The sequence below is a fragment of the Meleagris gallopavo genome, chromosome 20 (genome assembly GCF_905368555.1).
Source record: "Meleagris gallopavo chromosome 20, MGAL_WU_HG_1.1, whole genome shotgun sequence".
NCBI classification, from domain to species: Eukaryota; Metazoa; Chordata; class Aves; order Galliformes; family Phasianidae; genus Meleagris; species Meleagris gallopavo.
The window spans coordinates 10,723,327-10,794,006 of NC_139423.1; the positions used below are offsets into that span (position 1 = coordinate 10,723,327).

Consider the following 70,680-nt stretch of genomic DNA (forward strand, 5'->3'; position numbering starts at 1 on the left):
GGTGGGAGTAGTAGGGACTGTCCATAGGGCGGTGTCTGCAGCAGCTGCTTTCCGATTGGCTCGAAGCAGGCCGAGAGCTGAACTGGTCATTTAAACATAAGCAAAAACCTTGTGATTCTACGACAGAACTGGAGGTGTTCTATGATAGCCGTGCCCGCGGCGGATGGAAGAGAGAAGAGGCCGCGGGTCCGAGAATTGCATGCAGAGCTCCCGGGGGGGCGTGGCTTACGTGCGGAGCTCCGCCCCCAGAGCGCAGTTTGCACGCGAGGCCCCGCCCCGCCGCACCCCTCCCAGAGGTGCCCAGTGAGGCCGCCGCCGCGCAGAGAAGGGGGAACGAGCGCGGAGCGAAGCGAGGCCAGGGCGGCGCGGCTCGGCCCAGGTCCCTTTCTCCCCCCGCAGGTGAGCGCGGCGGATGGGCTGCCCGGACCGGGCTTCAGCTTCCCGCGCGGGGCCCGGTTGCGGGAGGGGTCTCTCGGAGGGCTGGGCCGGTAGCCGAGCCTGTGCCCGCGGCCCCTCCCAGGCACCGCGGTGCCCCGCGGGCTTTGCTCCGGAACCTTTCCGGCGGGACCGGCAGGTGCTCGCGGCGTACGCGTCCCCTGCGCTGGGAGTCCCCTTTGCCCAGGACTCGGGTTCAGCTCGCCCGTGAAAGTTCAGGCACCGGTGGGCTGTTGGGCTTGTAGCTTTTCTTAATTTGTTTTTTTTTTCTTGCTTGTCGAGTTTGATTTATTATGTTTACTCTGGACTGAGCGTGCAGCTGGTGAGTGCTACCAAAGAGACTGGGAGCTTTATGTTCTGGGATTTCCTTGAGGTAGTCGCTGTGGCAGCTTACTCCAAACTAGCCCTTACCACGAGTGGATTGTGGGCTGAGCGGTTGCTGGTGCCCGGCCGTGCTGGGAAAGCTGTGCCTTACAGGAGCCACGATCACCTTGCTGTGCTCCTGGATGGTCCCTTGCCGCTGCTGCGACCTGAGCCTCAGCCTGCAGTGAGAAGGGATGTGGCTGCAGCCCTCTTTTCTGGTACTCTTAGTGCTGCAGCTCCTCTGAGGATAAGTAAAATAAGAATTGTCATGCACGCTTTGAGATGTTCAATTACTACCTTTCCAATATTATATAGATTGTATGACTTTGTATTTTCTTCCCTAAAGAACTTGCTGAGTGAGGGAGTGTGCTGCTTCTAACCAGCCTGGAGCAGGTGAGACCAGGTGGTGAGATGAGTTGTTTGGCTTTGTCTCAGGTTACCTGCAGTTGTGGCAGTGGAACAAAGTGGTTGCTGACATCTTGCCTCTTGGAGGAGAGGCTTAGCTTCGGCTTTGGGGAAAGTTTTGTGTGTTTATGCATAGTGGTGTTAGTGGAGCAGAACAGCTGAAGTGGACTCAAGGGTCTGTATTTCTGCTGGGACACAGAGCTTTATGCTTAGATGAGGATAATGATGAGAACTTGTCTAGGATAATGAAAATTGTCCATTGTGATGTCTTACTTGATAGGAAAGCTGCTTTTTGTATTCCTCTGAGGCTGCTTCAGTCAACTGGAATATCTTGCTGGACCAAGTCCCAGGTGAATCTATGCTCAAAGCAGGCTGCCTACTGCTTTTACCTTTGATTTGGGAAGCTGGGACTTCTGGCAAGCTGAATGCAAAGCTGTGGTACATCCCAAGGCTTCTCTGTGCATGCTGACACTGCTTGTAAAGGCAGCCTGGCTGATGGAGGGAGCAAAGGCAATCTGTATCGCTTGAGGTGCTCCATTTAGTTTGTGGTAAGGAAACTGGAAAAGAATTCTCAAACCTTTCTGTAGGACAGTGCTGAGAAACATCCTTTTTTACTTGGTTTTGTACAGATTGCATCTGCTGCAACTCCTTACTGACGAAAACTATTGGAGGAGTTAAATTTGTTCAGAGAAACTTGTCTTCTAGTTGTCTTCTGGTACAATATTGTAATTAGTATGATAAACTACGTAAGGGACTGCTGTGGGTATTTTTCCTCAAGAATGTTTTGGCTTGAGAGATGTTAAAGGATTTAAACATATGTAAGTAGTGTGGTTAGTACACGCCAATAAGAGTGCATGATGCTGTTAGGAACTTGATCTTCATTTAAAGTGTTTACTGAAGGGGGAGCTGGCAGTAACTGGAAGGTTTATGTCTGTGCAGAAATACTGTGGAAAAAACAACTGATCATCAGAAAGTTTCTTCTTTCTAGATGTTCCTGTGTTGCTTTACAAAGAACTTTGTGGCTTGCTCTATTGTCCCACTATGTTTGGCATGTAAGGTGCTATTCCAAAACTACAAGCCATCTGAATCATGCTTATTAGTAGAAGTAGACAAAAGAGTTTTGCATGATGTGCAATGATGTTGTCCAGTGCAAAGACTTTGTTCTTCTACAGCAATTTCATGTTGTCATGCTCCCATGACAAGGAAAACACAATAGGAGCCATAATGACACAGGAGATATGCACAGTTAGTAAATTGATTGCAAATGGGAGCTCTCTGGTAACTGAACACAAAGCTGTGAGAGTACATGAACTTCTCTGATTTGTATGTTTGTTTTTCAGTTATTTTAGAAGGATTTTTGGAGAATCCACCCAATTCTTACTAATGTTCTCTCTGTTTTGGGAGGATGGCTACCTGCACAGTTTGTTCAGTTGTTCATTTAACTCTAGGTTCACAAAAATAAATCCTTTTTGCAGGAGGATCTTTCAGTTTGCCTCTCTGTGCCTGACTAATGTATGCCAGTTGCATCTGGTTACTCCTCTGTTTCTATAAAGCTGCAAATGCTGGAGTGCTAGAAGTTATCAGCAATTATGTTGTGCAAGGGAGGTTTATGTATGGGTCCCAGATGCAAAACTAATAGCATCTTCTTGCAGAACCCTTATTCTCGGGAGAGGAGAGCATATCTTGTGCTTCTAAGCTTTCTACCAACTGCAACTGCTCCTTCACTTACTCTACCTATTCTGCTTGGCTTGTGTTTTATTCTTCAATATATGTCTTGACAGCATGTCATAGCCAAGCAAGATTGTAGAGGTTAACTTCACAGTGACACCCCAATTAAATAATAGGGATTGTTTCATTGATTTCAATCTAAAACTTTTAATTTCATAGAAATTGATGTCTGATAAATCTAATAGCTTTCTGGAGTCAATAAATTTAATAATGCTAATATTTAAATAATGCTGACTTTGTTAATTCCAGTACAACTTGTACTAAGGAATAGCTTTTCCCTGTGAAATTGATCCAGCCTTTGTTTTGTTACTGTTGTTAACATTTCTGGGGGCAAGGAGGAGGCCAAGATCAGACAAGGCTGTGGTGGTTACTGTTTGCTTGTAGTTCAAACAAAGCTTTTTGATAAGGACTCTTATTTTAGCAGGGCTTATAATGTATTATCAAATGTGTAGGTAGAAGTTCACTCTTTAAGGATCTGTAAGCAGGAAAGAGTGGTGGAGGAGGAAAGAACAAAAAGCAGGAAACCTAAGGCATGGCAAGATTCAAAAGTACTTGAGATGTTTGATTCCTTTTAGAGAAAGATGTTGGACCGGTTCAAATTGAGTGAAGGTCATTGAGGAGGTTAACAGACAGTAATTTGCAACTCTCTTACCTGAACAAAGTACTTATTACAAGTATGGCTTAACTTGGGACCATGTCCACCTTTAATGCTGTGTATGAAAAACTTCTGACCTGGGCTTCCTCATCTCATAAGATTGGATTAGCTTGTGTGATTGGGATTTAGAGTGTCAGTTCTCTTACTCTTGTGGATGGATCTTTCACTGTCATAATAGGATGAGAGCAAAAATTGCAAAAGACTTCTACAAAAAGTGATTCCTTCACAGCCTAGTTGACTGAGAAAATTCAGAGTGTTTCAGCAATCTGTGCACGGGCACCAAGGCACATGGCCACACGCTGAAGCAATGAAGACAAAGCTCTACAAAATGTAGTGGGAATGCTGACACACAGCAGCGAGTAACAGTTACTGTTTTTCCTAGAGCATTTTCATTGTTGAGTATGGGTCTGCCATGGGACCTGCCATGTATACTTGCCATAAATCTCAATGTCTGAAGTGAACTGAGCTCAGCAAAGAAGCCAGAATGAAGTCTGGTTTCAGTGTTAACTCTCAGCTTGTTATTGGCAACAGGATCATCTTGCAATTTGTATTAACACTAACTCTAGCATTTCTTTTTGCCTTTCTGTGTGAATAGTGAAGAGTATTTGTTTTGTGGCTGGATCTAATTAAATGAGGTGAAGAAGAGTACCTGACAGCTAACAGAGCTGAACGAGCTCAATATACAGCATGCTTTGAGCTTTGCTGTCAGGTGTCTGTGTGCTCAGTGTGAGCAAAACTGGGGCTGACTCAGCTTTGGGCTATTGTTGCCTATAAACAGACTGACCTCGATACTTCTTAAAAGATAATGTTGCATATAGTTTCTGGTTAAGAGGCTAATTTTGAAAGCCTGAAGAATTGTTTTCCTGGAAAATAAGAACATGCAGACCTGGCATGGCTTCAGAGGCTACTGGCGAATTCCTCTCCAGCTACTGGTAGCCACAATGGCTACCATATGACTGTAAATGCTGACTGACGGATAACTGCAGAACAAATGGAACTGCAGCTTTATGTAAGACAAGAAAGTTGTGTGGGAGAGAAACTGGTCTGCTAATATGTAAATGTGCATCTTGAAGATAAGATTATACCAACTGTGCAATCTTCTTGTTTTTACCAAAATCAGAAGAAGTATTTATTGTATAAAAGGAAGATTCTCCTCATTGACAAGAGCCTTGTCAACCTGTGCTACAGTGCATGTATTTCTCTTAGCTGTTCCTTTCCAGCCACTGCTCAAAACTACTTTTCCTCTCATTTCCTCTCATACTGTGACACTCAGGAGTTCTTTGGTCAGGCACGAATCCCTGATACAAGCAATGGAAGCTGATTTGTAATGAACCATTATCTTGCCAGGATGACATTTTCTCCAAGTGAGTTACTGTTTTGTTCTATGGACTACTATGCTCCTTAGCCAGTTGAGCAAGTTGTTGTGGGCTGGAGCATGTATGCTATATCTCTTGCATAAGCAGGTTAAAACAGCATGCTTCTAGATGCAGTTAATATTTCATGATAAAACATTCTACTACAAAGTGTTAAGATTTGAAAGTAGTGACTCAAATCAAGCCCACTCTTCTTTTTATGTTGCTGCTAATTGTAAGTTTATCTGCTGTCATGGCTAAGGAGGTCTCTTTCCTAAAGTCAGAAGTGTAATTAGCAGTTTCTCTGTGGGTTTGCCTAGTTTAACAGGTCTGGGACATTGATTGACAGTGGGAAAGGGTGTGTTTCTGGCACTTTCCTTGTCTGGCTAGGGGCAAGCTGTGTGTTACACATGGGTGTGATTTGCTCTCCTTACCTAGCACAGCTAGCTTTTGCTAGCTTACAGCAAACACAGTCTTGTGTGAAGATGTCCCTCTTTCTAGAACATCCACCTGGCAAAAGTTCTTTACAGATGACCCAAGGTCTGATACAGACCTTGACATTTCAGTTCAGGTACCTAAATCGTTGTAGGAAGATATACTTCTGAAGTAAACCACACATTTCCTCCTCTCTTTGAAAGGATTCCCTATTACAGGTGTTCCTATGCTACTGTTAATCACGCTATTCACCAAGACAGATGCCTACAGCTGCCTAGCTAAGAACCACCCTTCTCAGTGCAGAGAGGAGATGCCTGTGGAGATTAAGTGACCCTGCTTGTTTCTTAATGCTGATGTGATCTCCTGGTCCTCTGAAAGGGGACTGTGCATCAGTCTCCTCAGTGAGCTCTGGACAGTACTGTGCAAGTACCTGGAGATATTAGAGAGTGGATAGGGAAGGTAAAAAAGGAATAATACAACAAAACAACATGGCTTCTAGTTTGGGATCTTTCTCAAGGGGTATGGCTAGAGAGTGCTCTGTAATTTTTCTCCCTGTATGTTCTTCAGGGTTGGAAGGCCTTGTTAAAAGCCATTTGAAAAAGCAATTCAAGCCCTCAGTAGTGGATGGCTGATTTAAGTCATTAGCCATTAGGCTATTATTGGTGGAAACACACAGATAACCAGCCATCCTGTTTGCCGGATTCTATGTTGACGGGCCAAGAAAGCTGGATTCTCTGTTACCCATCCAACTGCTCTGCTTGAATCAAAGGCCCAAGGCCCTGTGTTGCTCTGGTAGTGTCATCAGTGATCCTGGTCCTTCTCAGCCTGTTGTGACACTAGCCTAGTACCCGTCCTCCCTGCCTTGTGTGCTTGTATCTTTTCTGACGTGGCTTACTGCCATAGGATGTCTGCACTCATTTCTCACTGCTTCTCGGAAGTTCTGGCTCTCACCATGGACGTGTTAGTTGTGTGCAGAGTAGCTGCAATATTACTGTAATTTCCTGCCCAATGAATTAAAGAAATACTGACTGGAGTGTCCAGCATCTGTTTTGTGAAAAGCTGAGCTGTTTGAGCACTGGAACTTACGAAACTGGAATAGATTGCCCAGAGAGCTGGTGAGTGCCCCATCGTGGAGGTATTCGAAGTCAGGCTGGGCAGGGCTCTGTGACTGAACTGTAGGTGTCCCTGTTTGTTGCAGGTGGGAAGCAGACCAGAAGGCCTTCACAGGTCCCTTCCAACTCAAACAAATCTATGATTCTATGAAAGATGTGGGAATGGTGATCCTACCTACCTAATAAGTTGTCAGGATGTGATTCAAACTTTTTGCTCTTGACTTGGTAGAGCTTAGCACAAATGCAGGGGAGAGATGTGACAAAGGATCTCCTGAGCTGCATAGAGCATGAGGCTGTAAGCTCGTACCAACTGCATGACTGCTAGATGGCAAGTCAGTCTGCCTAATTTACCCTGCTTGGATGCTTCTCCAGTTGTGAGAGGCAAGGCAATGAGATGAAACAAAAGGCTTGTGCTTTTAACTGCACATTGGGCTGCAGGTGCAAGATTTTCTTCCACTGCCCCCACCTTCAGCAGGGAAGTTAATCTTGATACTTTACAAAAGCAGGTTAATAATTAATGGCGCTACCCTGCAGGCAGCTCTGTGCCCTTTCTGCCATACCCATGGAGTGGGCTGAAAATGTGATTCTTTTTCTTCTTAGCTCAGTAGCCAGAGGGTTTACCTGGGATGAAAGCTGATTCTAGTCAATAATGCTGTGAGCCTGGGAGCTGATCTTTAGATAGGGTTTGTCTAAATGTTTAAGCAACTGCTGCAGTTTTGCTTGGCTCTTTGGATAAAGCTGGCTGAAGTGATCATAAAATGGCAGTGTAAAGTCTTCTGAAATTCCATTGGTTCATCTGTACTTCTTTGTCTCAGCTATGTGAGATTGGCATTGAGTAAGGAAGCCCTGCCACTGTAGATGAAGTTCTGCAGTGCTATCAGGTGTTAGTTACTCTATAGCTGTGTTTTCTCATCCTGCTCAGGCTGATTTGTTTTAAATGCTGAACCAAAATAACCTGCTTCTGCTTGCTTATTTTCTCAAGCTGCTTTTATTTACGTGTCTTTGTTTGTTTGTTAGGATTTTTGGTGCAAGCGGGGACAATGAGAAGGTTCTTAAGACCTGGACATGATCCAGTAAGAGAGAGACTCAAGCGCGAACTCTTCCAGTTCAACAAGGTATTGTGCTATCCTTGAACTTCAAGAAATATGTGTACAAAGTAAATCAATCCAGAGCCATTGCACAGTAGAAAAATTACTTGAGTGTGGGTGGAAAAGTTAAATTTAGGATAAATGGTTTGTTTTAGTTTTCTGTACTGTATTTTTGTTTTGTTTTTTTTTTCCCTCTGATGAATCTGACTAGTTTTCTTTATGCTTATGAGCATGTTCTCAATTCTGGCTTTTTTTTTTTTTTTTTTTTTTTAAGCAAAATGATGCTGTCTTGCAGTTGAGTGGCACTTGCTGGAAGAAGAGATCTTTGCTGCAGCTTTCCTTTACTCTGAGTGTTTAGCACTTTGTCCTGCTATGTGCTCTGACAGTTTACATTATAACTAGTCTTTGCAGTACCATTATAAAAGTAAATATTTTTCTTAAGGTAGACAGGTAAGACAGTTTGTGATGCAGCTGAAGCCACAGGTCTTTGACTGTGATTATACTTGGGATTATAAGTGTACTTCTTTTTTTTAAATGCAAATTTAAGTATTTGATAGAGATGTGGGACTACCTAGGGCAGTACAGTAACCATGAATAATTAACTCACTATTATCTTAGTCTGATTTTGTATTGGGATTTTTTTGCCTTCTCTTTAAGAGGAGGAACCACAATGGCTGTGCTGGGTATCCAGCACTTCATGCGTTCTGAGTTCTGGACAGGAACATGTAGTGCATTTAACCTTGTAAATGCTTAATATGAATTCATTGCTAGGCTAATGGCTGCTTTCAAAAACCTTTATTGGGTATTAGAAATATATGTGTAAGTTTTGAATTTCCAAAGTTTAAATGGAATTTTTCTGAAAAGTGTAATGGATGAATGATGTCAGCATAGGAAATAATCTCTTTGATTCATTAAAGTGGAAATTTGGAAGCTTGGAGACAAATGTTTTAATATAATCTGGTACTAGTATACATTACTCTCATGCACATTCTTCAGACCTATTTTCTCCTTGCTACTATGAGGAAATGCTTGTGCAGACGCAGTAGAAATTTCAGTGGATGTAACTTCAGTGTTGAGTTGTTTGCATTTAGTTGAATGCAACGTCTGCTTCAGAAGGCATCTCAGGGATAGGTCAGAATTGCTTAAAAGCACACAAAATTGTATGTAAGATGGGGGGGAAAAAAAACTTAGTTTTTTCAGAGATGTCTCCTCTTTAATAAACCTTTTTCTTATGGGAATGTTTGGCTAAGCTTTACCTCCAGAGTCAGACTAATTTGGGTGATGCAAAACAGGACATCTTTGAAAGAACAAACTTTTGCAGCAGAGGGAAAATTCCAGATATGTTTGAGCTTGGCATCAGAATTTGAGACTCCATTTGATTCAGTCCTGAAGGTAAAAAATGACATCTTGTTTCTAGGGGGGTGACTACTTTGGAAACTTCCTAGTGATTTATTCATCGCAACCTTGCGATTAAAGCCTTTACAAAATGCATTTTGCACTTCTAAGCCAAGCAAACTTGCTCTTTGTGACAAGAATTGGAAGGATGGACCTATGCTTCCATATTACCTCCAGAGGCTTTTACATTATACCTTTTCCTTACATAAAATTTTCCAAGTCTTGTGTCCCCTGTTTCAGTATTTCCAGAGATGAAGAATCCTTTAAACATCTGCCCTTTGATACAATAAGTGTCTGCTTGTAGCTGGTAGACTGAGAAAATTTGGGCAAGTCAGGCCTCAGTTCTGACCCATTGAAGGTTGTGACTTCAAGGAGACAAAAATATTATTTTCTTGTTTAATGCACTATAAAAACAGCGAGCTCGTAAGCAGGTTTTGTTTTAACACTTACTATTTGAGGCCTTTGAAACGCTTCTTGTTAAGAACCTGCTTGGGAAATATTTGATGGGACTGTGAAATTGCTAATTAGAGAAACCGCATAGCATATTTACACCTCTTCAGTCTGACTGCCTGTGGTGGTAGGGACTCCATAGTTAATTTGTCCCTTAAAAGTACGAGGGATTCCTGCTCTAATTTTATTGCTTATACAGAAGTTGAACGTGACCATATAATGCCATGCATGCTGTGGACTCTGGCCATACTGACCTAGTAATGGATTTATTTATTTGGTTATTTTTAATCAGTGTTTGATGGTTTTTAGGGTGGTCGTGGCTTTCTTTGTTTCACTCCCTCAAGTTTCGACGTCTGTGATCTTTTACAGCTTCCTTCTTATATCTGTTCCATACAGGAGGTAGTCCAAATGGTTTTAAAGGACTGACTGTGTACTGGACTAGCTCCTCAAATTCTCAATAAAGTTGTGTCTGTTTCAAGAAACATCTTCCTAAGTTCTTCTAGTCACTTAGCTTCACATATGTTTTTCTGTATGACTAATAACTTCCCATACATTTGTATACCTGTTGCAAGAATCTGTTTTTAGCTCAGTGGATAGAATAAAGAATATTGTATGAATACTTGGCAGTCTAATTCTTTAAGTTTGTCCTGCTTTTAGAAGTAGTATTTGGGTGCCTTTGGCTAAGTCCAAGCCCCACAGAACAGACATGTCTAGGCTGGCGCCATCAGACTGGATGGTGGGTAACACAGGTGAAACAAACAGCCTGTCTTACCGTTGAATGCTACCAAACTGTGAACATTGTATTTAATTTGTGGCTTTATTTTTTCCCCCTTATTTTCAGTCTTTTCAACTCTTTGCTAATGGAGGTGATGGATAGCTTACCTTAAATACTGAATTAATGTTTATGCAAAGTAGACTTAACACATACTGGCTTCATTGTTTCCTCGATGAAGAAATGTTTCTTAGGGCAACAAAGCTGGTGAGGGGTCTGGAGCACAGGCCTTGTGAGGAGCAGCTGAAGGACCTGGATTGTTCAGTCTGGAGAACAGGAGGCTCGGGGAGACATTATTGCTCTCTATAACTACCTGAAGGGAGGTTGTAGTGAGCTGGGGGTCGGCGTCTGCTCTCGTGTAACTAGTGATAGGACTAGAGGGAATGGCTTCAAGTTGCGCCAAGGGAGATTCAGGCTGGACGTTAGGAAATACTACTTCTCTGAAAGAGTGGTCTGGCACTGGAATGGGCTGCACAGGGAGGTGGTGGAGTCACTGACCCTAGAGGTGTTCAAGGAACGTTTGGATGTTGTGTTGAGGGACATTTAGTGAGAACTATTGGTGATGATCGGACTGGATGATCTTGTAGGTATTTTCCAACCTTCTGTGGAAAGTGGGTAATTCTGTGATTCAAATGACATGTTAATAAATGTATGGTGCATGTATTGCCTGTAGTCTGTCTCTGTTTTGTCACAAAACAATCTGATAGAAATGAAATGAAGAAGATGGCACTGAATTTCAGTGGCACAGCTTTAGAGTGGGCTAGGAACAACTGTTAAGCTTGTCTGCATTTTTCCTGCAGTAAATATGATGACTGACACTAAGCTTTTCTGTTAGTTAATGCTGCTGACACTAGGCTTACTGAGTCTGACAAATCTATAGCTTGAGAAAAATGAAAATGAAAGCTCCTCAGAGAAACAAAGGCCCTCTTGAAAAGAAGGGCATGCTTTGCCACTCTGGTTTCTCATTTCAGTTCTGCTGAAAGACTCCTTTGTAACCTCTCTGTGTTCAGTGTATCAACATCCTTCCCCCTCCCTCCTCCCCCCCCCCCCCCCCCCCGCTGAGTTTACCTGCTGAGCAGGTGAAAGGTTTCACTGATGAAAGCTGCATTGAGACGAGAGAATGAGGCTAGCCGAACAGTTGGCTTGATGCGATTTAGCAAAGAAAAAAAACAGGTCCTGGATTTTAAATAAGTGCAAGAAAAAGGTCTGGATTAATAAGTACAGTGAATGTGAATGCCTGGCCTTTGTGGTGTCATAGACAGCCTAGAAGCCGTTCTGTGTTATGGGCATCTTGAAGATTCAAGGCTACCAGAAACCATTAGTGTGGTTGCACAATTGCTTATGGAATAAAATTGTAGAATCATAGAATGGCCTGGGTTGAAAAGGCCCACAATGATCATCCAGTTTCAACCCCCTGCTACTTGCAGGGTCGCGAACCACTAGACCAGGCTGCCCAGAGCCACATCCAGCGTGGCCTTGAATGTCTCCAGGCATGGGGCATCCACAGCCTACTTGGGCAACCTGTCTAAGTGTCACCACCCCTCTGTGTGAAAAAATTCCTCTTAATATCTAACCTAAACCTCCCCTGTCTCAGTTTAAGACCATTCCCCTTGTCCTATCACTAACCACACTCGTAAACAGCTGTTTCCCCTCCTGTTTATATACTCCTTTCAAGTACTGGAAAGTCACAATGAGGTCTCCCTGGCGCCTTCTCTTCTCCGAGCTAAACAATCCCAGTTCCCTCAACCTTTCCTCATAGGAGTGGTGCTCCAGCCCTCTGATCATCTTAGTGGCCCTCCTCTGCACCCGCTCCAAGTCCTTCCTGTACTGGGGGGCTCTAGGCCTGGACGCAGTACTCCAGATGGAGTCTCACAAGAGCCAAATAGAGGGGGACAATCCCCTCCTTTGCCCTGCAGGCCACCCCTTTTTCAGTGCAGCCCAGAACACAGTTGGCCTTCTGGGCTCGAGTGCACACTGCTGGCTCATGTCTAGCTAGCTTCTCGTCCACCAGGACCCCCAAGTCCTTCTCTGCAGGGCTGCTCTCTAAGGAGATCTTCCCCCACGCCCACTTCTCTAGCCTGTCCAGATCCCTCTGAATGGCTTCCCTTCCCTCCAATGTATTGATTGCACCGCTCAGCTTGGTGTCATCTGCAAACTTGCTGAGGATGCTCTTGATGCCATCGTCTGTCATTGATGAAGATGCTGAAGAGCACCGGTCCCAAGACCGATGCCTGAGGGACACTGCTTGTGACTGGCCTCCACCCTGTCACAGAACCATTGATCACAACCCTTAGGCTGCATCCAGCCAGCCAATTCCTAATCCATCAAACACGCCGTCCTTCAAATCCACACCTCTCCAATTTAGAGAGAAGGATTGGTGAGGGACCATGCCAAAGGCTTTGCAGAAGTCCAGGTAGATGACATCCACCGCCTCTCCACCGAAGCTGTCACTCCATCATAGAAGGCCACCAGATTGGTCAGACACAATTTGCCCTTGGTGAAGCCATGCTGGCTGTCTTGAATCACCTCTTTGTCTCGTATGTGCCTTAACATAGCTTCTAAGAGGATCTGCTCCATGATCTTCCCTGGCACAGAGGTGAGGCTCACTGGCCTGTAGTCTGGGTCTTCCTTTCTCACTTTCTTAAAAATGGGAGTAACGTTTCCCTTTTTCCAGTCGCTGGGGACTTCACCAGACAGCCATGATTTTTCAAATATGATGCACTGTGGCTCAGCAAACACAGTCATCTCTTTCAGAACCCTAGGATGGATATCATCTGGCCCCGTGGACTTATACGTGTTCAGTTTCACAAGGAGGACTCAGACTTGTTCCACTGTTACAGTGGGACAGAAACCATTCCCCACACACTCACCTAGAGGCTCATGGTCCTGGCAGACACGGGAAGCCTGACCACCCGTGAAGATTGAAGCAAAGCACTCACTGAGTACCTCAGCTTTTTCTATGTTTGAGGAAGCCAGCTCCCCGTTACCTTTCATCCGAGGGAGGACACTCTCCTTGGCCTGTCTCCTCCTGCCCATGTACCTGTAGTACCCCTTCTGCTTATCTTTCAAATCCCTTGCCAAGTTCAGCTCCATCTGTGCCTTGGCTTTCCTAATCCTATCTCTACACACACGGACAACAGCCCTGTATTCCTCCCAGGCTCCACAACCCTGCTTCCACTTTCTCTACGTTTCCCTCTTTTCCCTCAGTTTAAGCTGCAAGTCCTTGCACAGCCATGATTGTCGCATGCCTCCCTTGCTCAACAACTTCTGCTGGGGGATGGAGAGCCATTGCCCTCTCATAAGGGTGTCCTTAAAGAGCTACCAGCTCTGTTCTGTGCCCATACCCTTAAGGACAGTTTCCCAGGGGATCTCACTCAGCAGTTCCTTGAGCAGCTGGAATTTTGTTCTCCTAAGGCACAGAGTACTGACTCTGCTTTTTGCCAGGCCTGTGTTCTTCAGGATCACAAACTCCATCAAGGTATGGTCAATACAGCCCAGGCTGCCTCCAATCTTAACCTCTCTAATGCTCTCCTCATTACTGAGCACCAGGTCCAGTAAGGCTTCGCCTCCGGTTGGTCCATCTACTACCTGGACCAGGAAGTTGTCTTTGACAGACTTCAGAATCTCCTGGATTTCTGCCACCCGCCGAGCTGCTATCCCAGCAAATATCCGGGTGGTTGAAATCCCCCATCAGGATGAGCACAACACCTCCTGCAGCTGAAGCAAGAAGGCCTCGTCAACAGGCTCCTCCTGATCAGGTGGCCTGTAGCAGACCTCAACCACTAGGTGCCCTTTACTGGACCGATTCTTGATTTTTACCCACAAGCTCTTGATCTGATCATGGCTGTTCCTCAGACACAGCTCTTCACAACCTATCCGCTTCCTAACATAGAGGGCAACTCCGCCACCCCTTCTACCCTGTCTGTGCCTTCTGAAAGTAGTAAAGTACTAATGTAACAAGCTATGGTTGTTAGTGATCCTCTCTTTCTGTGCTCCTGCATATGGCACTGTTTTCTGCTGTGGCCTTGTTACTAGCACTTTTCTCTTAGAAGCTGCAGCTTTTGCTTCCAAGTCAACAAGCTTGGAAAGAAGGTTTCTTCAAATCTTCTTTTAAAGGAAACTCTGGGCAAAAAATTATCATCCTATTAGTAGGACTGAATGATTGAACTGTGTAACAGAACTGTTTACACGTCTAATATCTAAAAGTTAAAGATTATACTAATTTGTATAATGTGTTTACAAATAGCACATCAAAACCAAGATATAATTAAGCCAATACTAAGTTTAGTGTGGACAGCATCCTAACACTCAGCATGGGGTTGTCTGTGTCTTGGTTTTCTCTTATAAGAAGGGTTAGTAGTAATTCTCATGTTCCTGGATGAAAGTAATCTCAGACTAAATGCAATTCCTAATTGACATTTCATTGAAAATAACACCTGGTTCTGTTGGTGGTGTGACAGCACAGTGACTATCAGGAGGTTGAAATGAAAACTAGCAGTGGAATTACACTGGTCTGTCCCTACCAAGTTCTTTGCTCTTTTGGGAGAGCGTGCAGTGGTGTCTGTTGTCCTGTCTTATTTGTGGTTAGGATGTTATCTTGAATTTTCTTCAGAGACTTGTACATGATGGCTTCATACTCCAACAACTTTGCCAACTAGAAAATTTTTCTATGTTACCTCAGTAGCTGTCGTAGAACAGAGAAATTCTTTGTAAATGTTCATTTAGAAAACTGTTCTGTTTCAATTCTAAATCCACAGTTACAGTTCTGAATTTCATGAAGCCTCCACTAGGAAGTCTCATATGCAAAGATGGGCAGAGGTTGGTTAGGCACAACTTCAAGTGGGACATTAAGGAAAAATTGACTTCTCGAAATTTGTTTGTTTTTAGTAGTACAGATTTAACACCTAAGTTACCTTTGTGGTATAAAAAGGAATAAGGCAAGAGATGAACCTGTAACAAAAGGAAATAAATTCGGCACTCTTGGTGCCAGTAGTGCTAGTGTTAATTTGCAAGCTACCGCTTTGCCAAGCATTATGAGTTGGCAAGGGAAAATATAGAAAATATTCCAATCTTTCAATTTTTTTTGTGCTCTAAAATAGCTTATCTTCTAATATGACTTCCGACTGGGTTGGCCTGATGACTGAAAGGAAAAAGGTCTGGTTTTACCATTTAAAAATTACAACAGAATGGCCAAAATTTAAGTAGTTTGGGAAACTGGGATCAGGCTATCCTCCTATACCTGTATTTTTAGCAGGAACAGTTAAAAGGGCATTAAACTGTTTTGTAGCGGAGGGAGCACCTCAGGCTAATACCATGACCACAAAAATGAAATCGGCTTTATTTTTTTTAACTCCCAAAGAGGATTAAATTGGAAAATTACTATGCAGGAAATAAAGTCCAGTTCCTTCTATGCTGAGTAAACCATAAAGCCAAGTGATGTGGTAGCTCTGTCTCAACAAAATAATGGTAATGAGGATGGGAGTGAGGCACAAGTGTCTGTAGATGGAGGATTCTCTGCTTATCTTTTTTCTATGCATGGTTGTTGGGCTGTTTTGTAACCAGTTCCTCTCTGTAGCTGCTCAGCTTGGCTTAGAAGAACATATTTTCTCAAAAGATTGAATTATAAGGATAACAGTGTTTTCTAGGAAGCAGCTCTGTTTATCTTCAGGCACACAAAGCCTTCTTTATGTAGCTGTACATTGTTGAACACTTATACATGCGTGATTCCTGTGGTCAGTGATAAGAGCTGTACATAAGTATTTGTAGAAGCCTGACTGAGAGGTCTTACAAATGACTGCAACCTCTAAGTATGGCAGAATGTTTTGCCACAGTGTATAAATGCATAATCTCTGCTATGTGATGTATATGGCACATTCCAAATCTCAGTCTTGGTGCGATGTAAATTATACTTTGGGGAAGTCATTACAATCAAGCAATACACTGCTTCCCGTGGTAGTCACTGGTGTATTTTTTTTTTTTTTAATTACCAAATGAATTTCTCTGAGGTAGTAGTGCAGGCTCCTGCTCGTGTTGAAGTCTGACGTTCTTTCTGGTACCCTCAGAAAATGAATATCAGTCACAGTAGTTTTCTGGAATTCCCCCAAATCTATTCAGCTTTCATAGTGAGTATTGATGTTTATTCTATACTTCATCGTAGCTTTGCACCATTTTTTGATGTCAGTCAATAAGAGAAGGTCATGAAGACTGACTTAGAATTTAATAGGTAAAGCTGACTTTGCAGTAGGAAGTAGTTGTATTAGACTTTGAAATTATGCTGAGCAGGTGGCTTACAGAGATAAAATTGATGTGGGGTGTTAGTGTATTCTGTTGACTGTGTAAGTCGTGCTTACGCAGAGTTACAAATAATACAAAGAGCTGTTTGGGTTTCTGTTTTCAGAGTATTGCTTTTTCATTTCTATATTTCAGACTGCTATGCCGTATTTAACTTTTTTTTAATTGTATATAACAATGCCCATGAGACATGCTTTTTGATCATGATTTTTCTTTCTCTTTGCTAGACTGTGGAACATGGATTTCCCCATCAACCCAGCGCGTTGGGCTATAGTCCATTTCTCCACCTTATGGCCATTGGAACACGGTCGGGAGCCATCAAACTGTATTCTTTTGAACAATTTCAGCAAGGTTTCTCTGGCAGCATGAGAATATACAACTGTGAAGGCTTTATAATAAGTTGCTCTAAGTATAAATTTGCAAACACAGATTACTGAACATTGGAACAGTCTGTCTAGGTTTAAATTGATTTTGGTTTGATGAGAATGCCAAGAGCTGAACTATTGCTCAAACAGAAGTTGAGTTTGATGCTGATGTTAGAAGAAGCTCCGCTTTTGTTGTGTGGAAGGTCAGACTACATCTAGCCCAAGTTTAGCAATCCTTCACATTGTAAATTCCCAGTTTAAATATTTGGGGCAGGCCTTCTTTTTTTTCTTTTCTTTCTTTAAAGCGACTGTATTTCAGAGGTTAAATCTGAAGGCAGAAGTGCGTTCAGCTTCCTGTATTTGTGACCGTATAGGCATTAGACCTAAACACTGAAAATGGTGACTTTTTTTAGCTAAAGAAGTGAGGTCCATTTTGATTTTTTTGCATATATGCAAGGCATAGAGGTGATTCCTGTGGTGCAGTGCCAGCAAGGTATGCCGCGCAGCAGCCAGATTGCTCATCCCAGAAAGGAAAAGTTGGTATGCTCTCCACCTGCTTAATCATTCCTGGTGCTGTTTGCATTCAGAGTCTGGACTCGCATGCAAGCAGTAGCCATCTGTCTCTTGGTTACAAACAAGCAGTACTGTAGTGTCTGGGAAACCATTAAACATCTCTGAGGAAAAAAAACCAGAAAATTCAGAAAACAGGGTTCAGGCACCTCTTCTGCAAATTCTTAAAGAATGAAGTAAACTTCCACGTTCTCCTGCAATCTGCTTTAAGCACACAAGCACATAAAATCAAAGTAGGCATGTTTTTTCACAGAATCACAGAATGGCCAGGGTTGGAAGGGACATCAAGGATCATGAATCTCCAACCCCTCTGCCACATGCAGGGCCACCAACCTCCACATTCAATACCAGACTAGGCTGCCCAGGGCCCCATGCAACCTGGCCTTGAACACCTCCAGTGACGGGGCATATTTTCTTTTTTTCCAGTCCAGACCATGACCAGTACAACATGGTTTCAAACTGATCTCTCTTCATCTTGCTAGCTAGCATGCTTCTTATCAGTTAACTGCAGATGTGGATATTCTTAAATACTTTAGAACCTCAACAAAGCCTTCAGATATGGTGCTCCTGGGGTGGAATTCGTGGGTTTACATGAAGAAAACAATACTGTAATGCAGATTCACTTTATACCTGACCAGGTGAGTGTATTTTCAGTGCTCCTGTGACTTTTGTAGACTTTTATTAAATATGCGTTTATTCCTGGTAACTGAACTCCTGTAATTGAGTTTATTCAGCTGCTGCTGGTCTGTAACGCTTATTCCAGTATTCTGTGCTCTCAGCAGTACTTGTTGCTGTGGAGAAGCTTGGTAAAACTTAGAGTAGCTTTATTATTTGTAATTTAGTAGTTTATCTCAAGTAGTGTGTGATAAGAATGGTAGTAAGTCCGGAGTAGTTCAGGTTATCTGCTGCAGAGATGAAAACTTTTCCTTTTGCAGCCCCTGTAATTTTAGTAGGCCTGAGTGGTATTTGGCAGAACAGAACTGCTGCTGATTTAACTCTTTTCAGCAGTTCAGCTCAATACTGCTGATCTAGCCGGCTATTAAGCTTGCTGCCTGTATGTGTTTCTGATTATTGAATCTTGCTTTTGGAGATTGCTTTACAACTATTGAGATAAACTAAAATTAGCAAAGGCAGAGTTTTCCAAATGGCTGCTGGTTGTCTAACCACTTTCCCTTCCCTTGACTGTCAGACTGTGTCTTGGCCATGTGTTTTATTGTCTGATGTCCCCAGTGTAGCTCAAGTAGCGTGTTCTGAGAGGGATTTAATTCTTGAAGTGGTTTTGGGTGTCTGTTTGCTTAACTAATGGTACATCCTGAAACTCTCATGGGGAGTGTTGTACCAGGTGTGGCTTCAACAGGCAAAATGCTTCAATTTGGACACAAAGCCAGCAGGGCGGGGCCCATGAAATGACTCTGACACAGCTCTCCAGAATGAGGTTGAACATGAAAAATGCAAGGAGTGCGGTGTAGTAAACTGTATCAGCCCCACCCAAAGCTGGGATGTGTTGCTGCAAACCATGCTGAGCAAGATGGTGAACTAACACTTGGAGTTGCCTTACTGAGCTTTACATCCTAGGCTGGTCTTTTTCCAAAAATCTAACTTATGTTCTCCCTTAGTTATAACCTGTGCCATTGTTGTCCTATAGATGAATGTTTTCAACCTTTAGACTAATTCTTGTCTTCCTCCAAGTGCCTTGCTGTTAACCTACTGAGCTGGTGCAGTGCAGGTTAATGTAGCTCTATGCATGTGTATATATACCCACATTATCTATATGCCCACCTACAAGCCCTGATCCTGCTTTAGCAGAGAGAATTATTTACAGCGGCAACTTAATAATTAGATTATTGTATTTGATGTTGTGATTCTGAAAAAAGGTATTGTGTGGTATTTTAGTGCCAGCTGGTGACATTACTAGATGATAACAGCTTGCATCTCTGGAGCCTGAAGCAGCACAGTGGAGCATCTGAGCTGTGGGAAGATCATCGCTTCACATTGAAAGGGCCACCTGGGTAATCTTCAAGAGTGGTTTTGAACTGTGTGTGGTTTAGCAAGGAAAAAAATTGTTATTATTTTAGCTAGGGTTTGTCTTGATCTTACAGACTCTATGATTCCTATGAGCTCATTAAAGAGGCACACTTAGAAACCAGCAAGAGTTGGTTAGGGCTCAGGAGACCACCTTTTAAGATTGTACCAATGTCAAGTGTGAGTTTTTGGGGCAGAAATTCTGTTTTTAAGTTTGATGTTGTGTATCTACTTCTTTGTGTATGGGAACTGTAAATCTTAAGGTGAAGCACATCTATACATCTGTTAAGTCAGACTTAAATACCAATATGATTTTATTTTTATTTAATCTTGCCAATTTTGAGGGAGCTGTTTTTGGAGCTCCTTTGGAGACAGCTTTATAAGAGAGACCACTGTAAAAGGGTGTTTGACTCTTTGTTCACATGCTTGTCAAAAGTTTTTTGACATAATTTACCTTAACACTAGAATTTGACTTCAAAAAAGTATGCCTGGCTCAAAATCTCTGTCCATAAAACAAATTACACTTGTAAGCATCCAGTTGAATTGTTGGTTCTCTCAAGTTTGGTAAGCATAACCATCTTGCATGTGGCTAACTAGATACTTTACATCTCCAGCTCTCCACCAAGTGCCACGCAGATAACAGCTGTCCTTCCCCACTCCTCACGGGAAGTCCTGTACCTTGGCACAGAAAGTGGCAACATCTTCGTGGTGGAACTGCCATCCTTCGGAGTCCTGGAGGACAGGACCATAACCTCTGAGGCTGTGCTGCAGTGGTGAGCGAGCAGATAGGCGCTCCTGTGCGGAAGTGGAATCCCATGAGCAGGCATCCTCTGTTCAGATGTCACCCCCAATTAAATACTGGGGCCTTGCTGTCATATTATTCATCTTCCAAATCTGAGGACTTCTGTGAAAGTAATTTTTGTCCTGATGTATGTTAAGCAGTGATTTCAGTCCTGGTCACCCTAGTGCTGTCACTGTGGGGGTGCTGAACATGAGCAGACTATACAGTGCGTACTGGGAGTTGATCTGCAAACCCTGTGCTCTGGTAGTTGTATGCATTACAATCTTTGGATCCAGTCCCAGAACTCACTGTAAGCTTTGAGTGAAGGGAAGTAAATGCTGGATACAGGCAGGCTGATTTGGCAGGCCTGGTTATAGGCCTTATGTAAGGTTTTTCTGCTTCTTGAAAGATTTACAGAAAGATTACACTTATTCTCCACTGACTGCATTTTATTGCTTAATTTCTTTCTTATACTTCAACTGTTACTACACTTGTACTGAGTTATACCAGAAATAAACCTCTGTTTTCTCTTCTGCAGGATACCTGAAGATTACTGTAACAGACGATCATGTGAATTGGTAGAAGCCCTTCAGGAGCATCCTAAAAACCCTGACCAGATCCTGATTGGGTACAGCAGGGGCTTGATTGTTCTCTGGGACCGGCAGAATAACAAAGTGACACACCATTTCCTGGGCAGCCAGGTATTAACCCAATCCAAAGGTAGTTCTTATGGGAGGAAGAACGCTCTCCTCTCAGGGCACTCTGAAGATAAGTGGATGCAGGAAGAGCCTGACAAAGCTTATTTCCCCCTTTCCTTTCCTGTTTTTCCCTCCCCCTCCTTTTCTTACTCTTAACTTGAGAGTACATCACTGTCTATTTCTTTTCAGCAACTGGAGAACCTCTCCTGGCAGAGGGATGGCAGTAAATTCATTAGTTGTCATTATGATGGAAGTTACACCCAGTGGCTAGTATCCAATGACAACAGGCAGTCTCTGCCTCTGGAAAACCTTGTGCCTTATGGTCAGTAAGTGAGATTTGGTTGTTGCATGTTCATTCAGGCTCACTTAGAGCCTATGTGGGATATTCACAATGGGTTGTTCCTAGTGTTTTATCCTGATGGCAAAAGGCAGAACTGCTGTTTCGATGGGTTATGAACCTGGACTAATTGATTTCAGTCCAGCTGTTTCTTGGATTTTTAAACTCCTTTGCATTGCTGAGTCAGTCTTGAACATGAAGAGCAAATGTGTTGAAGAATGTTCTTCCTTTATGAACAAGGTGTTGGTGATTCAGCTCATTGTTTTAGTTCAAGTGTCCTGTTCGACAGGAGTTGCTTGGATCTTCTGATTTGCAAAAACACATAAAATAGGGATGACCTCGTTTTTCAAGTGTGTAGAAGCTTTAGAAGCTCTCTATCATCTTTAACTTAATTTCCGGAATGTCTGTGTTTTTAATATTAATCAGCTTCTGTACTCTGTTAGCCATCGGCAACTTTCCCTGAGTCTAAGCGTTGTTTTCCTGAGGAGTAACTGGTCCGCATGTTCCAGCAGACTTGTCTGATGTGGCTTGGTCTGGGGAAGTTTTGTTTACTAGTTCAGGTGACTCTCCTTTTCTTGGTCACTGAGCTGACCTAAGTAAAGCGGAATAAAGAACATCTTAAGTGAGGATGCACTTCTTCAATTATGGTAACTAGCTCTGTTCTCGTAGGTCCTTTTCCGTGCAAGGCCATCTCCAAGATCTACTGGCAGACAACAAGGAATGGGTAAGGTTGTGTTATATTCCTTCATCCTTAGCTTTGGAAAGAAGTACTAAAAGGATACAGTGTGCAATACCATAAGAGCACTTCAGAGGAGCTTTTTAAGATGTAGGTTGTTTTTGTCAATGTTTGACTTTGTCTTTGAAGTTGTGCTTGCTTCTTACTTCAGCATATGCCGTATCTTTCTTTTAAGGCTTCCTTACATTATATTCCAAGGAGGGATGCCCCGGGCTAGTTATGGTGACCGGCACAGTATCTCTGTTATTCATGGCAGCCAGCAAATAGCCTTTGACTTCACATCGCGAGTGATAGACTTCTTTATCATCTTCAGTTCAGAGCCTACTGCAGGTATGTGGTTGCAGGTCATCACTGAAGAGCTAGAATACCTGTGTAGTCATCTAGAAATCTACCTGGTGTAAGTAGCTTATCAATTGTGAAGAAGTTGAATTGTCTGGGGGCTTTTTGAGATTTGAAGTGAGAGATTTTGTCCTTTAAAAATGAAGTGGAAAATACTGACAGAATGAATGGGCTGATTACATTCATTAAAATATTATCTACTTCATTAGTGAGAAAAGATCTCTTAAGTTCATGACTGTGTAAGCAGGACACTGGACATAACCAGGTAGTAAAATTAGGATCTGAATATTGCTGTTTGAAAACAGCATTTCAAAGAAGGCAATGATTAAAAATAGAATTTACTCCCACTGAGAAACTGTTTCTTTTAATTACTACATGGATTATGACTAGGGCTCTGGGTAATAAATCAGGAGAGGGAGCAGAACCCAGGGTCAGTATGTGGGGAAATTATTTACTTACTGCTGGTGAACCTGAATGTAAACAGCAAAATACCAAATAGCACTCATTCTGCAACATGTTGTAGTTTGTCAGATTTTTACTTCTGCTGAAGGACTTCTTTGCCGTTTCTTCCACTGTACCATGAAATTGTCAGGAGTTTTTCCCAAATACTGATGTAGTTCTTGTTTCTAGTTAACTTGAATAAACTGAAGGTAAAATTGCTATTTCAAGCTCCACAAATGTGCAGTATTGGAAGTTGCATCTAGACTTCTGCAGTTTGGTCTGATCCCTTTCAGTAGCTTGTAAGCAAATTCGCATTGCTGAATCTTCCCAGGTTTTCTGGTTTGCCTAGTTGAATGTTTTCCGGACCTATTTGTCTTGCATACTATGAGTGGTGATGGCGACAACTCTCAGCATGTGCTGTGCAGTAGCAGGCATTCAAATGTGTGTGTGTGTAGGTTGGCTCCCTTTGGCTTACTGCATAAAACAGACTACAAATCTGGTGAAAGAATGTTGCTCCCTACTGGACTTTAGCAGACCTTAAGTCATGAAATAGGTAGGGTGTTACTGAGGTGAACTGTATGTATATGTTTGTTATTTTAGTCTTTACCTACACAGGGATGCTTTTTATAAACATCTTCCAATTGTGCTGAACCATTAGTTTTGAAGCACTGTTCAGCTTTTATCAATAAAGAAACCAGTCACTTTCTATGAAGAAATAATATGCAGGAATTGAATTTTAAGTCCCTTTTGGATTAAGTAACTGAGATTAAGAGCCTTTATATTTTTACTTCCCGAGGATTGAAGTATCCAGTTAAACTATCTTCTAGTGACTGCAGACAGGAGCTTCTACAGGGAGCTGAAGTTGTTGCACTTAAAAAGAAAAAAGAAAAAAAAAAAAAAAAAAAGTGTTTTACAATAAAATGAGGTTTCTGTTCTTGACAAGCTTTCTTGCAGCTGATTGCCTGAGGTTAGTTGGATGTACATAGCTTGCCTTGTTTCCCCTTAAGCAGTTTTCCCTGCAGTGGCAAAATGAACGTATTAATTGTATACAAAACCCACTTAATAAGCGCGAAGCTCATGTGTTGCAGCATGGTGGTTGGTGGTGACTTTCCTCTATCCTAAATATGCTATGAAAACAATTTTGAAAAAGCACTAATACTGTTTTCTTTTACTTTTCATGGATGGGTGTATGTCAGTCATGGGGGAAAAAATAAACAAACTAGCATGCTTGCTACTTTAGCAGCTTAAAATAGAGGTTTGCCATAAGCAGTGAGCTCAGATATGTGCCTATGTGCCTTTGTAGGGAAAATAATGCTTTTAAAGTTGTATATAAGGTTAATATTGGCATTAGTAGCTGTAGTGCAGGGCTGATCATGCATGATGTTATAGGTAATATATCTGTCCTTTATTTAGAAGTTCACTGGGAACTGTGAATGAACGCATAATAATGCATCTAAAACTGAATGTAATTTTTTTCTTTCATGAAGAAACTGAACTGATTAGTGCTGTATTATGGCTGTTGCCAGTCAGATAAAACTTGGGATGTCTAATTGTGATGCCAAATACTAATTACTTGAAGTTAATTCTACTGTGTGAACAGCCTTGGTATGTGCTTGCTTATAGGCATGCATTCTTGCAAGTATATTGTGAGGGAAATGAAAGCACAAGATAGTAGGGATTGTAAGCAAAGAGCTGCAAGTTGGCTTTTAGCTCACGCTGATTACCACCCCAGACCCTTGCTGTGACAACACATTTAGAGCTATGCATTGACTTAAATTTCCTCTAGATATGTTGTTATTGGGTCCGTGTTTTTGTTTTTTCCCACCATTTACTATAGTGGCTACCATACAGGTGCTACCATAATACAGTCCTTGCAGGATAAGTTTTTTCCACTTGGTTTAATTATTAGTTACAAAGAAAAATCTTGATTGTGTCAGATGTCACCTATAAGATTATAGTAATAGATTTCTTTTTAAATCTTGTCATAAAAATATATATAAAAATATACATTGTATGATGTGCACACTCTTTAAAAAGTGTAGAAAATGTGGCACAACACTCTAGAATTAGGGAAGACTGAGGAGTAAGAGAGCTGAATTGGAAACTCTTGTCAGCTCAGGCAGAGGAACATTCTGCAGAACCCAAGGCATTACTGTGTTTAAGCAGCTTACCTTAGATGGGCAGTGGTTCTAACAGCACTAAGTGGGTCACTGCTGGGCTGTATGCGTTTCTATCCACCATATGCTGTTAATTAGCTGTAGGTAAGTCTAGAGTTCTGGCTGTGTATATCTGTTGTGGTGTGTTTGAACTTGTGATATGTAGCCATGGATGTTGCTAACATTTCATTTTATTCTGCAATATAATCCATACAGTCAGTCTGATGGTCCCAGCAGTGAGGTAAAGAAACATAATCTTTAGTGTATTGAGATATATTAATATTAGTATCTTAATAGGCCCAGTAAAAACAGAAACGTTTAGTGGTATTGCCAACAAAAACATGTTTCTGTAGAGCTCCATGGTTGCAGTTTTAGTATAAGACTTACCAGAAGCTTGTTTATATTAATCTTGGGTAGTAATTTTTGTCAACATCAATGAATCTTGTTTCTGCAGAATTTGATGACCCTTCTGCTATGGTGGTGCTGGCAGAAGAAGAGCTGATAGTTATAGATTTAAAATCTGCAGGCTGGCCAGCAGTCCATCCTCCATACTTGGCTTCTCTCCACTGCTCAGCCATCACTTGCTCACACCATGTCTCCAACATCCCACTGAAACTCTGGGAGAGGATTATTAGTGCTGGGAGCAAGCAGAATGTTCACTATTCAAATATGGTATGGCAGCTTTAAAGGTACACGTGTTCCCATATATTTAAGAAGAGCTTGACTGCTCATTATGTGGGTGATCTGCACTGTTGACTGCATGTGGACGGATGAGTCGTCAGCAGACATTGTCCTGCTTCTTAATAGAATTGAGAAGGGCTTTTTTTCCAGAGCACTACCAACAGTTACTCATGCTGGAGTATTAAAATATATTATTTTTTTTCAGGCTTTAACAAACAAAAAGGGAAATCTTAGTGTTCTCAGCTGTCAGTTATAACAAACTTCTCATTTAGAAGCATGGAGCTTTTGGCACAGCTTCTTGAGGAAATGTGTAGAGTGTCTTACACTAAACAGCACAGCTGGTGTCAGAACATCTAATCCAAACAAAAGCTATAGCAACAAGAACTGTTTCACTTCCATTTGCACTGAAGTTCATGCTTTCATCCTGGCTGATATTCTCTCCACACTGTCACTGCTGAGGAAGTCACTGTTTTCTCTTAATCTATTTGTAGCCATGGCCAATTGATGGTGGCACCAACATAGCTCCTGATCCTCCTCAGAGGGACTTGCTTCTAACAGGGTATGTACTTATAAAAATAAATAAATAAATAAATAAATAAAATCACAGAGCCATTTTCAATTGCTTTTAGTCCTTTGAACTGAGGTTTTCATGTAAGATTAATGTCTGCTTATTTGGTAGAGAGAAGGCTGCAACTTCACAAATCTCCAAGCTAGGTTTGCTAGCTTTATAATGCTAAAATCTTCTGCTGCTGAGCAAACGGGATGTGGCATCCACAGATTATCCTATAATGTTGTTTTATTTGTGATCCTGAGGAGTCAGTTATCCATTCCACCTCACAAACGCCAGTGTAGAAGTGCAGACAGTAATCCACATTGGTTCAAAGGGAGCAACGTAAATACAGAACTTAGTCATGCAGCTTATGAAGCTTTTTTTTTTTGTTCTTTGTACAGGCATGAAGATGGCACTGTGCGGTTTTGGGATGCATCCGGTGTCTGCTTACATCTCCTTTATAAGCTAAGCACAGTGAGAGTATTTCTCACAGATGCCGATCCCAATGATAATTTGAACACAATGAGTGAGGATGAATGGCCTCCTCTTCGCAAGGTAAGATAGCTGTTATTGTGGAAGCTTTCTGAAAACCTGAGCAGTTTTGATTTTTGGCATAATTAATGCATCTGCAAAGTCTACCTATTGTATATTCTCTCACCTAGGTTGGCACCTTTGACCCTTATAGCGATGATCCTAGACTTGGGATCCAGAAGATCTACCTGTGTAAATACAGTGGATACTTGGCTGTAGCTGGTACAGCAGGGCAGGTACTGAAATAAACTTTGTTTTTAGTGCAGATTGTCTCAGTGCAATTTGAAGATATGTTAAAGTTGGAAACGTCTATTTCTGTAGTGGTAAATTGGTTCAGTTGCTAGAAATGTTTTTTGTAGTTCTTTACTTTCTCAGATCTGTCTTTCAGATTTTATTAAACTCCTTATGAGCTCTGAGAAATGCTCTGTTTTTTCAGCTGCTTAGAGGGCCTGCACCTTGGAGGACTGCTTGAACAGTAGAAGCTGTAGCAGAACTTGTCCTCTTTCTTTCAGGTACTGGTGATGGAACTGAATGATGAAGGTGCAGAACATGTTGTTGATCATGTTGAAGCAGATCTCCTGCAGGACCAAGAGGGCTATCGATGGAAAGGTCATGAGAAACTGAAGACTCGAGATGGACCTGTTCGATTTGAAGCTGGTTTTCAGCCATTTGTCCTTGTCCAATGTCAACCACCAGCTGTCGTCACCTCATTGGCCCTTCACTCTGAATGGAAGCTTGTGGCCTTTGGTACTAGTCATGGGTTTGGACTTTTTGATCACCAGCAGAAACGACTGGTTTTTGTCAAGTAAGTATCTTACTTTCTGAGTAATCCCTTATTCATGATGATGTGAAATTGCTAACTGAGCATGTCATGAGAAGAGGCGTCTTGAGAGCAATCAGTATAACAAGCCCTGTCTCAATTCTCCTTGAAGATCTTCAAGAACATAGACATATTCTTGTACAGCTGTTTGTGTATGTCCTGTTAGACTCTTGAGAGTGTTTGTCACCCAGTAGAAACTGACAGTGTGTCTCCCTCCTTTCAGATGTACACTTCATCCGAGTGATCAACTGGCTTTAGAAGGCCCACTGTCTCGGGTGAAGTCCTTGAAAAAGTCCCTCCGTCAGTCATTCAGGCGGATTAGAAGAAGCCGAGTGTCCAGTAGGAAGCGACGAGGAGGTGGTGGAAATACCTCAGAGGTGAGAGGTTCGCTTTTTAGGGTTCCATCTGCTTGCAACATGGAACATGTAGGCTTCTGATTTAGACTGACTAGAGCAGGAGATAGTTTACATACTGTTATCTATTGGTATGTAAGGGCAAAAATGACTTGCAGTGCTACCACCTGTTAAATAAAAATAGAATTTTAGTGAAAATATACTCTTCTCAAGTTGAACTTATGATTCAGAATATATCTGATCACTGTTATGAAGGTGCTTTCCCTTTCTTTTGCTGCTCTTCTTACTATTTCACTCTCATCCCTATGTCTCCTCATCTTTGAAGACACACGAAGCAAATGGCAAATTTGATCAAGGCATGTTACAGGAAATGGAACTGGCTCCAGTCCAGCGGAAGATTGAAGCCCGATCTGCAGAAGACTCTTTCACTGGCTTTGTGCGCACCTTATATTTTGCTGATACCTTCTTGAGAGACAGTGAGTAGAAAAGGCATCTCCTTTCTTCTGGATAGTTTTTTCCTCCTTTTGCCAAGGAATGCATTAGGATCTACTGCCAGGAAATTTCAGTGCCTTCTGTATCCTACTTTGTGTTATACCAAAAAACTAATATAGAACAAGAGCATCTGTTGACATGCAGAATTGTTATCTAGCCATTCTGGCTGCTGGCTAATCCAAGGCAAGTAGTAGTTCATTTTTGGATGCAGTCTGTATGTATGATTTTCAAAGGTGATAGAATGACTTCTGGCTTGTGAGTATAAGCTTTTCCTTATCTCATTGCTTTGAAGGTCATCCTTGCCCCAGCAGAGAATTTAATTTTGCTGAGAGTGATTGGTACTGTGCATCAGAGCCCAGGCTGATACTGTGCCCAGGTTTTCCTTGCTCATCCCTGATACAGATGTGAAAAATGGATGCAGTAGTTGTTGTGAATGAAGGAAGCACCATTCTGTTCCTTTTGCTCACATGCTGTGTTCACACTTAAGAGCTTCTGACAGAGGCATATTGGAAAGAAAAGTGCTAAGAACCTGTAGTTTCCCTGGCAAGCCTGCCCCTAATATAAAACTATTGAGGATGCAAATGAAGGGAGGATGTAAATAACCTGTGTGTGTCCAAGGTGGCTAGCTCACGAGCTCTCTTGTTGCCCTAGGCTCCCGCCACTGCCCATCCTTGTGGGCGGGTACCAATGGAGGTACAGTCTATGCCTTCTGTTTACGTGTTCCACCGGCAGAGAGAAGGATGGATGAACCTGTCAGGGCAGAGCAGGGTAAGTATGCTTTGCGAAAGCTAGTGTCCTTGTGGATCTGAGCTACCACTTGTGTAAGTATGAGTTGCATGTCTTTAACCACAGAAACAGGAAAGCAAGGTAGCTCAATTACTGCTGTTTGAGAGTGGAGCTAAATGAAGCAGCATCTGAGTTAGATGACACTGCGGTAACTGAACTGCAGAGTAAGTGAACTGCAGTACTGTCTGATGTACTTTAGCTTTATTTCCCACTAACTTCAGAAATCTAAACTTACATCAGCTACCACTGAAGTTTAACATCAAGCCACAGTGCACACATCTTATTTTGACAGTTCTACCTGTTATCTTTATGGTTACTAATAATGGTTACTGTTTAACAAGAACCATTTATGTTCAAATATCCTATAACTCCTAGATCTTTTAGTTTCTATGGAAATGTTATATAGGTCTCCAGCTCTGAGAGGAAGTGAGTGAGGTTTTTAACAGTGTCTCTGACTACACTCCTGTTATCTTTTTGTTTTTCATCTTGCTTGGCTAGCCAAAGAAATTCAGCTGATGCACAGGGCTCCTGTTGTGAGTATACTTGTCTTGGATGGGCGCAATATACCTCTCCCGGAACCTCTGGAAGTAGCACATGACCTTTCTAAGAGCCCTGATATGCAAGGCAGCCATCAACTACTGGTGGTATCCGAGGAGCAATTTAAGGTGAGTATCATTCAGCAGGTATGTATGGACTTGTGCCTAAAATCTGCTAGAGTCCTGCGCAGTGTTCAGTGGCAGGAGAACTCTTGGGAGTGCTTATTCATCAGTACTGTTATAACACTCCTGCGGTGACATTTTTGTTTGGTACAGTCCATTAATTAAGTGTATGGTGACGAATTGGATGTTCTGCATAACGATGTGCATGGTACACATATACATTTTATTCCAATATTTTTAATATTCTTCAGATGAGGTAGCTTCTGCATTTGGGAAACAGCTTTAACTGTGATTAGTTAGTTGGTTGTAATGCTACACAGAAGCAACAGTTGGTAGCCGTTTCTATGAAGCAACCAAAAAGTTTCTTGTTTTGGTATGCTAGCCAGTCATTGTAGAGGAGAAGGCTTTAAGTAGCTTGCTGTAGGCTTTTAAATACAGAAGATTGCACAGTGTAAAGCCCTTTTTTTTCTGTAAAAATTTGTAGCCAAATGTGTAAGGATCTTGAAATAATTAGAGAAATGCAATTTGCAGCCTGAAGAGTAAACCCTCCTGTTTTCAGAACAAGCAGATTCAGAACAGAAGCAGATTCTAACACTGACTGTGGCAGGTTACTTTTCCCATGAATGGGAAGCCAGATTGACTCAGATTACACTTGAGCGTATTCATTGTGAATGAAAACACTGTTAAAGGAAGGAGCAGCACACGTCTTGGGGTGCAGCCGTGACCTTTGTTCAGGAAGGAGAATCAATGTCTTGTTTCTGTTGACAGGTCTTTACACTGCCGAAGGTTAGCTCAAAACTGAAGCTCAAACTGACAGCACTGGAAGGCTGTAGAGTAAGAAAAGTGATGGTTGCTAACTTTGGCAGCTGCAAGACTGATGATTACAATGAAAATGACCTGGCTGTCCTGACTAACCTGGGAGACATTCAGATCATCTCACTGCCCTTCCTGAAGTTACAGATTCGCTACCCTTGCATTCGTAAAGAGGATGTGAGTGGCATTGCATCCTGTGTTTTCACTAAATATGGCCAAGGTAAGGCATGCTTCTCCCAGAATATCTGACCCTATTGCATGTTTGAAACAAAGGAATAGCGAGCGTAGGGCTTAATTTTTAAAACTAGCTGTTCTGGCCATCATCCTGGTGTCTGGAGATATGAGAGGGGCTCTCTGAGCAGCAGGAACTGAAAAATAGCTGCATTGTGTCTCCTATTACCTGTGGCTCAACGCTCAGGAGTGTAAAAATTGGCATCCAACATTTTATGACTGTTGAAGGCTCGTCTCTTCTTTGCAGTTCAGTTTTTACATCTTTTTCTGCTGCTTTTCAGGAGTGTGAGCACTGCAAGGTAGTTATCTTTCAACATAATATTGTTCAGTCTCTAGGCTAACCAATCCTTGGGAAACTGAGGTAATGTCTTCCTCAGTGATTCTACCTTACTTAAAGAGGAGGAAATGCAAGCCTTTTCTGCCAGAGAGTACCCTTAGAATATAGAGTGGTTTTCTTTTGTTTGTTTTTTTTTTTTTTGGCTAACCTCTATTTTCCTGGATTTGAGAATTGCTTATATATTTGCAATCCTCTATAGGCTTCTATCTCATCTCACCATCGGAGTTTGAGAGGTTTTCCCTTTCTACCAAATGGTTAGTGGAGCCCCGGTGTGTTGTGGATGTGCCAGAAGTTTCAAGCAACAATCACATGCACAATAGGTCTGTCATGGAGAATGCTTCAAGAAAATCCAGGTAAAGACTGTAAAACTGTGGCATTCTGGTTGCATCTGAACATTGGGATCTGCTCCTGTGTTGCAGTTGATACAAGCAAGCAGTATTAGGAGTTCTTTTGTCTCGCTTTCCATGCTGGTAGAAGCTTTTCAATGACAACATTCCTAGATGTATTGAAATGAGGAAATGTAACCTTCTCTTTGCTGGTTTTCCTGCTTCTGTACAGCTGCTGGGACAAAGCAGTCAAGCACTGGGAATGGCATCCCTAAGCTAGAGTCATAAACTCTAAGCTCTAGCTTGTGTTACTTGTTCTCCAACATTATCAGTCTGACACCTGATTCTTGGAGACCTGGGGGGCTATTCATTACTGAAGAAATTAAATTATTGCTCTGAGAGAAAATCTAGTGTTCCTCCTCTCAGAACTTCAGCATATAATGGTAGACTATTTAGGTTCTCTTGGGTCCATAGAATTCTTTATCACCACCAAATAATCAAGTCCTTACTACATTCTTGATTAACAAGCCGTTTAGTTAACGTGTAGTGGAATTTCTTGTAGCTGCCAAGAAGATTCATGAATTCTCTGCACCTACTGTCTCAGAGTCAGTGTTTGTTTTCTGTCACCTTTCCTTTCTCAGATGTTCAGGGAGAAGTTCAGGTGACTATGGAGAAGATGGTAAGCAAAAATTATTGTACTCAATATAGCATAATGATGTGTAAATTCTTCAAATACTGTAGCAGTAGGAAAGATGTTATTTCCTGCCTAAGAAGAGGGAAAGTAAGAAGAGAAACTAGGGAAGGATTCTGACCTGCCTGGACACAGCAGTTATACTAAGTTGGATAGTGTGTGGCAAAGCTGCCTAGAAAGGATAGAACGTAGCTTTTGCTGGAGGAGACTGTAAGAAGATAAATCTGAAATTACAGATTGTATGTTTTGTTAGCTGAATAGTCTTGCTGGAAAAAAAAAACATCTCCGTATGTGACAGGCATTAAGAATTAGTTGTGAAGCATTCATTGTAGTCAACAGGTACTTAATGAGGAAAAAAATCAAAACAGTTCTATTGTGGGAATGTAAGTATGAATAGTAGCAGATATAACTGTTTTAAGCCACTTTTAGATCACCCAAGAAAGGTAGCAGTCATAATCCCCTCTGAGAATCAAGGCTCACCAAATACCCCAAAAGAGGTGATCTCTGAGTAGGTATCCTTCCTTTGTGGCTGCCAGCCTTTAAATGAGCTTAGGGGGAGGCAGACCCAGGGTCCCCCTTTCTGGTCCCACAGGTAAATTGCTTCCATCTGGCTGGCTGGCAGGGGCTGGCTATGCCCCTTCACCAGGCGCTCAGTCACTTGTTCAGGCTGTGACCTGATGGTTTCTATACAGGAAAAGATAAGTGTTTTTAGATCAAAGCTTTTTTTCAACTTTTTTTGGTTTTCTATTTTTTAATTTTTATTTTACTTTTTTTTTTTTTTTTTTTTTAAGAAAGGAATTCTGGGAGGCTGATGGATCATGCCTTACTCAATGATGAAAGTGAGTGAGATGAAATCTTGCTAAAATCAGGGCGTCTGCCTTGCTTGATTGGGAAAGAAGAAAGTTGCTGGGGATTTTGAGTTCCAGCCTTCAATCCTAAGTGATCTGAAGTTATGCGAGACTGGTAGAAATACTGTGTTTGTTTTCCCACGAGTTAGAAGAAATAAGGGGTTGAACTGATAGTTGTGCCCTAAGGCGGGAGTTCTTACACTTAGCTGCATTCACCACAGTGTTAAGAGTAGGACTTTTACTTTCCAGTAAGGCTTGTGTGAAATGGCAGCTGGAATCAACTGTTTATTTTATTTCTCATGTACACCACTGCTGGCAAGACTTCATCTAGCAAGTGACTGCTTCCATCCTTTATGCCAGCCTATTCAGTAAAAGCCTGTACTATGAAGGGGAATGATATTGTAAGGTTTGACCTTCTGTGGAAGGAAGCAAGTTTTAAAGGCTTCTTTGCTGGGAGGTGGAATGCAGCTAGTCTGCTGCCTTGAAAGCAGATCTCTGCTGTCTTAGCTCACTGTTTTAACTCTCGACTTTCCAGAAGTCCTGAAGGAGATCCAGAGTACTCTGGAGGGGGGAAGAGGGTGAGTATCTACCAACTTCTGTTTCTAAGGGTGGGGGTGACAAGGGAGGGCATTTCTAGTGACAGTAGGGCAGTGCCCAACAAAGGATAGTAGAGCTCCTTGTGCTAGAGCCTGTTCGTGTATGTGTCCCATGGACTGTCAAAGGGAAGAAGAGTATGAGAGATGCTGGTTTTTTTCACATGTTGTCCCTATATATATATATATATATATATTTAGTGAATAATGCTTTGTCTCTTTCTCTCCGAAAAGCAGGAGAGATCACATTCCCACATCCCAAAGGAACAGGACTCTGACTATTCGCATACAGGTTTATATTTGTGTCAACCCATACTGATCTAAGGTCAGGCCACATGGGCTTAGTTGGCCGAGGATGGGACTCTGGAGTTTTAATCCTGGCTTGACACTTGTCACTTGGACATATTCAGTATCTCTGCTCCCATTCTGTCTGTACAGTAGAGCTAAGCTACCACCATGGGTGCGGGGCTTTATCTTGTATCCTTAGAATACTGATATTCACGTGCCAGGGGTTACAGAAATGTAGACAAAGGACTACTATTTGCAACGGATGCAGGAAGCTTGGTGGGATTGGTAACTGCTGGTGCATAAGGATAAGTGACTGCCTGACATGCTCTGCTCTGCGCACTTGCTCTGGACACTACTTAATCCTGGTTTTCTGTCAGCAGCTGGGAGAGAATGTCTTCGTACTGCATCACAGTAACAAAACTTATCTTGTGTCATTGCAGGAGCTTTGCAGAAAGAAATTTGGCAAGAAGTCCAGTAGGACACAGACTAAGTAATGGAGGAGGTAGGTGAGGCAAAAGTTATTTCAGGCCAACTGAAGTAGCAGAAGGAGAAACACAAAATTATAACATTCAGCTGATATAAATGGTTTGCAATAATGCAGATCTCCAGTCTAAATTTTCAAGCTGGAAATCTGCTGGCTGTGTGTTGTAGTACCACTGTTCAGCACTTTATGTGCCGCACGAGTAAATATGCTGGATCAGTTTTAAATGAATAAAGAAAAGTCCTTTGAAGGCTCCTTCATGACTCTTAATGGGAAACAAGCATGAAAGGCAGCAAGAGCTCGCAGCAATAATCTGTTGAAACTTAGGACTGTCAAATAAATGAATGCCTTTACTAAGCAGAACAGAATGCATGGGATGCTCTTCTTCCCTTTATACTTGAAAAAAGGTTTGAATAGTGACAACAGCAACATGAGTCTGTACTAATTACGAACACCCATGAGCAGAAGATAGAGGCAGGGAGAGGAAGAGTTATTATGCAGGACATTGTCCTTCAGAATAATCTCACATCTATCATAGAAGTGTGTGTGCAAAGATACATATTCTTAGAGTTTTTGGGCCCAGCGTGAATTCTTGTAGTGACACACTGATACACATCATCTGAGTTTCTCTCATTAACTTTAAAATTCTGTTTTCTAAATGGCTTTTACGTTCTTATATATCCCACAGCAGACTGACCAGAATTCATCAAGGACTTTTCTGGGATTGGATTGCGTGCCATAATACTACTGATTGGGCAAACCGTCCCTGGGGAGAGCACAGCAGTGTTCCCTGTGTCACAGGCTACTGAGCTGGAATTTGCATGCATAGGCATGTCTGCCCTGGCCTCCCCTTTTAGTGCCTCGTTAGACATCTCTTGGAGCCTGCCTTACATTACAACAGAAGTGGATTGCCAGGTCTAATGCACCACGAGCCTCTGAGTACATCTAACTTTTAAATGTTTGCACATTTCTCTTTTCTACTGGGCTGGGTTTTAAATTATAAATACTACTGCGTTGGTGCAGGATTTTAATAGATGCGCACTGTTACCTCCAACTGGTATAAAATTATTTTTTGTACCATTTTTTAAAATCATATGGGTATTTCAGCCTTAATGAACATTTTATAAATTTACTTAACAAAAAACAAAACATGAAATAATATATGCTAGATTCCTGTGACTGCTGTATGTGGTATCTGAATGAGTAACTTTGGTATTTGTTTGCTGTGGTACTGCTAACTGGCTTCATGGATTTTAGTAGAATCTATTTTTGTAGCCACTCAAATCAGAGGAAAACTAATTGAACCTGATTTTTTTTCAACACAATGTTGCTTTTTTTGGAAATAAAACTCTGAATTCCATTTTGTGATCCTTGTCTGCTTTCATATCCATTCTTTGCATTAGCAATTCCTTTCATACAGGTAACAGACTCATGCCTACTTACCCCTTAAGAAATGTGGAGCTGTTTTCTGAGCAGCAGAGACAATGAACACTGCTGCAGATTCAACGGCCTTATTAAGCAAGATGATTGCTTAGAGAAGATGTGTGTGGCAAGCAAGTTGATTGTATCAGTGTCTTGCAATCTGTACATTAGGTTGCCAGGAAAGAGTGCTGGTTCAGATAGCAGTGCCTGGAAAGTCATCTGCTGGTTTGTCCTGAAATAATTTCAATGATAACAAGCAGAAGGGAGGAAAAGTTGATCTGACAGTGTTTCTGTGCTAGTCAGTCAAGGGATTATGAATTGAAGCTGTTGAAACTGTGTAGAGCAGCAGTTCATTACACTTAAAAATTTGGTATAAAAACACTAATTTGTTCCTTGTGCCTGACCTCTAATGCTGCTTGCTTTCTTTACCAGAGAAGAAAAAGAATTATTTTTCTGTGTATTTCCTGTAACTTGCTTATTGTTGCTCATTTTCTCACTGACTTCAGAAAGAAGGCTAAAACTTCCCAGACTGGATTGTTGTTGTTGTTCTTAGCATAGTTTAGAAACCTGCCTTGGGAAGCCCTCTTACTTTAGGCTCTCTTCTTATCTTCCTGAGCAAGATGGAGTGATCTTTTATTTCTTGGGGATAACACAGCGACACTCATCTATTCTGCAAGAGAATATGGTTGAAGAGTTCAGTGAGGTTTGGAGCACCCTTCCTTCTAGAAGTATTACTATCTCCTTTGAGACTTAATTTATCTCTGATGAAGTTTTAGAGAGCCTGCTTTCTGACTGAGTGGGATCTGATATGTTAGTTTCCATTTCCTTTTTTCTCCTAGCCTTGTTATTTCCTTGTTTCTATATCTGCAGAGTTGAGACTAACAGGAAGGTGGCCTGCTATATTCTGCCTCTTGTGCCAGATATTAATACTGCAAATTTACAGAAACTTATGTTTTAATCATCACCTTCTGAGTTGGTGTGTGCATCATCGTGGTGCATCTGGCTGCTTCTTTCTGCTCCTCACAGATGGACAGATTCTAATGCAATTTCTGAGTATTTCATTTGTTGACAGGCTTGGGTTAAGTGACATAGCAGTCCTGCTCAGGGCAGAAGTGGTTAATATGATCTCTCCTCTTTTGGACATAGCTTGAAAAATTAATTAACCCCCATTCCCTCTGAATGAGTTAAATCTCAAAAATGCTACCATAATTTATATACCCCTAAATGAATTTGTTTTTAAAAATAGAATGGACTTTACATATCCAAGCTTTTATTATGTTCTTGAGAATGCAAGGCAGACTATTAATGGGATTGCAGCTAAGTTCTTTATTGAAATATGGCAGATTCCTACTAGCAACGCTTGTTTGAAACCTACAGCTGAAGGACTCACTGGAATAAGCTGCTTGATATATTGTTGTGAGAAGTGGCACTAAGAATTCTTTCTTATAAATACTATGTTTAAAATACAGGAGGAAGAGGAGCAAAGCAGGAGGAAGGCTAGAACTCACACTGACCTTTCAATTAAATTCTGAACTGAGCAGGAGGAGATGGAAAGACTCCTGCATGACTTTCAAAACTAGTCTGTATTTCTTTGCGCTAACAGAAAATTCCTGCCACGTAAAATCAATAATGGAACGTTCTTGAAGGATGCATTCTCCAATCAATGTCTCTAAACAGCTTGTGAATGTAACATGGAAAAGAAAAAAAATCCCTCTGTATTTCCCCCTGTAATGGGAACTGTTAGGTTGTAGCCTGAACCAGTGATTGAGCATCTGCTGGAGGGGCATAGCCAACCCTGCAAGCACAGGTAGAAGCAATTCACCTGTGGGACCAGACAGGATGGACCCTGGCTCAACTCCTCCCTAACCTCATTTAAGGTCTGGCAGCTGCAATGGAAGTATCTCTACTCGAAAACTGCCTCCTTTGGAGTGTTCAGCAAGCCCTGACCCTCAGAAAGGGGTCAGGGTTCCTTTATTTTTGGATTGTGACCTCTACCTTTCTTGGGTGATCTAAAAGTGATTTAAAGCAGCTGTACCTGCTGCTGCTTATCCTTACACCCACCTTCAAGAACTGCCTTTTGAGTCTTGCTGTTACCATTAATCTGCCTCTCAGATGACAGTAATAATAGCAGCTTGTTTCTGATCAGAGGCTTCAGCTGCTGCCAAAATCCTTGAGTTTTGTGCCTACCTCTATTTTGCATTTGAATTGCTTGTCTAGGATCTCTTAGTGGCTTGCTGTTTCCAGGAGCTAATTCTCAATGCTTGGAAGCACCTAGACAGCTCATTGGCTGTTATTACTTCATTGCCAGTAAGGGTTTGGCCAGTGTTCTCCCTCCATTGTGCTCTCTACAGTCTTTGGGGTCTGGCATCATAGTGCCCTTTCACTGCAGAAGCTGATCTGCTGTTAACACTGTCTGCCAGTGCTTGAAAAAAAGACCCCAATAGCTATGCTGGCAGCATGTCCCCTAGCCCTTGCAGGCCTGTTTCTTTTCAGAGGGGAAAGTCTTGAATCCAAAAACAAAGTCAAAGCTTTCCACATTTGAATGCACAAATCTGTACCTGTTACAGGATGCTATTTTATAGTAGCCTGAGCTTGAGGTTGTATGCCTTCTTGAAACATGAGTTCCTTCATAGGGTTTGCATATTTCATGCCAAAATTCGCTAGTTGTAGAAAAGGGTCTGATAGTTTTACAGACAAGTACATCCTGCTATTTTAACACAGGTACAAGCAGATAAATGTATGCTGGTAAGTGAAGGAATTTTATCTGTATCTGAACCAATGCCTTATGATCTTGCCATATAGTTTGGAGTAAGGGGAAGCAGCAAAATTAGCTGCAGGCTGGTGGGTCTGGCCTGCATATTTAGGAGGAAGCTCGCCATCAGCTCAGCTTACCTGTAAGGTAAATTTTCACCAGGAAGACAAACAGAACTTGTGCAAAGTTGTATGTATGCAAAAGATGATGAAGCCTTATAATGGGATACAAACACTACGGAGCAATAGCAGATTAAAGTAAAATAAAATAATTTAAAAACTGACTCACTCCTTCTGCCCACCAGTGATTGTTCAAGACAATCTCTACCTAGAAAAATGCTGCTCCCTAGCTCCTAACTCTTAAAGAAGGATGAGGAGGGGTGGATCCTGCCTCCATCCCTTCTGCTCACTCACTCAGGTACAGTGCATGCACCTGAGGTCCCGGGTTAGCCATGCCTCCTCATCTGGTGCTCAACCATTGGTTCAGGCCATGACCTGGCAATTCCACTGCAAAAGGAAACAGGTGAGGAGTAGAGATGACAATAAAAGAAGGCAGTGGCCTCTTTCAAGTGACAGTCATAAAGTCAATTTAGCTATAATATGAAATATCACCTTCTCTGCTTGATTCTTTCTAACTTAATCTTTGCAAGCTTATTAGCTTCTGCGGGGATTATCAGATACCTGGATACAATCATTTCTATCTGGACAATGTGACTTTACACAGAGACGTTCGTTCCATGGTCTCTGCCGCCATCAAGTGGCTAAAGTGCGGAACTGCACCGAAAAAGGTGGAAGAGCTCGAGTATGGGGGAAGGCCGTGTTGGCTCGAAACTGGCGCATGCGTATTGCAGGCTCGAGACTGGCACATGCATCGTAATATCTGGACACAGGCGAATGCGCAGTAATAGCTGAAGAATAGTGCATGCGCAGTAATAACTGAAGACTGGCGCATGAGAAGTGCTGTTCTGAAACACGGCGCATGAGCAGTGCTATTTTTTTTACTGGCGCACGCGTAGTGCGGTCTCCAGACAGACGCAGGCATAACCATTGTCTCGAAAAACGCGCATGGTATTCACTCAAGAAACCCCCATGCATAGTGCTTTTCTCTACTAGCGCATGCGCAGTGCGCTTTATCCGCCAATGTTTTCTACATTGACGGAGGCGTAGTGCGTTCACAAGACAAGGTCATGTGTACTGTTGTTTTATTTTCTGCTAAACAGATTGAATAGCCCAATTATGTATTTTGGAAATTGTCGTTTATTAAAGCAAGTAAGCAAAACAGCGCTGGGCGGCCGGGGAGTCTCTGCTCCACCAACGGCGCACACTTTCCCCCCTCCAGCTGACAGTCTTTATACAGTTCACTATTCGGTGTTCATGGCTTCATAATGTCTCTTGCGCAGGCGTGGTCCTGTTGTTAGGCAGCCGTCCTTTGTCTTGTCAGATGGGGGCGAGCTGGGATCTTTGCAATACATCCGTTCGTAATCCTTACGCAGCATCTTTAAAGCTGTATAAGTCCTGGGGTCCATATTTTAAAGTGTTATGTTTGTTGGTGTTTCCGAATGTCTGTAGTAGGAAACTGGCCCCTGCTGTTATTGCAGTTTTCTAGCCCGGATGTCTGTAGTAGGAAACTGGCCTCTGTTGTTATCTCAGTTTTCTAGAGATAAGCTTACTAATGATTTTGTTGGAAATATCCAAATAATTTTGTCAGGACAGTATCTCTGATAAAAGCAGATTTTATTCGCGATTGCAATGGCGGGCATCCCGCAAGCAGGAGCGCGCCTACAGACACAACATGACAGCCTTTAAACCATGTTTTCTCCCCCTTGCCTCCCCCCTCTCCCCTGTTTCCCCACTGGCTGGGTACTCCAGGTTCACAATCTTATCAGAAGGTTTTTACATTGGTTAAATACTTGTTAATTTGTTTGTTATCTGGTGTCAGTCCTGTGTCTCCAAGACGTCTCAACCCTCTTCTTGTTCAGATTGATATGGTAATTTGCTTCCAAGTCTTCGTTAAACAAGGAGCATCGGGGTGGGGGATGATGCCAGGCCTTCCGGTGTCTCTTCAGGCGCTTCCTCGGGCATGCCATGACTTGTTCTATGGTTTGATCTCATGCAGGATATTCTCGCAGTGTGTATAAAATATACATGTATACACCTATATACACCTATATACAGAGCGTGCATTCCTGGGAAGGATCATCAAGAGGATAAGTGATGTAAACTATCAGAGATCTTCCCCAAGTTAAGCAGAAAGACTTCCAAAAAGAACTATGACAGCAGAGATCATGAAATAAAAAAAATATATTATCCAATTCTAATGCAGAAACAACATTTGATTCCCACAATTTGATTAACAAACAACAGATTGCTCCTATTACACTGTTGTCTCGAGAACGTTCTCGAGTTCAACGCATGCATAGTACGTGTCTCAAAACGGCGCAAACGTAGTGCTGTTCTAAAACTGGCGCACGCGCAGTTCTTATTGTTTTGCACCGGCGCATGCGTAGTCCGGTACAAACGCAGGAGCATGCAAAGCGCTGTCTTCAGGCGGGAGATGGGTAGTGCGTTTACTAGGTTAGCGCATGCGGAGTGCTGTCACCAGACTGACGCATGTGTATTGCAATCTCGATATGGGCGCATGCGCATTGTAATCTACAGACAGAGACATGCGTACTGCATTTTCGAGATTACGGCATGCGAAGTGTGGCTATCAAGACGACGCAGGCGTAATACTGATCAGAAATTGGCGCATGCGTCGTGCTAGTATTCAACAGGCACATACGTAGAGCATTCTCAGTGTGGCGCATGCGTAGTGCTGTTCTCACACGGCACATGCATAATTGCGAAACTGGCGCATGCGTATTGTGTTCTCGGACAAGCGCATGCGTACTACGGTTCTAAAACCAGCGCATGCGTAGTAGTATTCTGACACTGGGGCATGCGTACGTAATGCTCTTCTCGAACTGGCGCATGCGAACTGCAGTTCAGAAATTGGCGCATGCACCTTTTTTTTTTTTTAACCGCACGTATTCCGGCAGTGCTCACTACAATCAGACACATGCATAGTGTATTATCGGACTGGCGCATGCGTACAGTTCTCCGGAGGGACGCGCATTCGTAGTGTTGTCTCCAGACTGGCGCACGCGTAGTGCTGTTCCCTAAGAGGCGCATGCGTATTCATTTTAAAGATTGGCACATGCATAGTGCTGTTCTGAAACTGGCGCATGCGTACTACCGTTGTCAAAATGGCGCATGCGTAGTGCGTCCTCAAAACTGCACATGCGTAGTGCGGACTCGATTTGGGTGAATGCGTATTCCGGTACTAATACAGGCGCATTTGTAGTGCTGTCTCCAGACTGGCGCATGCGCAGTGCCTTTTCCAGATTGGCGCATGCGTATTGCAGTTCTCAATCTGGCGCGTGCGTAGTTTTTGTTTTTGGGTTTTTTTTTGCCAGTATCTGTTACATTGTTTTAAAAAATTCACATACCATAGTCTAACTGCCCAGCAAATTTAATGATAGTGAAATGAAAGCACGTTAGCAGAAAGCTTGGTGCCATATTCATGTTCACTCAGACTCTTTCTTGTTTGTATTTTAATGTATTTGTTTCCAAGTGCCTTTCTAGCACTCCAAGTTTCATTTTTGGCTTTTTATTCTTTTTAATGCCATAAAATGGATAGTTTTAGGCCCTAGCAAGTCTATAGGCAGACACCACACAAAGGAGCAGTTTTGATTTTCATGTGGACCATCACATTGTTTCCACAAAGATTAATGAAAACTGCAGTTCTTCGCTTAAGTTTACAGATGGAATAAATTAATTCACCTGCATAGAAAGAATCAGTGTGTCACAACTGCCTCTAGAAGAGGCAGAATAGAATTATTCAGTCCTTGCAGGAATTAGTTACATACCTGCAGGACCAAGTAGAAGATCTTAGGGGACAGTCAGAAAAAAAGAACATTCAAAAGCCTTCTTTCAGCAAGCCCTGAGAGAACAGTTGATAAATGACAGGGAAATAAATGCTTGTTCCCCAGGTAGTGACTTTCCTCCTGAAGAAAATCTTGAGGATGTGAGAGCCCAAAAAGACAAATCGGGAAACCTGGTGATCCTTCTCTGCCTTCCGATAGAAACTGGGCATGCATATGAAGAGAGTGAAAGTGGGTATTCTGATGTTAATATTGACGAGGTTCCCTATTCTGCTACGGAGCTGGCCAAATTAAGGAGAGATTTTGGTTACACCCGTAGGAAATCAGTATGTGTGGAAAGTGCCACTAACGGGGAGATGAGATCCTGTTGACTGAAAAGGAATCAGAGGGTTATTGGAGACCTGGAATATTTTTCACCACTGGCAACCACTGTGCCTTGTGGTCCCTTACTCAAAGAGCTGCTTATTGGGATGATTACTCCCCAGGACAACTGCTGTTGATTGATTTGCCCCACACTGCTTCTGTCCCTTTAACCCACAGGGAGACTCTTAATAAATACATCTGGAAGGCTCAGTATGATCAGGAGGAAATGTACAAAATTAACCATCTGGATTTCACCTACCTTCTAACTTTGGTTCATTTGAGACTAGGAAGTTTTATTTTGGTTTTGTTTTCTTTTCCAGTTATGCTTCTTCTGACCTTGGTTCCTTTGGAACCAGGAAGTTCTCTCTTGTTTTCCAGATGCTAACAAATGCTGATACTGTTGCTGTGCCTCACATGTTCCCTTCTCACTCTACTCCTTTCTCTGGGATCCCTTTGGTATCATTAGTGTCACTGTTTTGAACAGGAATCTTCTTCAGATTAATTTTTGTAATTGCTTATGATGACCTTATCACAGTCACTGGCTGGTCATGGTCCCATGCCCATATTGGCTGTACTGGGAGTATGGGACTGAATTCTGATTCTAAAAGAAGCTTAACCCTTTCAATCACGGTTAAGCACAGTGATGAAATACATTCAGGAAATGAATGGGGCCAGGATAGTACTGGCTAATTCCCCCAACTCCAGAGAGATGTAGGACGAAGAATAAAAGTAGGGTGTCAGACAAACAAGTGATCTATGTGCATTGCAACACCCCTGCAGTTTTCTTTATCAGCACCGGGAACAAATCAGCGGTTCTTATCTAATGTATTATCTCAGTCAGAAAGAACTAATATAAAAGACCACCAGTTAATTGTAGATGCACTTGCCATAACTCAAATGTCTCTCTTGCTCTTAGTTGTGGAAGGTAAAGGAAATGCTTTAACCAACTCAACTTTGAAAAGTGATTTGGGACAATGCAAACAAATTTGAAAGATAGTTTCTATCTTGGTGGCATCTAGTTAATTTTATTTATGATCCTGTCACTAACTCTGTTGCAGCTTTTGTCCTAACAAAACACCATGCTTCGGTACATACTGTATACCTAATCATTGTGCTAGGACTGAATTACAATGGAGTTTTTTTTTTTTTTTTTTTTTTCCTGCAGAGAAGAAAGAATCACAAATGCTTGTGGAGAAAAAAGGCTCAGGGATTTCTTGTTCTTTCTTACTAGCAGATCTTGATGCTCTCCACTTCCTGCCTGTGGGCTGCATATCATGCCATAATCCTGCAGTCTCCAGAAGTGACCCCAGTGCTACCAAAACAGATCATGGACCTGGATTCAGGCATTCCTCATTCTCCCACTGCACAAGTTCTTATGGAGCAGCATGCTCCTCAAACGTGGTTCTTTTGTGCGGTTACGCAGTGTTTGTGTACTTATTTTTTTCAGTGGTACGTGGAGACAGGACAAGGGGAAACGGACATAAGCTGCAGCATAGGAAGTTTCGCACGAATGTGCGTAAGAACTTCTTCACGGTGAGGTGACGGAGCACTGGAACAGGCTGCTCAGGGAGGTTGTGGAGTCTCCTTCTCTGGAGATATTCAAGTCTCGCCTGGACGTCTACCTGTGCGACCTGGTGTAGGGAACCTGCTTTGGCAGGGGGGTTGGTCTCGATGATCTCTAGAGGTCCCTTCCAACTCCTACAATTCTGTGATTCTGTGATTATGTAAAAATGGAATGTTGGAGAGAAGAAGATGAGCATCAATAGGGCATGTTCTTTTTTTTGTAATAGGGTTTTGTTTGCTTTTCATTCAGTATCATTTCTTACCATTATGCAGTGTTTACCTTTTCTTGTTTTTCATATTGCCAATCAACATCTCGTTGGAGCTTGGATGACCCGAATGCAGACAACTAAGTGTTGACCAAGTGTGATGTGAAATGAAGAGGTAGGCTCCAAAACAGGCTTCTGGTGAGTGCTGTGTATGACACGGAGTATCTAGAACTACCTCTGTTTCTCCCTGCCCCATGTTGTTCGGTACCAGATGTGAAGGTTTCTTCTTTCCTTCTAGGATTGGAGACTCCACCATCAGATGGTGTTGGCCTTTCAAACCTCCCTGGGTTGCAGCACTAGATGTGCCCTGATCCTTGGAAAGGGGTAACTGATTCCTTCATCATTACCTGATGAGACGTCTACTTATCTTGTGTCCAACGAGTGGCGGTGGAAAAACTGCGACTCTCCCAAGTAGTGCAAGGATTCTACTGAGGCTCATAGTGTTTATAGTAGGAAACTACAGCCATAGATGGATGCCAGTATCCATTCCTTGCTCTGTCTGGCAAGCTGTGTTGATCTCTGAAGTCGTTCTCACACTTGGAGAATTTCTTTGCGCTTGGCGTCAGTTGTCTTTCACGCTCACATGGCTTTCACCAGGTGTTCTTCCTTTTCCCCATCTTTAGGGCTCCCAAGTACTGATGGGATGTCTGTGCCTTCTGTTGCTCCCACCAAACATGGGTTTGTTCTTCTTTTTGGGTTCAATATCGTTTCTTGATATTACGCAATGTTTCTCGTTTCTCTTTCCTTGTATTTCATGTTGCCAATCTACGCCTAGTTGGAGCTACACTGAAACAAATGCTGACTGCTCTGCTTTGACCAAGTGAGATGCAAAAAGAGGTAGGCTGCAAAACAGGCTTCTAGAATGTGCCATGTATAACTTGGGGTTTCTAGAGTTAACTTCTTCTTTTCCTCCTCCTTTTCTAATTCCCTTTGATTTTTTTCCCCCTTTTTGTAATTTATTTTCATTTTCTTATTCGCTTTCTAAGTCTACTGCTTTTCTTTTCTCCAATTCCTTATCCAATAACTTTTTTTTCCATTTCCGTTTCTGAATAATTTTCTAATTTGTTTCTCTTTTCAATTTTTACCTTTTTCTTTTTTCTCCTTTTCCTTTTCTAATTCTTTTATTTCCTTTTCTACTTCCTTTTCTTTCTAATTTCTTAAAACTTTTTCCAATTCTTTTTTATTTTGAATTCTTTTTCTATTTCTCTAATTCTTTTCCTTTTGCTAATTCTGTTTCCAATTCTGTTTCCGTTTCCAATTGTTTCTTTCTCTTCATCATGTTCGTTTTCTTAGTCATATTCCTTTCCGTATTTTCTTTTCTTCATCTTATTACAATTCCCATTCCAATTCTCATTCCCATTCTTTTTCCTTTATCAATTATTTTTCAATTCCCTTTTCTCAATTTCTTTTTCTAAATCTTTCTTCTTTCCTGTTTCTCATCTATTTTGTTTTACTATTTTTTTTAATTTTTCCTATTTCTTTTTCTTGTTGCAAATCTTTCTTCTCGTTCCAAGTCTTCTTCCTTTTTCTATTCTTTATCTTTTTCGAATCCCGATTCTTTTTCTAATTGTAATTCTTGTGTTCTCTTTCTGGATCATTTTCTATTTTTTTTCCTAGTTCTTTGTTGAATTCTAATTATTTCTCTAATTCTTTTTCTATTTTTTTCTTTTTCCAGTACCTTTTCATTTCTTTTTTCCATTTCTCATTCTAATTTTAATTCTTCTTTTTTTTAAATAATACTTTCTGGTTTTTCAAATACTTTGTTTCTTTTTTTTTTTTTCCTTTTATAATGAATTCTCTAATTCTTTTTCTATTTCTTATTCTATTCCTTGTTTTTTCTTTTTCTAATTCTTTTTCCAAGTCTTTTTTGTGGTCCGAGTCATTTTCCCAGTCTAAGTCTTTTTCTTTTTTCTATTTCAATTTTTTTTTCTAACTCCAACTCTTTTTCTAAATGCAGCACTTTCTTTTCCCTGTTCAACATCTTTTCCCCGTTCCATGTCCTTCTTGTTTTTCTGTTTCAGTTTTTTCTTCTACGTTTTCTCATTCTTTTTCTAATTTTTTTTTAAATTCATTGTCCAATTCATTTTCTAATGATTTTTTGTTCTTTTTCTGATTGTTTTTCTCTCACTCTAAATATTTTTCTACTTCTCATTGTAGTTCTTGATATTCTAATTTTTTCTTTCTATTTTTCCTTTTTCTAATTCATTTTATTTTTCTCAGTCTTTTTCTAATTCTTTTTCTGCTTCCCAGTTTTTCTTTTTGCATTTTTTTCTTTTTGCCTTTTTCCTTTTCCATATTATCATTCAAATTCTTCTCCTTTTTTTTTATCCATTGGTTTTTCTTTTTCTAATTCCTTTTCATATTCTTTCTTTTGCTCTAGTGCTTTTGTTTCCTTTCTCTTCTTTTTCATTTTCCAGTTCTTTTTCCAGTTCTGTTTTCATTTCTTCATCTATTTCTTTTTCCATTTTTTTCTCAATTCTTTTTTGTTCAATTCCTTTTCTTTTTCTAATTTCTTTTCATTTTCTTTTCCATATTCTTCTTGTTTTTCTCTGTAATTCTTTTTTAATTTTTCTTCTATTTTTTCTTTTCTTTTTTCTTAATCTTTTATTTTTCATTGTTTTATTTCTAATTCTTTTTCTTTTTTCTAGACTTTTCTCGTTCTTTCATTTTCTAATGTTTTATTTTTTTCACTCTTTTTTCTAAATCTAGTTCCTTTTCCAATTCTTTTTCTAAAGTTTTTTATCTAATGTTTTCTCATTTCCCAATTCTTTTTCCAATTCTTTATCTTTTTCTTTTTCCAATTCTCATTCCAATCCTAATTCTTCTTCATTTTTCTTTTTCTAATTGTTTTTCTATTTTGTTTTCAAATTCTATTTTCTTTCTTTTCTATTTCTAATTTTTTTATACTTTCTTCCCCTTTTTCTTCCCCCTTTTTCTTGTTTCTTTTCTATTTCTTTTTCTAATTCATCTTATTTCCTAATTTTTTTAAAATTCTTTTACTTTTTCGTATTCTTTTACTTTTTTCCTAATTCTTATTTTTTTTCCTTTTCTAATGCTTTTTCCCCCAATTAGTTTTTTCCTTTTACATTTTGCATTTTTTTCCTAATTCCAGTTCTTCTTACCATTCTTTTTTTATTTCCTTTCTTTATCCTCTGCCTTTTCCAGTTCTAATAGTTTTATTTCCAGTTAGTTTTCTATTTATTTTCCTAATTCCAATTCTTTTGTCTTTTTCCTCGTCTTTTTCCTATCCTCATAGGTGGATGCCAATATCCACTGCTTAGTCTCTGTGCCAAGGTACGTTGATCCCTGACGTTTCCTGTTTCACACGCCCGCTGAGGTCCTCTGGGCTTGGTGTCGGTTGTCCCTCGTGCTCACATTGCTTTCACCGAGTGTTCTTCCTTTCCCCATCTTCAGGTCTCCCCAGTGCTGATGGGATGTCAGTGCCGTGTGTCAATGTCGTCTTCTTTTCTGTTTGGGTTCAACAGCATTTTGTTAGTATTTGTACAGTTGTTCTTTTTTTCTTGTTTTGCATGTTGCCCTTAGGCACCCCGTTTGAGTTTCCTTCTTCTAAGTGCAACGTCCTGGCCAATTGTGATGCCAAAAGAAGAGGTAGGCTCCCAAACATCCTTCTGCTGAGTGCTGTGTTTACTTGGGGATGGTTTAATGACCAGTCCTGTTTCCCCAGTAATGTTTTTCTACACCATATGTGAGGGTTTTTTCTTTCCTTTCTGTTTTTTGTGACCGATGGCGTTGGCCTTTTGTGTTTGCTGTATTGTTGCATTGCATGTCTCCTTATTCTCGTGAAGGCTAAATTATTACTTCATTGTGACTTGATGGTGATCATTAATAATTTTGCTTTGTATTCAACAAGTTGAAGTGTAGAGGTGCGGCCTGATAGAGCGATGTGCATCTTCCCTTTGGGCTCTTGTTGCATAGTGTTGGAGACATCTTAGACTGACCATCAGCAATATTCACTTCTCTTTTTGACTGGCATGCTATGTTGATCCCTGTGTTTGTGTTTGCTCTTGCTGAGGTCCTGTCGGCTTGGTTTCAGTTTTCTCTTGCGCTCAGTTGGCTTTCACCAACTGTTCTTGCTTTGTTCCATGTTTCCTGCTGCAGAAATTGCTCTCTTGCCTGAAAGCGGAGGAGCTGGTGCTGCAGTCTATTATTTGTTCCTCTGATGAGTAAGAGGAATGGGTGAACACTGACCAGATTTTTCAGCAGCTAGATAGCGAGGTAGTTTTGCTGTCAACGGAATTACTGGTAAATTTCTCGATGATGAAGCGCATGTGGAATTAGATTCTTGAGAGGAAAAAGACTCGGTGATTTCTTCTTCATTCTTGCCTATAGATTTTTGCGTTGTTCTGTGCGTGTATTGTGCGGCTTCCTGGACCCTATGGAAGTTACATCACATCCTGTACTAACAAATACTGTGTTGTTTCATAGTATTTGTGATGGCAATCCTACAGATAGTAGCTCATCACAAGGCGGAGAATTGGATTCAGGTCTTGTAATGACTGTCGCTATGTATTTTTCACTTACTGTTATTGCTTTGTGAAAGGATTGAGCTGCATGTAGTTACTGGGTGCTGTTAGTCAAAAGTTTTACATGGAGTTTGTCTTATGTCTTCCCGTGTTTTCTGTCCTTTGACTTGTCTTGTGCGCTACGGTGACCTGACTACGTACTGCTATGCTTTGTGCAAATATGATGTGGAATGAAGATCTGGGTTTTGTTATCGTGTTTTTGTTAGTGTGTCTTAATACTTGGGTTTTATAGAATGTAATCAGGTTTATCAGTTGGGATTTACCATTTGTATACCTATAGTGACTGGGCCCAATACCTCAGTTGTCCTTTCGCAGTGCACAATGGCTACCGAGATCTGTTCTATCAGTTTCCAGGCAGCAAGGCGAGACTAATAGGTATGCAGCTACGATGATCACCTTTATGTTCTTTTTCAAAGTTTGGCATCCCATTTGCTAGTCTCCAAACTACTGGAACATTTCTGGTTAGCGTGGACCGCCGAAGAACGAGGAAGAGCAGGTTGGCACTGATGTCTGCCCATTTCATTAGCAGTCCAGGGTGAGATCTGTCAGGCCCCACGGACTTGCTGGCATCCAATTTTTGGAGGAGGTCTGAAACAGTCTCATCGTATATCACGCAGGGTCTGTTCTGTTCTACATGCCAATGTACCAGAGTCGGCAGCTGTGTGGCCAGGGAGTAATAAGTTTTTAATAGTAAGATTGAGGCAAAGAAGGCATTAAGAGCCTTAGTATTATTCTGATCCTCAGTGAGCAAGTTGCCCTTGGTGTTCAACGGGGGATGGAGATGCTGTATAGTCCTTCTCCTGCTGTTGATGTATTTATAGAAACATTTTGTGTTTTCATTTACCTTAGCGGCCAAGTTAACGTTCATCTTGGCTTTGGCCTGTCTAATTTTCTCCCTGTACAGCTTCCCTATGTACCTGTAATCATTATAAGTAGCTTGACCACTTTTCCAGAGAACGTGAAGTTTGGTTTCATTTTTGAATTGCAGCCAAATGTCTCCGTTCAGCCCATCTGCTCTCCTTGCCCGTTGGTTCGTCTTGTGTGACTTGGAATTGTCAGCTCTCACAACTTTAAAATATTTTACTTTAAGTATTCTCAAGCTTCCTTGGCTCCTACGCTCTCCAAAAGTAGCAACGAAGGGATTGTCCCAGTTATTATCCTAAGGTGGTTAAAGCGTGACCTTCAGAAGTCTGAGGCAGCAGTTCCCTTGTCCCCAACGTGGATCGAGAAGGGTCAAGAAATCTAGTATTTCTGTGTCACTATGGCCCAGATGGCATCCAACTTTTATGTCCCCTTCGAGTACTTTTTTATTAACAAGCAGTGTCCAGGATTTTCATTTCTTTCTTTGGTTCTTTCACTGGCTGCATTTGGAAGTTATTTCTTGGGTTCTTTAGAAATGCCTGGGACTGTTCTGTATCTGCCATATAATGAATGCAGCACACGTTTGGGAAGTTGAAGTTCTCCACAAGAAAAGAGGGAGAGAGCTTGAGACTGTACCAGCTGTCTATAAAGCGTCTCACCCTGGCTTGTAGCAGACACCCACAATACCAGAAGTGTTATCAATCTTCGTTTCTATTCTGGCCCATGAGTTCTCAAGCCTATCATCGCTAACATTGATTTCCATACATTCACATACTTTTCTACCGTACAGGGCTGCACCACCGCCTTTCTTTCTTTGTTGTTTCTTTTGGAAAGTGTGTAGCTATCCGTCACAGAACTTCAGGTGCTGCAGTTATTCCTCATGTCAATCATATTACAGCTTTCTGATTGCACAATGGCCTCTAGTTCATCTTTTTTATTACCTATGTTGCATGTGTTAGAGTATAGGCAGTTGAGCTGGGTTTCCTTTCGATTGTCAGCAGGCCTAATAGTGTCTTGAGCATGTTCAGGTGTTACCACAATTACTAACGTCACAGCAATCGCCGCATTCTTCCTCCCACTTCACTGAGATGCAAGAGTGTGGATTTTCACCAGCTCTTCCCTCTCCTACAAGGACAGGTAGCTTATCTAGAGGTTCCATTCTAGTTATCGTGGTTAAACCCCTACCCCCTTTGTAACTATATTCAAGCTCTGTCAAAGAACATTCCAATTCCTTCCAGGCTTGCCGGGCTTGGAGGCACATCTTAATTTGTTGGCCCATCGTGTTTAGTCCCTCATCATTCCTTTCTAATCAATGAATATTAAGATGTTGCAATTATGAAATAAAGAAGAGAGTTAGGCAAAGCAGTTTATAATAACAGAAAGAGAATAGATAGAAAGCTTCCTTGTATCCTTGGTCATTTGCCAAACTGCAGCGGAACGGATCTTCAGAAGTGATCCTTCACCACAGGTGGTCAGCTTTTAAGTGGATCCAGGAGGGTTGGAGCCTGGCTCCGCCCATTTCACCAGCACAGGTTGATTGCTTTCACCTGTGGTCCTGTGGATGACTCATTGGTCACTACAGGTGACCAATCAGTGGTTCAGACCATGACTCATCAGTTTCTATACAGTCCTACATGGAGGATGACATCCCTGTATGTAGAGGTATATCAGATTTATTTGCCCATTCCGTATGGCAGGCTGCTGTTAACCATTCTATTATAGACTGGTTTTCCTTAAGATATTGATTATCTGCATATAACCTCTGCCTGAGAGCAGGATGGATAGTCACGGTGCCTGTCTGTCCTGTGTTTTTTTTTTTTTTTTTTCCTGAGTTATGACAGGACAGACTTGTAGCGGATCTGTTGAAATTGCACATTCAAGATCTAATTTAGATTTTTTTATTTTCCTGGTCAATGAAGTTTGTTGATTCAGGATTCTGGTCATCGTGTATTGAAATGTTATAAACTTGACCTATTAGAAGATGTAGAATTGGTTTCTTTCCTGTTAATATGCCCATTTCTTAGTCTATGTTTTCTATATGGTCTTTCAAAAGTTGTTTTTCATTCTCTAAAGTATTATTCCTCATTTTAGCACGATTTCAAGTATTTAATAGTGGTCATGCCGTTGTGGAGGCAGTCAATTGTCTTTACTTTTAGGGAGTTAACAAAGATATATTGATCACAAAAGAATCTGCCAAACAGTATTGGAAAAAATATTTTCCATAACACGTAAGGGACCCCGTTTTTCAGTGATGTCTGCTTATTCATAATAGAGAGATTCCACAAATCCTGGGATTTGTCCAGGAGTCATTTTATTTAGGGGGACAGTGTTCTCTGCCTTTCACCCATTTATAGAAATTTCAAAGAAAAGACATGATGTATATTTGGCTTGCCTAAGTCGCCTAGGATATTAAGGTGTTGCAATTATGAAATACTCAAGAGAGTCAGGCAAAGAAGGTTATAATAACAAAAAGAGAATAGATAGAAAGCTTATCCGTTTCTTGGGCTTGATTACCAAATTCCAGCTGAGCAGATCTCCAGAAGTGATCCTTCACCACAGGTGGTCAGCTCTTAAGTGGATCCAGGAGGGTTTGAGCCTGGCTCCGCCCCTTTCACCAGCACAGGTTGATTACCTTCACCTGTGGTCCCGTGGATGACTCATCGCTCACCTCAGGTGATCAATCAGAGGATCAGGCCATGACTCAGCAGTTTACATACAGTCCTTCATGGAGGACCTTATCCCTGTATTTAGAGGTATATTGGATTTTTTTGGCCATTCCGTATGGCAGCGTGCCGTTAACCATTCTGTTATAGAATGGTTTTCCTTAAGATATTGATTATCTGCGTATAACCTCTGCCTGAGAGCAGGATGCACAGTCACGGTGCCGGTCTGTCCTGTACATTTTTTGTTTTCTGAGTTATGACAGGACAGATTTTTAGTGGATCTGTTGAAATTGCAAATTCGAGATCTAATTTAGATTTTTTTATTTTCCTGGTCAACGCAGCCTGTTGATTCAGGATTCTGGTCATCGTGTATTGAAATGTTACAAACTTGACTTATTGGAAGATGTAGAATTGGGTTCTTCCCTGTTAATATGCCAACTTCTTGCTCTAACATTTCAATATTGTTTTTCAAAAGCTGGTTTTCATTCTTTAAAGTATTATTCCTGCTTTCAGCATGATTTAAAGTATTTAATAGTGGTCATGCCATTGTGGAGGCAGCCAGTTGTCTTTCTTTTGTGATCAATGTATTTTTGCTTAGTCTATAAAAGTAATCTACTAAACAGTATTGGAAAAAATATTTCCCATAACAGGTAGGGGACCTCATTTTTCGATGATAACTGTTAGTTCAGAACAGTGAGATTTCAGAAGTCCTGGGACCTGCCCAGGAATCATTTTATCTAGGGGCGTAGTGTTTTTCCCATTGACCCTTTTATAGAAATTGCAAAGAAAAGACACGTTATAAATTCTAGTATATTTGGTCTGCTGTACTTGCCAAGCATATCATCAATTAATATTAAGATGCTACAATTATAAACAAGAGAGTCAGGCAAACAAGATTATAATTACAAAAAGAGAATAGGTAGCAAACTTACCCATATGCTGGTCTTCGTTATCGAACACCATCACAATAGATTTCCAGAAAAGATTGTTCCCCACTGCTGGTCAGTTTTTAAATGGATCCAGGAGGGGCGGAGCCTGACTCCGCCCTTCTGGCAGCACCGGTTGATTGCCTTCAGCTGTGCTCTGTGCTGACTCATCGCTGCCTCAGGTGATCAATCAGAGCTTCAGGCCATGACTCAGCAGTTTTCATACAGTCACCAATTGGCATCAGGGACAGACTGGGATTAAAATATGTGGGTTATCGCAGGTCCTCCAGCTATAAACCTCCCTTGGCAGCCTTTCACGTTATTCATTTTCTTTGCCCTATGGCTGTACCGGCACTTTAAGGGCCCACCTGAAGCTGTGATGGAACACCTGGGGAGGGGTGCGGCCCTGCATCACAGCTGGGGGCAATTTGTCTGTGGTGGGGCAGAGCCAGGCTCCACCCCTCCTTGATCCCATTTAAGGGCTGGGAAGGGCAGGGGCAGCATCTGAGCCTGCGGAGTACTGCCTTTGGAGTGTGCCTTGCTCTTTGGGATGGGGTGAGTGATTTTTTTTTTTCTCTATTTTGGAGCTGCTTTCTCTTTTTTGGCAGGGAATCCTGTCTGTACTTAGGGGGTGGTAGCCGTTTGTACCTGGAAGCTGCTTCCTTCACTTCAGAGTGTGGGTGAGCGTTGGTCCTTGGAATGGGGTAAGTGGTTTCTTTTTTTATTTCAGGGTTCTCATCTCCTCTTTTTGGGGGATCCTAATTCCTTTGAAGGGCTGGTAGCTGTAAGAACAGCATCTGAACCTGGAAATGGCTTCCTTTGGGGTGTGGGGTGAGCACTTAGAAAGGGTTGAGAGATTCCTGCTTTATTTCAGAGCTGTGAACTCTGCTTTTCTGGGGGATCTCAAGCTGGGTTAGAGCAGCTGTTTTAGCTATGTGTGTTGTTTCCTTTTCAGTGGTTCTCAGCTCATAATCTCCCATCTGGGCTTCAAATATGTTTTTTCTATTTCTATGTTTTCCCACTTCATGGCTGTAATTAATAGTGTGTTGTGTTTATTGCATCTATGCAGTGTTTTTTAAGGGTATTCTGTGCATATTTGTACTGTTTTCAGTTACGTTCTGTGTCTCTTCTGATTTCATTTTGCAGCATGATGGGGTTTAAGGATTACCTGGGCTCCTCCAATCAGTGTTGTGAGATCTGTGTGGCAGGTAACGAACACCATGAGCCCTATGTTGGTACACTGCTTGTATGCAGGTAGGTTTGCGATGCGGTCCGACTCCCCCACAGTGAACATCCACAGCTGGATCAGGTTGCTCAGAGTCTGACCCAGCCTCGCCTTGAAAGAGGCAGCGCATCCACCACGTCTCTGGCAACCTGTTCCACTGCCTCACCACCTTCACTGTGGAAGACATTTTCTTTAGATTTAACCTCAATTTTCCCTTGTTCTTTCCTTTAGCTATTGAAAGGCTGTTACCAGGTCACCTTGGAGCCTTCACTTTTCCAGGCTGAACAGCCCAGCTCTCCCTTCTTATAGCAGAGGTGTTCCATCCTTCGGTTCATGTTTGTGGCTGTACTCTAGATGTGCTCCCACTGCTCCATGTGTCCCTGCACTGAGGACCCCATGTCTGGGTGCAGCACTGCAGGTGAGGCCTGACCAGCGCAGAGCGGAGGGGGGGGGACCGCCTCCCTTTGCCCGTTGACCACCAATCTTTGGATGCAGCTCAAGATATATTTGGTTTTCTGGGCTGGAAGGGCCCATTGCTGGCTCGTGTCCAGCTCCTACCCACCAGTACCCTAGGCCCTATGGGGCAGGACTGCGCTCAGTCCTTACATCCCCCAGCATGTTTTGGTGGTGGGCGTTCCCTCATCCCAGCTGCTGACCCTGCACTTGGATTTGTGCCCACTCCTCAGCGCATTGAGGTCCCTCTGGATGGTGGGAGGTCCTGTCCCTCTGTTGTGTCACTGCACCCCACAGCTCGGTGTCATTAGGGTGCACTCAACCCTTCTGTTCATGTCACTGATGAAGGGGCAATCCCAGATGTTTGTACGAACTGGGCGTAGAACCCCCTTGAGAGCAGCCCTGTAGAGAAGGACTCGGGGATCCTGGTGGATGAGAAGCCAGACATGAGCCAGCAGTGTGCGCTTGCAGCCTGGAAGGCCAACTGTGTTCTGGGCTGCATTAAAAGAGGAGTGGCCAGCAGGGAGAGGGAGGTGATCGTCCCCCTCTGCTCAGCTCTTGTAAGGCCCCATCTGCAGCACTGCGTCCAGGCCTGGGGCCCCAGCACAGGAAGGATGTGGAGCTTTTGGAGCAGGTCCAGGAAAGGGCCACTAAGATGATCAGAGGGCTGGAGCACTTCTCCTATGAAGAAAGTTTGAGGGAAGTGGGATTGTTTTTCTTGGAGAAGAGAAAGCTTTGGAGAGACCTCATCACAGCCTTCCAATACTCAAAGGGAGCACATAAGCAGGAGGGGGGATGGCTGTTTCTGAGGGTGGATAGCGATACAACAAGGGGAATGGTTTTAAATGGAGACAGGGGTTGTTTAGGTTTGTTATTAGGAGGAAGCTTTTTGTACAGAGGGTGCTGACTCACTGGAACATGTGCTTTAGAGTCACTTCCAGGAGGATCTGCTCCGTGATTGCTCCCAGCACAGAGGTGAGACTGACATGGTGGTAGTTCCCAGGGTCACACTTATTATCCTTAATAACAGGTGTGCTGTCACCTTTTTACTAGTTATCAGGGACTTCACCTGACTGCCTCGAGTTGTGAAATACCACTGAGAGTGGCTCAGTGACTGCAGTGGTGAATTGTCTTGGAATTGTGGGAGTCATCTCGTCAGGACCCAAATGTTCGGGTCCTCAGGTGGTCTAGAACCTGATCTCCCATCATAGAGTGGGATGGGCAGGGGTCTGGGGGACTGGCATTGCTTCCTCAATCCCCACCTACCAAACCAAAGGTGAGGGCAGTGTATAGTGAGCAGTTACCAAAGAAGATGAAAGCAAAAATGTTGTTGGGTACCTGAGCCTTCTCTGGTGGTAAGCAGCATCGTGCACAGAGTGCAGCCACGTTGCTCTGAGAAAGGAGCGCAGCTTTGTGTAAGAGGTACATTTGCAGGGCAGTGCCTTCATTACTGCGTTGTGTCCAACAGGTGGCAGCAGAGCTGCGGTGCTCCCGAGTGCCGTAACGACTGCATGGAGATGTGTGGATTTCCATGGGAACAGCAAGGAACCGGAATCTGCATTTTCTGGAATGCCCCGGAAGCTCACTTTGCTGACTGGTAATTGTCTGCCCAACAGGTAAGGGCAATGCACAGCCACCAGTGTTTACCCATTCCATAGCATGGCACAACATGGTGCTTCTAGAGCTCTGAATTGCACTTTGTGGTGTCCGGAAGGCTGCCTGTTTTTTTCTTTCTGCATTCTCCATGTCTCTGGCTTTTCGCTATAGTGTTTTCCTTTTTTTTTGTCGTCTGTGTTCCCTACTGCATTGTCTTGTCCTCCTGTTTTTGCGTTCCATGCCACATTCTCTTGGCCATTGCCCTTGGCTTTCTTTGCCGCATTCACTTCAGCATTCAGTTTTGGCGTTCCCTGCCGCGTTCTCTTGCCCTCCTGCTTTGGCATATCCTTCCGCATAGTCTTGGCCATCGCCCTTTGCATTTCCTTTCGCTTTCTCTTGGCCGTTGTCCTTGCCTGCGCATTCCCTTGCCGTCCTGTTTTTGTCTTTCCCACCACATTCTCTTGGCCATTACCGTCGGCTTTCTTTTGCGTCATTCTCTTCAGCATTCAGTTTTGGCGTTCTCTTCCATGTTTTCTTCAGCCATCGCCCTTTATTTCTGTGCTCTGTTCTCTTTGGCCTTCTGCATTGGCCTTCCCAGCTGCATTCTGTTGGCCTCCTGTTTTGGCTTTCCCAGTTGCCCTCTCCTTGCTGTTGCTTTGCTTGTGCTTTCCCTTTGCTTTTGCCCTTCCATTGCCTTGGCTGCCTGCTTTGCTTTGCCTTTGCTGTGGTTTTCTGTGGGTATTCTGCTTGACTTTGGCTCTCTGGAATTGGCTGGGAGACAGCGTTAATGTTAACTTTGGCCTGAAGCCATAGCTTAATAGGAGCTCTGATGATAATTACTTTAACCTGGAGCGTACCTGTAAATCGAACCGTGAAGCCAATATTATAAATGTCTTTATCCTAAATGCTGTCATTAAAATAATGCCATGTTTTCTTTCAAAGTGCTCCTAGTTGTAATTGTAGTGCGGAACACTGCTGTTAAACTAACTGTAACTTCAACCCTATCAATAGCATTAATTATATCCCTAATGCTCCCTTTTGTCGTTAGTAGAGCAACATGCGGGGGGTGCAGCCCTACATATGTCGGGCAGTGCCTTCATTCCTGTGTTGTGTCCAACAGGTGGCAGCAGAGCTGCGGTGCTCCCGAGTGCCGTAACGACTGCATGGAGATGTGTGGATTTCCATGGGAACAGCAAGGAACCGGAATCTGCATTTTCTGGAATGCCCCGGAAGCTCACTTTGCTGACTGGTAATTGTCTGCCCAACAGGTAAGGGCAATGCACAGCCACCAGTGTTTACCCATTCCATAGCATGGCACAACATGGTGCTTCTAGAGCTCTGAATTGCACTTCATGGTGTCCGGAAGGCTGCCTGTTTTTTTCTTTCTGCATTCTCCTTGTCTCTGGCTTTTCGCTGTAGTGTTTTCCTTTTTTTTGTCGTCTGTGTTCCCTACTGCATTGTCTTGTCCTCCTGTTTTTGCGTTCCATGCCACATTCTCTTGGCCATTGCCCTTGGCTTTCTTTGCCGCATTCACCTCAGCACTCAGTTTTGGCGTTCCCTGCTGCGTTCTCTTGCCCTCCTGCTTTGGCATATCCTTCTGCGTAGTCTTGGCCATCGCCCTTTGCATTTCCATGCCACGTTCTCTTGGCCTTTGTCTTTGCCTGCGCATTCCCTTGCCCTCCTGTTTTTGCGTTCCTTGCCACATTGTCTTGACTGTCGCCCTTGGCTTTCTTTTGCCACATTGATTTCAGCATTCAGTTTTGGCGTTCCGTGCCGTGTTCTCTTGGCCATCATCCTTGGCATTTCCTTCCAAGTTCTCTTGGCCCTTGCGCTTGCCTGGGCATTCCCTTGCCTTCCTGTTCTTGCATTCCATGCCACATTATCTTGGCCTTTATCCTTGGCTTTATTTTGCCACATTGTCTTCAGCATTCAGTTTTGGCGTTCCCAGCAGCATTCTCTTTGACTTATTGTTTTGGTCTACCGGCCACCTTTTGCATTGGCCTTCTTTGCCTTGTTGTCTTTCGCCTCCTATTTTGGCAGTTCCTACCATGTTTTCTCTTACCCTTGCCTGGGCTTCCATCCTATGTTCCCTTGGCCTTCCGTTTTGGCGTTTCTTGATGCGTTTTCTCTTGCCTTTGGCCTTTCCTGCTGCGGTCTTTTTGGATGTATATTTTGCCCTTTTCTGTTGAGTTCTCCTTGCCCTTGCCCTCATCTTGGCTTTCCATTGGGTGCTCTGTTTGCTTTTGCCCTTTCCTTAGCTCGGCTGTTTGCATTGCATTTACCTTGGTTTTCCGTGGGAGTTGCGCTACTGTTTGCCTTTGGCTCTTTGGGATTGGCTGGGAGGCAGCGTTAATGTTAACCTTGACCTGAACCCATAGCTGAATGGGAGTTTTAATGATAATTATGTTAACCTGCAGCGTATCTGTAAACCAAACCCTTAACCCAATATTAAAAATGTCTGTTACCCTAAATGCTGCATTAAAAATCATGCCCCATGTTTTATGTCAAAGGAACGTTAATTGTCATTGTAGTGCAGAACACTTTGTTAAACTAACTGTAAGTTCAACCCTATCAATAGCGTTAATTATATCCATAGCGCTGTCTTGTGCCATTGTTGGAGCCACATAAGGAGGATGCAGCTCTTTGTATGTGGGGCAGTGCCTTCATTTTTGTTTTGTGTCCAACAGGTGGCAGCAGAGCTGCGGTGTTCTAGAGTGCCGTAACGACTGCATGGAGATGTGTGGGTCTTCATGGGAACAGCAAGGAACCGGAATCTGCATTTCTTGGAATGCCCCGGAACTCTATTAGCTGATTGGTAATTGTCTGCCCAGCAGGTAAGGGCAATGCACACCCACCAGTGTTTAGTCATTATTTAGTGAGACACTAGGTAGGGTTTCCAGAGCTCATTTCTACATTTCGTGGTGCCTCGAATGTTGCTTGTCTTACTCTTTGTGCATTCTCCGTGCCTTTGCCCTTTCCCTGCTGTGTTCTCTTGTTTTTCTGTTTTGGCGTTCCCTATGGCATTCTCTTGCCCTTTGTCCTTAGCCTTCTTTGACACGTTCCGTCTGCGTCCGGTTCCCCACGACATTCTGTTTGGTCTTTGATTTTGGTGTTCCCTTCCATCTTCTTTTTGGCCATTAGTTTTGGCCTTTGCAGCGTTCTCTTTGGCCTTCCCTTCTGGCGTTCCACGCGACGTTCTTTTTGGCATTCAGTTTTGGTATTCCTGGCTGCGTTCTCTTTGGCCATTGCCCTTGGCATTCTTTGGCACGTTGTCTTTGGCTCTTGTTTTTGCATTCCCTACAGTGTTGTCTTTGACCCCTTTTTCTGGCCTTCCCTGTTATGTTCTCTTTGGCCTCGGTTTTGGCGTTCCCTTCAATGTTCGCTTTCGCCATTGTTCCCGGCCTTCTTTGCCCCCCTCCCTTCGGCCTCTTGTTTTGGCATCCCTTACAGTGTTCTTTTTGGCCTTTGGTTTTGGCCTTCTGTGCTGTGTTCTCTTTGGTCTTTGCCTTTGAACTTCTGCATTGGCCTTCCATGCAGCGTTCTCATGGACCTTGCCCTCCATTTTGGCCTCCTTTGCATGTTCTCTTTAGTCTCTGTTCTGGTGTTCTCTGTGGCCTTCTGTTTGGGCTTGACCTTTGATGAGGCCTTTTCTTTGGCGTTCAGCCTGCTTTTGCTATTACTTTGCCTGTGATGTTGCGTTCCATTGTGTGTCGTCTATGCCTTTTTCCTCTTTTTTTGTGTTCCCTCAGCAGTTCTCTTTGACTTTTGGTCTTGCTTTTCCCTGGCCTTCCTAACAGTCACTCTGAGCGTAATCCTAATATACCTAAGGCTAATACCTTCATCCTAATGAGCTCTGAATCTCAAATGCAGTGCTAATTGTAAGCATGACTGTATAGATAACTGTAGTAACCGTCCAAATTAACCTTGAACCTACCCTTTAATTGGGCACTAAACCCATGTGTAACCTCCTTTGTAATTCTAAGAAAAATCCTACAGCTTCCTTGTTCAGTACTGCTGATCTTACTGTGAAGCCATTTCTTGGGGTGGTGTTTGGCTTCCATGTTTTGTGGTGGTGGGCTTACGGTGAGTGTTGTTTGTGTCGGCATTCCTCCTTGTAAACCGTGTCTCTCTGTATTACAGGTGAAGATGTCTTCGACATTTCCAGTTGATGATTTCCCTGCTGGGACGGCATCAGCTTTTCAGGTCTGACACACTGACCACCAGCTCGGTTCAGTTGAGCAGTTACACGTATTTCCCAGTCTGTTCCCTTTGCTTAGTCTTCCTTTCAGTCTTCCAGAAGCTCCTACCACCGTCCAAGGTCGGCACAGGCAACATGTGATTTGTGGCACTCAGTCACACTGTAGTTCATTTCAATGACCTCAGCTCAGCGATCCCATCCACTCCCCTCCTTTGGGCCCTTCTACTGTCAGGCCAATGAAAGCTTCCTACTGATGCGATTTGTGTTCTTGCCTGGCCATTTCTAGCCTCGTGCCCCTTTGTGGCCTTTTTGAGAATTGCAGTGATTTCACTGCGTGCATCCAAGTTATTTCAATCAAATTGGTTTCAGTTTTGCAATCAATTTATGTGAACCAAATTGGTTTTAGCTTTGCCTTGCTTACGGGGTTGGGTTAGCTTTGCTTTGTTTGTTTGTACCGCAGGGCTAACCCAACCCCATAAGCAAGGCCTAAGCGCCATTGGAGGCGATTTGTGCTCCTTCCAGGCCAGTCTGAGATTCGTGCCCCTTTGTGGCCATTTGGAGAATTGCGCTGATTTAAGCATGTGTATTCAATTTATCTCTTCGAAATTGTCTTCAGCTTTGCAGTTACTTTGCATTAACCAAATTGACTTGGGCTTTGCATTCAGTTACTGTAAACCAAATTGGCTTGAGCTTTGCCTTGCTTACGGGGTTGGGTTAGCTTTGCTTTGTTTGTTTGTACCGCAGGGCTAACCCAGCCCCGTAAGCAAGGCCCAAGGGCCGTTGGAGGCGATGTGTGCTTTTTCCCGGCCAGTCTGAGACTCGTGCCCCTTTGTGGCCATTTTGAGAATTGTGCTGTTTTCAGCATGTGCATTCAATTTATCTCCCACAAATTGGCTTTAGCTTTGCATTCAATTAATGTAAACCAAATTGGTTTTAGCTTTGCCTTGCTTATGGGGTTGGGTTAGCTTTGCTTTGTTTGTTTGTACCGCAGGGCTAACCCAGCCCCGTAAGCAAGGCCCAAGGGCCGTTGGAGGCGATGTGTGCTTTTTCCCGGCCAGTCTGAGACTCGTGCCCCTTTGTGGCCATTTTGAGAATTGTGCTGTTTTCAGCATGTGCATTCAATTTATCTCCCACAAATTGGCTTTAGCTTTGCATTCAATTAATGTAAACCAAATTGGTTTTAGCTTTGCCTTGCTTATGGGGTTGGGTTAGCTTTGCTTTGTTTGTTTGTACCGCAGGGCTAACCCAGCCCCGTAAGCAAGGCCCAAGGGCTGTTGGAGATGATGTGTGCTTTTTCCCGGCCAGTCTGAGACTCGTGCCCCTTTGTGGCCATTTTGAGAATTGTGCTGTTTTCAGCATGTGCATTCAATTTATCTCCCACAAATTGGCTTTAGCTTTGCATTCAATTAATGTAAACCAAATTGGTTTTAGCTTTGCCTTGCTTATGGGGTTGGGTTAGCTTTGCTTTGTTTGTTTGTACCGCAGGGCTAACCCAACCCTGTAAGCAAGGCTTGAGGGCCATTGGAGGTGGTATGTCTTCTTTCCCGGCCACTCTGAGAGTTGCACCGAGTTGCGGCCAAAATGAGAATTGCATTTTGTTTTGGATGCGCTGAGATATTTATTGCTTGTGAGGTGGGTTGCAGTATAAAATGCTTGTGTAATGTAATCTTGTTCATGGGGTATGTAGGCCTGGTGATCTTTCCCTGGTTTATCTGTTACCTGTAAAAATGTCTTGCGAGTGTATTGAAAAAGTGTATGCTGCGCCTTTAAAATGTATCCTGTCATGTATGGAAAATATGTATGCTGTTCATCAACTAAGTTGTGGAATTGTAATGAATAAGTGTACCATGTTCTGCTTGTAAATGACTAGTTGCATTAAAGTTAAGTTCAAAAGGGTTAAGTTAGTTCCCCCTTGATTCCCCCTTCCCGTAAAACCGTTAGTTGTTAGAATTAAAGTTGTTTTCGACCCCCTTGTTACTTTTTCCCGTTTCCCCTTTGTTAAAATTTTGTTTTTTAAAATTTGTTCCCTTTCCCTACCGTTATTGTTCCCCTTCCGTTGTTGTTGTTTTTTAACTTTGTTCCCCTTCCCTCTTTCAGGTTCCCGTTGCCCCTTTTTTGATTTCCGTTAAAAACCCCCTTTGTTGTTCAGTTTGTTGTTCCTTCCCCCCCGTACGTTAAGTAAATCCGTTCGTTCAGTTTTCCCGTCCCCCCCGTTAAATTTTAAAGTTTTTCCAAATTGTTGTTCAAACCCGTTACGTTAAATGTTCCCGTTGCGCCGTAAAGTAAATTCCCCTACCTTCCCTTGTTTTTGTAAAACCCCTTCCCTTAAATGTTAGTTGTTCCCGTTGTTTTTTCCCCCTTGTTAGTTCCGTTTGGGTTATTTAAGTAGTTAAAAAGGTTAGTTAAACCCCTTCCCTTATTTTTTCCCAAAATTTCCCCAAAAAGGCCCTTTCCATTCCCTTTCCCTAAAAAAATTTTCCCCTTTAACCTTTTTTACCCTTAATAATTATTCCCCTTTCCCTTTTAATCCCCTTTTTTTACCCTAACCCTTAAACCTAAAAACCCCTTTTTTCCCCCCCCCTTTTTTCCCTACTAACCTTTTTCCTTCCCTTTCCCCCCCGTTAAATTAAACCCTTCCAATAAATTTACTTTCTTAACTTTCCCTTAACCCTTAACCCCTTTTTTCCTTCCTAACCTAATTTTAATTTTAATTTTTAAAATTTTTAAAACCTTTAATATAAAAAAAAAAAATAATTTTTTAAAACCCCTACCCTACCCCCCAACTTTTTTTTAATTAAACCCTTACCTTTAATTTTAACCCCTAATTTAACCCCCCTTTTTAATTCCCTTTAATATTTCCCCCCTAAATAAGGAAATAATTAAAATTTTAACCCTTAAAATTTTTTTTTACCCTTTTTAAAAACCTTAAATAAGTTTTACCTTTTTAACCAACATAACCTTTAATTTTTTTTGTTAAAAAATTTTTTTCCCCTTTTCCCTCCCAATTTTTAAATTCCCTTCCCTAAATAAACCCCTTAATAACCCCCTTTTTTAATTAAATTACCTAAATTAAATTTCCCTTTAATTTAAATTAACCCCTTAACTTTAACCCTAACCCCCTTTTATAAACCCTTTTACCTCCCTTAAAACCTTTTAACCCTACTTTAAAAACCCTTACCCTTCCCTTAAACCCTTTAAAAATTTTCCCCTTCCTTTTTTTCCTAATTTTAAAATTACCCTTTAACCTTCCCTTAACCCTACTTCCCTTTTTAATTTTTAAAAAAACCCTTAATTAAATTAACCCTAAACCCCTTGCCCTAACCCTTAAATTTAATTAAATAATTTAATCCTTTCCTTTAATTTTCCCTTAACCGTTTTAAAAATTCCCTTTTAAACCTTCCCTTTTTTACCCCTTTTCCCCAATAAATAAACCTAAAATAACCTAAACCCCCTTCCCTCCCTAATTTTTTCCCTTAACCCCTTTTAATTTTTTTTAATTTTTTAACTTACCTAAACTTACTTTCCCTTAAAATTAACCCTCCTTCCCTTCCCTTAACCCTAATTTTCCCCTTTTTTTCCCCCTTTAAACTTCCCTAATTTAACCCTTTCCCCACCCTCCCTTAAAAAACCCCCTAAACCCCTTTACCCAACCCTTACCAACCTTCCTCCCTCCCCCTTAAAACCCTTTTAAACCTTAACCTAAACCCCAACCCTTCCCTTCCCACCTTAAACCTTTTTCCCTAAAAACTAAATTAAATTTTTTTAATTAACCCCAAATTTTAAAAAATTCCCCTTAAACCTAAAACCCTTAACCCTTTTCCCTTTTAAATTAAATTTCCCTTTTCCTTTAATTTAAACCCCCTTTTTAAACCCTTCCCTTCCCTACCCCCTTTACCCTTTCTTAACCCCCTAACCCCCTTTAACCCTTCCCCCTTTAACCAACCCTTAAATTCCCTAAATTAACCCTTTCCCCCTTAAACCTTACCCCCCCTTTTAACCCTCCCTAAACCCCAAAATTAAACCCTTTCCTACCCCAAACCTCCTTCCTTCCCTAACCCTTTCCCTTCCTTCCCTCCCTTTCCCTAACCCCTTTCCCCCCAACCTTAACCCCCTTCCCCCCCACCCTTTTCCCCCCCCCCTTTCCTAAAACCTTTAAAACCCCTTCCCCTCCCTTAACCCCTTAACCTCCCCCTTTTAAACCCTTTTTTCCCCCTTTTAAACCCTCCCTTCCCTTTCCCTACCCCTAACCCTAAAACCTTTTCCCCCCCAACCCCTCCCTAACCTTTTTTAAACCCCCTAAAACCCTTTTAAAACTTTAAAAAATTTTAACCCTAAACCCCTAACAAACCCTTCCCTTTACCCCTTCCTAACCTAAAAATTTTTTCCCCCCAACCCTCCCCTTTCCTTCCCCCAACCTCCTTTCCTTTTCCCCACCCCACCCCCTTAACCCTAAACCCTCCCTTACTCCTAACCCCTTACCCTCCACCCCCAACCTCCCCCCCCCTTCCCTAACCCCATACCTCCCATAACCCCTTCCACCCCCCCCTAAACCCTTACCCCAACCCTACCCTTTAAATCCCTCCCTTCCCTTTAAATAAACCCAAACCCTTCCTCCCTAAACCCTTTCCCTAACCCCCCCCTTACCCCCCCCTCCCCCCTCCCTTTCCCCTTTTCCCTAATCCTTTCCTAAACCCCCCACCTACCCTCCCTAACCCTTTAAAATTTCCATCCCTTCCTTTTTTCCAAACTTCCTTCCCTTTCCCTCCCCCTTCCTTTCCTTCCCTTCCTTACCCAGCCCTCCCTAAACCCACCCTAAAACCTTCCTTAAAACCCCCTTTCCCTTTACCCGCCCTTCCCTTCCTCCCCACTTACCTACCCTTTTCCTTCCAACCCTCCCAAAACCCTTTTTTTCCTTCCCGAACCCTTTTTTCCCCCCACCCTCCCGTCCTTACCCTAACCCCCCCTTCCCCCCTACCTTTAACCCCTTACCCCCGACCTTCCCTTTAAACCCCCAAACCCCAACCCAACCCGTTCCCTTTCCTTTACCGACCCTACCCTTTCCCCCCAAACCCCTTTTTCCAACCTAAATTCCTTTAACCCCCCCCCTTAATTTTCCCGACCTTCCCTTAACCTTACCCTACCCCCAAACCCCCCCACCTTTCCTTATTCCCTTCCCAAACCCCCTTCCCTCCCCATACCCCCTTCCCCAAATTAACAACCTTTTCCTCCCGTCCCTCCTTTTTTTCCCTTTCCCCCAACCACTTTTCCAAAAAACCCCCAAACCCTAAAAACCTAACCCTAAACCTAAACCCTTTCCCCCCACCCTTTTTCCCCCAAAACCTAAACCCCACCCTTCCCTTAAACCTTAAACCCTTTTCCCTAAACCTAAACTTCCCTAACCCTGTCCCCAACCCAACCCCCTAACCCCCTTTCCCAACCCCCTTAACCCTTTTCCTACCCTTCCTTTTTAAAAAACCCCAACCCTAACCTAACCTTTCCCTTCCCTACCCCCCGCCCTCCCTTCCCCTAAATCCCCCTACCTTTTTAAACCCTAAACCCCACCCTTTAAAAACCTCCTCCCAACCCTACCCTACCCTAAAAACCCTTCCCCCCCAAAACCCTAACCAAACCCCCCTAAAACCCAACCCAACCCCCCAAAAAAAATTTCCTTAAACCCCCAAAACCCCCCTTAACCCTTCCCTCCCTTCCCTTTTTCCCTAAACCAACCCTAAACCCTTCCTTTCCCTCCCTTTTTCCCTCCCTCCCTAACCCCCTCCCCCCCCCCCTTTACCCCCTCCCTTTCCCTTAATTTTAAAACCCCTAAACCTAAAATTACCCTTCCCTTAACCCTAAACCTCCCCCACCCTTTAACCTAAAACCTTAACCCAACCCAAACCCTTTCCCTCCCTTCCCCCTTTCCCTTTAAACCAACCCTTCCCAACCCCCCACCTCCCCCCCCTTTAACCCTTAAATAACCTAAACCTCCCTTAAAACCCTAACCCCCAAACCCTTTTCCCTCCTCCCCCTAACCCCCTTAACCCCCTCCCTAACCCCCTAAACCCTCCCTTTCCCTAAACCCCCCAACCGAACCTACCTCCCCCCCCTTTCCCTCCCTACCCTAAACCCCTCCCTTCCCTCCCCCTTTCCCTTACCCTTAAACCCTTTTCCCCCCCTAACCCCCTAAACCCAAACCCAACCTACCCTTACCCTTTCCCCCCTAACCTAACCCCCCCCCCTAACCCCCTAACCCTAACCCTTCCCTAACCCCCTACCCCTTTCCCCCCCCAACCTAACCCTAAACCCTTTAAAAACCCTCCCTTTAAAAACCCTAAATTCCCCCCCCCCTATTACCCAACCCTAAACCCAACCCTAACCCTTTTTCCTAACCCTCCTCCCCCAACCCCCTAAAACCCCCTAACCTCCCTAAACCCCCACCTAAACCCCAAATAAAACCCCCCCCCTAAACCCTAAACCCCCTAACCCTACCCTTAAACCTCCCTAACCCCCCCCCTCCATAAACCCCCTCCCTTACCCTTCCCTACCTTCCCTTCCCTCCCTAACCCTAATCCAAACCCTAAAACCCTTCCCTCCCTCCCAAAACCAACCCTACCTTTCCCTCCTCCCTAACCCCCCCCCCTAACCCTACCCTTACCTCCCTAAAACCCTAACCCTAACCTAACCCACCCAACCCCCCCCCTCCCTTAAACCCCCCCAACCCCTAACCCAATAACCCTAACCCCCCCGAACCCAACCCTAACCCCCAACCCAACCTTTCCCCCCCTCCTAACCCTAAACCCCCTAAAACCCTAAACCCCCCCCCCCCTAAACCCAACCATCCCTCCCTAAACCCCCAACCCCCCTACCCTAACCCTAAAATAACCCTAAACCCCCCAAAAATAACCCTAACCCCAAACCCTCCCTACCTCCTAACCCAAAAACCCTCCCTAAACCTAAACCCTAAACCCCCAAACCCCCCCCAACCCTAACCCTCCCCCCAAATAAAACCCCCTTTCCCTCCCCCTCCCCTACCTAAAAACCCTAAACCTAAACCCAACCCTAACCTAACCCTAACCCTCCCTAACCTCCCTTTCCCCTTCCCTTAAAACCTCCCTAAAACCCTCCCAACCCCCACCCTTCCTCCCAAACCTACCTTTCCCCCAAACCTAAAACCCCCCCAAAACCCCCCCCCAACCTAAAACCCCAAACCCTAAATCCCCCAAACCCTCCTCCCTCCCACCCCCCCCTAACCCTCCCTCCCTAACCTTTAACCCTCCTAAACCCTAAACCCAAACCTAAAACCCCCCTAACCCCCAACCCCAAATTTAACCCCCCCCTCCCTACCTTATAACCTCCCTCCCCCCCCCTCCCAACCCCCCCCTCCCAAACCCTAAACCCTCCCTCCTACCTAACCCTAAACCCAACCTTAACCCTCCCTAACCTAACCCTCCTCCCTTAATATAACCCCCCCCTTTAAACCCTACCCTTTAACCCCACCCCCTTTACCCCCTTTTAACCCTAACCCCCATAACCCCCTACCAAAAACCTTTAACCCTACCCCCTATCCCTTCCCCCTAACCTACCCTTCCCTTTCCTTCCCTACCCTTCCCCCCTTTTAAATAACCCTCCTAAAACCTTAACCCCAAACCTCCTACCAAATTAACCCCTTTTCCCTCCCAAACCTACCCTCCCTTTCCCCTTTTCCCTAAACCCTCCTAATCCCATAAAACCCTTTTTTTCCCCCTAACCCCAAACCCTAAAAAACCCCCCTTCCAAACCCTTTCCCCTTTCCCCCCCAAATCCTCCAACCCTACCCTACTTTAAACCCCACCTTTTAACCCAACTTTTCCCCCCCAAGGGGCCCCCTACCCTAAAGTACCCAAACCAACCCTCCCCCCCCCCAACCCCTTTCCCCCACTTCCCAAAATAACCCTTTTCCCCCCACCCCACCCCAACCCTAACCTAACCCCTTTTTTTTCCCCCCTTTTCCCAAAAAAACCCTAAAACCCCCCTTAAACCCAATTTTTTTTAACCCTAAAACCCCTTTTAATAAAACCTTAAAACCCAAACCCCCCCTTCCCCCCACCAAACCCCCCCTACCCAACCTTTCCTTACCCTTTCCCCGAACCCTTCCCCCCCTCCCTCCCTACCTAAACCAATTTTTTTTAAAATTTTCCTAACCCTAAAATTTCCCTTTAAAACCCAACTAAACCCCACCCAACCCCAATAACTCCCTTAAACCCTTTCCCCTTTCCCCCAACCTAACCCAACCCTTCCCCCCTTTTCCAACCCTTTTTCCCTTATAACCCCAAAACCAACCCCTTTAATAATTTTTCCTTAAAAAACCTTCCTCCCAAACCACCCAAAAAACCCTTTCCCCCCCCCCTTTCCCTTCCCCACTTACCTTTTAAACCTCCCCCCCAACCCAACCCCAAAACCTTTTACCCTAACCAACCTAACCCTTACCTCCACCCCTTTCCCTTTTAAAAACCCTTTTAACCCTTTCCCAACAAACCCACCCTCCCTAACCTTCCCTAAACCTAACCTTTAAAGGGGTTTTACCCTAACCCAAAAAAAACCCCCCCCTAAACCAATTTTTTCCCCTTCCCCCAACTTTTAAAACCCCTTTACCCAAAACCCCCCAACCCCCCCCCCCTAACCCAACCTTTCCCAACCCCCATTCCCTAAATTTTTTTAAAAACCCCCCATAACCCCTTTTCCCTTTTTTACCCTTTAACCCTTTTAATTTCCCTTAAAACCCAAAATAAAACCCCCCAAAAACCCCCCCCCAACCCCAAAAACCCTTTCCCCAACCCAACTTTCCTTACCCTTCCCCATCCTCCCCAAAAACCCCCCCTTCCCAAACCCCAACCCTTTCCCAACCCAAAACCCTAAACCCTCCCCCTAACCCCCCCAAAATAAACCCCAAAACCCCCCCCTAACCCCTTTTTTTTTAAATTAAAAACCCAAAACTTTCCCCCTTCCCTAATTAACCCCAACCCTACCCCTAATTAAAATTTAATTTTTTAACCCCTAATAACCCTCATAACCCAAATTTTTTTTTAACTTTTTTAAAAACCCCCCTAAAAACCCCCCCCCCCCTTTTTTCCCACAAAAAACCCTACCCCCTAAAAAACCCCCCAACCCCAAAACCCTATCCCCCACCCCAAAATAAAAAACCCCAAACCTAAATCCCAAAACCTAAAACCCTCCCTACCCCCCAACCCAACCCAAAAAACCAAACCCTTTCCCCCCCAAACCAACCCCCCAAACCCCCCAACCCCCAACCCTTACCCAAACCCCCTTTTAAAACCCAAAAATAACCCTTTTTAAAAAACCAAAACCCTCCAACCAACCCAAAAACCCTCCCCAAATTTCCAACCCAAAAAAACCAACCCAAAAAAAAACCCCCCCCCTCCCAAACCCAACACCCAACCCAACCAAAATACCCCCCCCTAACCCAACCCCCCCCACCCCCCCCCAAAAAACCCCAAAAAAATAAACCAAAAAATTCCCCCAACCC

General features: G+C 42.9%; 1 protein-coding gene and 1 long non-coding RNA gene across 19 annotated transcripts; both read left to right on the forward strand.

Annotated features, from left to right (window-relative positions):
- Positions 1-245: 245 nt before the first annotated feature.
- Positions 246-35,766, forward strand: LLGL2 (LLGL scribble cell polarity complex component 2). Of its 10 annotated transcripts, none has more exons than XM_085239831.1 (26): positions 246-399; positions 7,503-7,600; positions 16,709-16,806; positions 17,973-18,054; positions 19,310-19,425; positions 20,053-20,211; positions 20,758-20,920; positions 21,107-21,239; positions 21,924-21,978; positions 22,166-22,320; positions 25,381-25,598; positions 26,099-26,166; positions 26,559-26,712; positions 26,820-26,924; positions 27,201-27,493; positions 27,732-27,885; positions 28,187-28,337; positions 29,005-29,121; positions 29,638-29,804; positions 30,567-30,831; positions 31,379-31,532; positions 32,147-32,184; positions 32,988-33,035; positions 33,580-33,622; positions 34,366-34,427; positions 35,095-35,766. In XM_085239831.1, the coding sequence occupies exons 2-26, from the start codon at positions 7,526-7,528 to the stop codon at positions 35,100-35,102; spliced, it is 3,081 nt and encodes a 1,026-aa protein (XP_085095957.1). In that variant the 5' UTR covers positions 246-399; positions 7,503-7,525; the 3' UTR covers positions 35,103-35,766. The 10 variants fall into 10 exon arrangements, with proteins under 10 accessions (XP_085095957.1, XP_010719976.1, XP_085095958.1 ...); XM_010721674.4 differs by lacking the exon at positions 246-399 and adding an exon at positions 553-757; XM_085239832.1 differs by lacking the exon at positions 246-399 and adding an exon at positions 6,449-6,488.
- A 13,637-nt stretch (positions 35,767-49,403) lies between these two features.
- On the forward strand, positions 49,404-63,028 carry LOC146543104 (uncharacterized). Of its 9 annotated transcripts, none has more exons than XR_014887426.1 (7): positions 49,404-49,734; positions 54,297-54,729; positions 54,835-54,942; positions 56,835-56,982; positions 58,083-58,230; positions 59,650-59,796; positions 61,103-63,028. It is a non-coding gene; the product is annotated as an uncharacterized LOC146543104 (long non-coding RNA). The 9 variants fall into 9 exon arrangements; XR_014887422.1 differs by having other exon boundaries at positions 49,414-49,734; positions 54,297-54,392; XR_014887427.1 differs by lacking the exon at positions 49,404-49,734 and adding an exon at positions 55,145-55,331 and having other exon boundaries at positions 52,690-54,729.
- Positions 63,029-70,680: the final 7,652 nt, after the last annotated feature.

Coding starts and splice junctions, on each gene's coding strand:
- LLGL2 (XM_085239835.1), top strand. CDS start 7,526: ATGAGAAGGTTCTTAAGACCTGGACATGATCCAGTAAGAGAGAGACTC. Junction 29,805..30,566: donor TATCCGAGGAGCAATTTAAG/GTGAGTATCATT, acceptor TTCTGTTGACAG/GTCTTTACACTGCCGAAGGT. Junction 31,533..32,146: donor AATGCTTCAAGAAAATCCAG/GTAAAGACTGTA, acceptor TTCCTTTCTCAG/ATGTTCAGGGAGAAGTTCAG.